The following is a 69,814-nucleotide window of genomic DNA, read 5'->3' as shown; positions in this document are numbered from 1 at the left end:
TGAGACCCTCCCCATGAAACACTTGTGAAGCTCTTGGGAGGTTCCCCTTCCCTCTCCTGCTCCCCACAATCCCCCCACACAGTTTCTGTCCTGAGGGTTTGGGACACTTTGGGTTTATTGGATTTGGGGAGAAATCCTGTTCCAGTCTTCTCCAATCTCACTCCTCCCCTGCAGGATCTGAGCCAGCAAGGGTAGCTGGGGAATGGAGCCCCAGGCAGGAAGGAGCTCCCAAACTCCTGCTCCTTGAAGCCAGTGGCCATCCAAGTGTGGGTCCAGCCATGGCCCAGCCCCAGTGCCCAGGGATGGGCATTGGCCAGCCCTGCTCTGGCCAGCCCCAGGCGGCAGCCAGGACCTGAGGCTCCCCCTGCCCCCTTGGCTTTGATTCTCGCAGCTTTTGAGCTGCTGCAAAGGTGAGAATTCTTTCTGTGGCCAAAAAAGGCCTGCCTGTGGTTTGCTCAGCCCTGCAAGAAGCACAAAAGCCAGTGTGAGCCCAAGCAGTGGCTCTGGGAGGGCCTTTGATGGTTTTCAGAGCAGGGCTGGATGGAAACCCCCCCTGCAGGGGCAGCTGTGGGGGACCCAGTCTGGAAATGCAGCAATTGATCATTTGGTGCCTGTCCCCAAGGCACTGAGAGAGCCCCAGAACTGCTGTAAAGACAACAACAATCTGCTCAACAACCTGACCAGCCTCCTCCTTCCTGCCTTGCTGTGGGTGGCAGTGGCTGGATGCCCCCACACCCACCAGTCTCTCTCTGCCCTCTGCAGCTGAAGAGGGAGAGAAAATTGAATGAACGGTTCCTGGGTTAGACAAGCACCGGGAGAGATTGCTCATCAAATCCTGCCACGGGAAGAACACTCAGAATCAGAGATTTTAATTGAATTTATTGCTGACAAAATCAGAGCAGGAAAAGGAGAAGTCAAACAAATCCTTCTAAACCCTTTCTCCTAAGCAAAAGCTCCTTTCCAGACTTTTCCTCCTCCCTCCATCGGCACAAGGAGTTGGGAATGGGTTTGCGGGCAGTTCAGCACAGTTTTTTTCTGATGTTGTTCAGCCAAGGTGGAGTCCCTGCATTCCAGGGAGACCCTTCTCCAGGGACGTCTCCAGCACGAATCCTTCCCGTGGGCTGCAGCTCTGTCCCAAGTGCTCCAGCAGGGGCTTCCCACGGCCTCACAGCCCCCTCGGGCACCCCCTGCTCTGCCAGGGGCTCCTGCAGGGCTGCAGGGGGATCTCTGATCCCCAGGGTCCCCCAAGGGCTGCCAGGGAATCTCCGGAGCCCCTCGTGCCCCTCCTTCCTCCCTGCAGGACTGTTCCCCTCGCAGCCACGGGCTCTTCTTGGCTGCAGCAATTCCGTCTCTGCCATCCCTTGGATTTGCCCTTCCCAGCTCCTGGAGTTTCCGCACCCACCCCCCTGCCCTCTATCCCATATCAGCTCCAGCACATCCCGTGAGTCCCGGGAGCTTCTGGGGGAGCTGCCTGGCAATAGTCACTCCCAACATGTCACGACAGTGGCTTCGGGCACACTGTCAGAATGGGCTCAGAGACATCCCAGCTGTCGGTTCCATCACATTGTGACAGTCTCATGGACATTTTCACACCTCCCACACTCCATGACAGCACCGGCACTGGCAGTGCCATGGCAGCCTCCGTGCCGGGGGCTCCTCCCGGGGGTTCCACCTCCCCCTCCGTCGGCAGCTTCACCCACCGGGATTTCTGTCCGTCATTCCCAAGGTCTCATTGCAGGGGTTCTCAGCAGGGATACCGATCTTCCTAATCCAAATAAATTCATTTAACTGTTAAAGTACCCCTTCATTCTGATACCTAAAGTGGCTGACCTGAACAGACACTAGGCAGAGTTAAAGGAATAAAATAGGGATTTACTAAAGGGCCTTCCAAGAATTTACCTTGAGCACTACAACAGCCCAGCCAAGGCTACACCCAAACTGGAGTCACGACTTTTCACACTTTTATAAGTTTTGGTTCATTCTCATATTATGGTTAATTGTCCAATTCCAGTTCCAGGTTATGCAACCCCACCCTCCCGGATTGGTCTTCCCAATTCAGTGCTGTTTGCACTTTTTGTATAGATTTTACATTTTGGATCTGTAAGGAAAATTAATCCACAAACACCAGAGGTTTATGTCCATAAACGAGACAGAGGAGTCCTTTTTTCTTTATTTGAATAAAGGGAGAAGCCATGGGGCATTCCTCTGGGATCTCTCGGATTTTTGGAGGATGCAGCCTCCTTTTTTATCCTAATTTCCCGGCCACTTTTCCCTCTCTCTTTCCCCATTGGCTGAGGTACTTGAGAGGCACAGACTTCCCGGAACGCTTGACACCTGACATTCCCCTTTAATGTGTAACCCTCCCTTTTAATTTTTAATTCTTGTAGAATTCACAGTTTCCCCCCCATTGCTTCTTTCATCTTCTGTTACCCAATTTCATTTACCAGAAAACCAACAGTTTGTTTGTCAAGGCAAATCTTTTTCTCCATTCATTAATCAGTGGAATGTCTCCCATTGTCTCATTGTGTCAGTGGCCCTTGGTGGGGGCAGGATGGCTACAAGCTGGGGTCAGGCTGTGGGCAGGGTGGGGACAAGGCTGGGGACATGGCTGGGTGGCACAAAGTGGGACATGGAGTTCCTAGGGGTGGGGGGCTCAGAGAGTGTAGGGAGCCAGGAATGAGGTCCAGGGCAATGGCAAGCCTGGAGGAGGGGGAGTCACCAGGGCTCAGGGTACTCAGGGATGAGACTCCCAGGATAATGGGGGCTCCAGGGATTTGAAGTCATTGATGGGAGTCGAAGGATGAGGGTGCCAGGGGAATGGAAAGACCTCATAGAATTGAGGTTCTGGGGGAAGGCAGAATGAAGAGGAGATCATTTGTGGGAGAGAGTTACTTGACAATGAGGATCCTGGGCCTTGGAGACCTTGGGGAATGGAAGTCCTGGGATGGGGTCCCCCAGAAGGGGAGCATAAGGAATGGGGGTCCCATGTTTGGGTTCCCAGGAGAATGGGGGTGCCAGGGATGGGCAGTGGTTGGGTGGCCCATGGGTCACAACTCCTTCCCCGGGTGCCTCAGATTATGGGGAGACCCAGGGACCAGCTATGTTCTCTGGGGTGCCCATGGGTTTGGGGGGTCATACAAACCCCAAGGAGGGATTTGAAGGGGCTCTGGGTCTGTGCCTCGCCAACACCCAGGGGCTTTCTTCTCCCTTCATTTTCCATTTCCTTCCTTTAATCTCTCAATTTCACAGTCCCCAGTTCATGCCTGGATAATTTGGGGGGGCACCTGAGAAAGGAAACGTGTTGGGGGAAGCCCAGGATGGGGAAAGCAGGGAGTGAGGGGTCTGCAGGGAGGGGTGGGGACACTGTGGGGGGACGGGGGTGTCCAGCTGTGCCCCCCAACACTTTCACTTTCTCCCTCCTGCAGATGAAGAAGAGGCCATTTGTGCAGAGAGCCACAGGTTGGGGGCAGATTCTGTCCTGGGGGACACATCCAGGGGTCCTGCCCCGGGGGATGGTGGCTCTGGGGGATTCCAGACTTCCCCTTTCAAGCACATCCCCTGCAGGATCTGAGCCAGCAAGAGCAGCTGGGGAATGGAGCCCCAGGCAGGATGGAGCTCCCAAACTCCTGCTCCTTGAAGCCAGTGCCCATCCAAGTGTGGGTCCAGCCATGGCCCAGCCCCAGTGCCCAGGGATGGGCATTGGCCAGTCCCGCTCTGGCCAGCCCTAGGTGGCAGCCAGGACCTGAGGCTCCCCCTGCCCCCTTGGCTTTGATTCTCGCAGCTTTTGAGCTGCTGCAAAGGTGAGAATTCTTTCTGTGGCCAAAAAAGGCCTGCCTGTGGTTTGCTCAGCCCTGCAAGAAGCACAAAAGCCAGTGTGAGCCCAAGCAGTGGCTCTGGGAGGGCCTTTGATGGTTTTCAGAGCAGGGCTGGATGGAACCCCCCCCTGCAGGGGCAGCTGTGAGGGAACCAGTCCAGAAATGCAGCAACTGATCATTTGGTGCCTGTCCCCAAGGCCCTGAGAGAGACCAGGAACTGCTGCAAACCCCACAAGGATCTGCTCAACAACCTGATCAGGACCATCCTACCTGAACAAAACCTGCAGCCCTCTGGAACCTCCCAGAAAAATGTTTGGGTTCTGGATGTGGACACCAGAAAAGAGAGAAAAAAGTGTGGAAATAAGGAGCAGGGGCTCCACACGTGGCTCTGGGGCACAGGGGTGTCCCAGCAGGAGCAAGGAGTGCCCAGGCAGGGGAATTCAGGGCAGGGTGCAGTGCATTCACCAGAGAATCAGAGCCTGAGGGACACACGGGCATTTCCACAGATTGCTGTGGAACCAAATGTACCTGGGATTTCCCATCATCACGGCAAAGTCATCACAGGTGTCCCCTAAATTCTGGGCACCCCAGAAGTTCCAGGGCCCCACTGGGGACAGTGAGAAGGCTCAGGAACCCCAGGAGAGAGGTGCCCAGGATGTGCCACCTCTCAGAAAGTGAGAGGAAAAGTGAGAAATCCCCAAGGATTTGGCACCTCCAGAAAGAGGAGCCCCCTGGCACAAGACCCAGGTGTCACCAGTCCAGAGGAGCCCTTTTCCCTCCTCGCAGGATGCCTCTGGATGTGTCCCCAGGACAGAATACACATCCTGGCCTCAGCACAAACAGCCTCTTCCTTCTGCTGCAGGAAGGAGAAAGTGAACATCTTGGGGGGGCACAGCCAGAGACCCTCATCCCCCACAGCCCCCCAAACAATGCCTGCACCCCCAGAAACCTTTCCCCATCCTGGGATCCCTTAGCTGCTACTTGCTCAGGTGCTGCCTGGGATGGCTAAGCCAGGAAATGGGGAGACGGGAAAAAGCTCAGGGGTGTGTGGGGCAGAGAGCCAGAACCTCCCTGGACAAGCCTGGGGTGTCCCCCTGGCCATGATCACCCTGTGAGGGCAGTGCTGGGCTCTGAGTCAGCCCAAAATCTGAGACACCCTGTGAAGGAGCTGTGACCCCTGTGCCCACCCAGCCACAGCCCATCCCTGCGACCCCCTGGGAACCAAACCAGGATTCCCCCATTCTCTTGGTCTCTCCTCCCCTCTCTTGGACCCCAATCCCAGCTCTCCATTGCCCAGCACCACCATTGCCTTGATCCAATCCCAATGACTGCTTGTTCCCCCACAACCCCCATTCCTGAGGGTCCCTTTTTTCCCCTGACCCCCATGCCCTGGACACCAATCCCTGGCTCCCTGCAGCACCTCTGCCTTAAAATTCTGTCCTAAACATATCCCACCATCACTCCCATGTGTCACAATGTCCCTGCCCTGCCCCCATCCTGTCCCCACCCTGCCCCCACCAAGGGCCACCTACACATGAGGACGAGACGTGACCTCGCTTCCTGTCCCTTCATCCCAAGAGCCGCCAGCCAAGGGACAGGTGGCCTCAGCAGCGAGTGACAGCCAGTGCCCATGGCCGGGGACACCGGGATGGCCGGGAAGGTGGTGCTGCTGCTGTGGGGTGAGTGCCCCGGGCACGGGCCTGACGCCCTGGGGATGGGCCCTGGCGAGGCAGAGAGCAGTGGGGAGGGGGCACAGTGGGGCTGTGGGGTCCCCTGAGGACCCCAAGGTCAGCAAAGCCAGGGCATGGGCATGGAGCCCAGTGTGACCAAAGTCGTGAGGTAACAGTGGGGACAGGAACAGGGGAACTGGGATTTGGGGTTGGGAACGGGGGATTGGGGTGTGGGGACAAGGATGTGGCAAAAGGAACCTTGGGTTTGGGGAAGCTGTTTTGGATGGTGAGACAGGGATGCAGGGACAGGGACAAGGGCCACATCCCATGCAGATGGGGCATGGTGACAGGTGTCATGGGAATGGGATCACGGGCTCAGGGCCATGGGGATGTGGCTGTGGGGACAAGTGCTGAAGAGCTGATGGAGGTAACCTGTGCACACATGGGGTGTCCAAAATGCACCCATGTCCTGCCTCAGCTCAGGGTGACTGAAGTGTTTCTGTCCTCAAAACCTCTGTGCCACACCAGTGTTCCCGTGGGAACAGTTTGGGGACAGACACCACACCAGGTCCCCCATGTGCTGCTGTCCCTATGGTGACATCCTCACCCAGCCCTGTCCCTTCTCCCTTCCAGCCCAGACCCTCAGCCTCACTGGTGAGTCCTCGGGGGATGCCATGTCCCTGCCCCGCTGTCCCCAGCCCCATGGTGGCTCTGGCAGGCTGGTATCCCCTGTCACCTTCAGGTGCCCAGAGCACCCAGCTCCTTGTGGAGCCCCCCTGGACGCGGGCGGTGCTGTGGGACCGGGTGACACTGACCTGCCAGGGCTCAGGAACCGCCGGTGTCGCCACCTGGTACAAGGACAGGCGGAGCTGGAGACAGGAGGGATGCGACAACTTCACTGCCACCGAGAGTGGCACCTACCAGTGTAAAAAACCCGGCAGTGGGCTCAGCCCCCCGTGATGGTGTCAAATAGTGAGTGGGGACATGAAATGCTCAGGGAGGCTCCCTGATAGGTCTGGGTGGGCTCCACTCCGTGAATGGATGCACATCCCTCGTGTGCCGAGAGCCTGTCCCCTGCACACGGGGACAGCTGTGTCACGGGGTTGCTCCAGCTGTCTCTGGGACCCTCCCATGCAGTTGACACTCCAGATGTCCCCAGTGCCATGGGCATCCACTCTGGACATGTCTTGGGCTCCTCAGTGTGACGGGACCCTCCTGTCCCACAGAGCCTCTGGTGCTGCAGGTGCCAGCACGGGCACTGCTGGAGGGGGACACAGTGACACTGCGCTGCTGGGCTGGCAGGACAGCCCTGTCACCAGGGTGCAATTTTACAAGGATGACAAGGAGCTGGGGGGGCCCTCAGTGACACCGAGCTGTCCCTGTCACCCCTGAACCTGCAGAGCAGCGGCGGCTACCGCTGCGGGGGCTTGGTGCAAACAGGAGCAAAAGTGTCAGCACAGGTGACAGTGACAGTGCACGGTGAGCACCCCCACGGCTGGAACCCCAATATCCTGACACCCCCAAAGCCACTTCTCAGTGGACTCAGAGTCACAGTCTTCACCCCCATCTCATTCCCAGAGCTCAAGCCTGTCTTGATGCTGGAGGGTCCCCCCGAGCTCCCTGAGGGGTCCCCCCTCAATCTCAGCTGCCTCAGCACCCCCAGCCCCCTGCCGCCCCCAGGCCCCCTCCTTTACCGCTTCTACCAGGATGGGCAGTTGGTGGGGGGCCCGCAGGGGTCCCCGCAGCTCCTGGTGCCGGCCGTGGGGGTCTCCCACTCGAAGAATTGCAGCTGCGAGGTGCGCTGCGAGGGGGGGCCGTGCAGAAGAGCAGCGTCCGGCTCAGCGTCACGGTGCGCAGTGAGTGCGGGGATGGGCACGGGGAGCCCCCACAGCCCCCACAGCTCTCCCATCCCTGCTCAACCCTCTGTGTGCTGCTCTGCCTTCCCAGCTCTCTCTCTGGGTCCTTCTATCACTCTCGCTGGTTCCTGCATCCCCCACCACGTCCCCGCAGTTCTCCCTGTGTGTGCTAAACACTAGATAAGTCACACTCCCGGCTGAAAGACTCCCTCTGAAAGGCACCTCTCCAGGTGCCACCATGCACAGGCTCCAACATCCCCCCATCTGACACTCCCTCACCGCATTCCCTGCCCCTACTCACTGACGCTGCCCCCTCACCCCTCAGTTCCTGCCCCTAACCCTGGCCTCAGCCCTGTCTGTGTCCCCGCAGTGCCTGTGGCCAATGCCACCATCACCCCCAGTCCCCCGGCACTCCAGGTGTGCCCAGGTGACCCCGTGACCCTGCGCTGCTCAGTGCAGGTGGGCTCAGCCCCTGTCACCTTCACCTGGCTGCACAATGGGCACGAGGTGGCCAAGGGTCCCCTCCTGGAGCTTGGGGCCGTTGATGTGGGACATTCGGGCACCTACCAGTGCGTGGCCACCAACCAGCTGGGACAGGACGGGCACCGCGTGGTCCGGGCACTCAGGCCAGAGCTGGCCCTGGAGGTGACACCACAGGGAACCACTGGACACCATTGGAACAGAGGTGGGGAACTCAGGGGTCATTGGGATTGCAGGAGCCCTGCAGTGACGGGTGATCCTGATGTGTCCCTTCTGTCCCCAGTAGTGGCTGCTGGCCTTGGCAGGTCCCTTCTTTTCCTGCTCCTGCTCTTGGGTGGAGCTGTGGTTTGGCACAGGTGGAACAATATGGGTGGGTCACAATGGGGACAATGGGGGGCCCTGGGGAGCTGGGGGCCACAGAATTGTGGTACTGATAGGGCAGCACCCACAGCCAGTGACTTAAGCACTCAGAGTCTTTCCCAGGGTACTAAAGGGTTTGTGGGGTGTTGGAAGGCCTTACAGGGATTTTGTGAGGTCTTACAGTGCTCCTGGGTAGAATTTGGAGGTTGAGCCATTTTACCAGGTTTGACATTCTGGGGGCACAGAGCACTGGGGTGGTTCAGGGGTTCTGGGTGGCACCAGGGATGCTCAGGGGTCCTGGGGGAAATCGAGGGTGCAGTGGGGTTTGAGGATTCCTGAGAGGGGTAAGGGCCCTTGGGACCGCACAGTTACCCGTCCCCTCTTTCCATTGCAGCTGACAGGAAGCAGCGGGAAAGGAGAGTGAGGGGCTCAAACCAGATACACACTTTTGGCCCCAATCCCCAAGATCTCCCATTCCCTCCCACACATCCCCTTTATTTCCTCAGGGCCCCCCCAGAGCCCCCGGCCCCCCCAGAGGAGGGGGAGGTGCTGTACACCCACGTCGAGAGCACCAAGCAGACAGGGGGTGAGTCTGGGCTGGGACACATGCAGAGGGACATGTCACCCATGAGTGTTCCCCTGCCCAGATACCACAGCCAGTGTCTCTCGCAGTGTCCCCCCGTGCCACCACACTCCAGGATCCCCAGGTGACCTACGCAGAGCTGCCAGCAACCCATGGGAGACTGCGGGAATGCGGGGATATCTACGGGAATGTGCTGTGACACTCAGGGCATGGCTGGCACTGGGGGAACTAGAGATCCCTGCCCCATGTGTTCCCTCCCCATCGGTTCCCATGGCTGCCCACTCTGCCCAGGAGGTGGCCACAAATGAAGAGTCCCCATGTGGGGCTGCCCAGAGCTTCCCATTCCAGTGCTCCCAGTTCCTCCAGGGGCTACCCATTCCTCCCCCATTGCCAGGGGGCACAGGATCCTTCTGCCTCTTCTTGGACATAAAACACAGCTGTTGAATTAACCCAGGAGAATTAGTTCTTGTGTATTCAGCTCTGCCTGTTCAGCTTAGACCTCAGAGAGTCCTGGTCAGGTTATTGAGCAGATCCTTGTGGGATTTGCAGCAGTTCTGGGGCTCCCTCAGTTCCTTGGGGACAGGCACCAAATGATCAATTGCTGCATTTCCAGACTGGTTCCCTCACAGCTGCCCCTGCAGGGGGGTTTCCATCCAGTCCTGCTCTGAAAACCATCAAAGGCCGTCCCAGAGCCACTGCTTGTGCTCACACTGGCTTTTGTGCTTCTTGCAGGGCTGAGCAAACCACAGGCAGGCCTTTTTTGGCCACAGAAAGCATTCTCACATTTGCAGCAGCTTGAAAGCTGCAAGAATCAAAGCCAAGTGTTGGGGGGAGCCTCAGGTCCTGGCTGCCACCTGGGGCTGACCAGAGCAGGGCTGGCCAATGCCCATCCCTGTGCAGTGACCAGGGTGAGAAGCTCCAGAAAACTTTCCTGGCATCCAATAAACCTTCTTGTGGGCAGAGCTGGAGGCATCAGAGCCCCAAAATATTTCCAGTACAGCCACAGTAGTGCAAAATCCCTCAGAGAGCCAGCAGAGCTGTGCTTTTGTGCACAGGGGTGGTTTAGCAGCACGGCTGACATTCAGGAACGCCAGACCTAATTACAACGGCTCATCGCGGGCCTGCTCCTCCCCTTCTTCCTCCCCCTTTCCATTCCCCACCTCCTCCTGCTCCCCCTTTGGCTGCTGTGTTGGGACCAGTAGTGGCCCAGGAAGAGCAGCAGCTCCAAACATGCTGTGGAGCCTCTGAGGAGCCCTGGCAGTCTCAGCAAGGAGCACCTGCTTTCCTCAACATGCCATGGGAATTCAGCATTCCCAGAGCTGCTGTGCCAGGGCTGAAGGAGGAAAAGGCAGTGAGAGGCTGAGGGTTTTTAGGAATTGTGCTGGAAAGGCACAAGAGGTTCTGTTATGGGCCTGAGACCTGCCTGGGGTTGGGTGCTGCCTTCCTTGCGTTCCCATCAGGGAGAGCGGTGGCGGGTGTTGCACAGGGTGTGTGCCTGGGCCGGGACACTGCTCTGCTGCCACAGGGCACCAGGATCCAAGCTGCTGCCTTCGTCTCTTCTGCCTGGGCACTGCCGGTGCTGGTGCCGGGACCAATTGGTGCAAAGCGTGAGTTTGTCAAAGGAGCGATTTGGGCTCATCCCTCCTGCCCGAGGCCGCCATGGCCCCTGAAGGGTTGGAGCTGGTACCGGGGCGCCCCCTGCTGGGCGAGAGTGCTCCCTGCAGCGCCCCCTGCTGGCTGTGGCCATAATTGCACCAAAGATTAACCAACAGATCTGAGTTGAAATTTCTGTTCTTGTCTTGCTGTTTGTTGAATTGTACTCTATAAATTTCCTAGCAATGAACTATTATTCTTTTTCTAACATTTTTTCCTGGGAATCCACATAATTTTCACATTTTTATCAATTTGGTGGGACCACTCCTCTTTCCATTCCAGGAAGGTTCCTGCTTTCCTTGGCAGATGTTTCACTTCAAAACCAAGACAGTTTCCAACTCTTGGGTTCCAGCATGGATGAGGCAGACACTCCAATACAAGACAGAATAAGACACTTGGCCACCTCATGCTCTACCTTTTAAGCTTTTTGGCCACCATAGGCCACTCCCAAGGTGGGACTCCTAGTTACTTGGCCACGCAGGAGCTCGGTTTGGCAGAGTGTCCCATTGCCCCCAGTGTGCCATGGCTGACAGACTGACTGACACATGGGGCCCTGTGTCATCAAAAACAAGGCCTGACCTACCCTGCCCCACACAGGAGTTCCGAAATATTATGAGACATCCAACTTCTCCTTTCCCTAGCATCCCACCCTGAGCCATGGCTTGATCCCCACTGCCCTGGAAAAGCGGGAGGCTGAGGAATATCCCCAGGGGCTTTGTGACATTATCGTGTGGGGAACAAGGCACAGGAGAGGTTTGAGACAGGACAGAAGGGAATCCAGTGCACAGGTTTTAGTGGGAGCCCAAAATTGGAGAATCCCATTCCTAAAACCTGAGAGCTGAACAAAGAAACACCATCTCTGCCAGCTGAACCAAAAAGCTGCATTTTGGTGCAACTAGGAGAGCAATGAGTCCTGTGTTTGCCGAGCACTGGGAGGAGAGATGAGGAGCTGTGGGTGTACTGGGAGTGCTGAGAGGGGCATTGCAGAGGCACTGGGAGTACAGGGAGACTGGGAATGGGAAACATCTGGATGTACTGGGAGTAATGGAGAGGCACTGGGAGGGGAAATAGACAGGCCTTGGGGGTACTGGGAGCAGAGTAGGGAGGGAATGAGGAAGTGTCTGAGGGTTCTGGGAGCACTTGGATGTGGAATGGGGAGCCACTGGTGGTAGTGGGAGGGGGTTGGGGAAGCCTTTGGAATTTCAGGGGGCATGGGAAGCTCTGGGTACCCTGTGCAGCCTCACATGTGACACCCCCACTGTGCCCATTAACCCGTGAATGTTGGGCACCAATGGGAGCAGTGGGGGGACACAAGTAGGTGGCTGCTCACGAGTGGGATGCTCAGTTCCCCCAGTGCCAGCCATGTCCCGAGTGTCACAGCACATTCCCGTAGATGTCCCCGCATTTCCGCGGTCGCCCATGGGTCACTGGCAGCTCTGCGTAGGTCACCTGGGGATCCTGGAGTGTGGTGGCACGGGGGGACACTGCGAGAGACACTGGCTGTGGCATCTGGACAGGGGGACACTCATGGATGACGTGTCCCTCTGCGTGTGTCCCAGCCCGAACTCACCCCCTGTCTGCTTGGTGCTCACGACATGGGTGTACAGCAACTCCCTCTCCTCTGGAGGGGCCAGGGGCTCTGGGGGGGCCGTGAGGGAATAAAGGGGATGTGTGGGAGGGAATGGGAGGGCTTGGGGGTGGGGGTCAAAGGTCAGAGTGTGGTTTGAGCCCCCCACTCACCTTTCCTGCTGCTTCCTGGCAGCTGCAAAGGAAAGAGGGGAGGGGTAACTTTGGGGTCCCTTGGGCCCTGACCCCTCTCAGGAATCCTCAAATATCACTGCCTCCTCAATTTCCTCCAGGACCCCTGAGCATCCCTGGGGTCCTTCTGAACCCCTGAACACACCAGTGCTTTGGCCCCCCTGAGCCACCAGAACCTCAAGCCTGAAAGGGAGGGGGACCCTCCAAATTCCTCACAGATAACTTAAAGAACCCTCAAAAATGCCTGCAAGGACCTCTAATAACAACCCAAATTCTTCAGGACCCTGAGCAAAAGTCCTGACAGTTCAGCATAGCCCAAGTCAGACACTGTAGGTGCTGCCCCATCACCCCCACATTTTGGTGGCCCCCCAGCTCCTCCTAGACCTCATTGCTCCACTGTCACCCACCCATGTTGTTCCACCTGTGCCAGCCCACAGCTCCACCCACAAGCAGGATGAGGAAGAGCAGGGACCCACCAAGTCCTGTGGCCATTGCTGGAGACAGAAGGGACACATCAGGGTCACCTGTCACTGCAGGGCTCCTGCAATCCCAATGACCCTGTGTGACCCCACCTGTGTTCCAGTGGTGTCCAGTGGTTTCCTGTGGTGTCACCTCCAGGGCCAACTCTGGGCTGAGTGCCCGGAACACGCGGTGCCCGTCCTGTCCCAGCTGGTTGTGGCCACGCACTGGTAGGTGCCCGGATGTCCCACATCGATGGCCCCAAGTTCCAGGAGGGAACCCCAGGCCACCTCATGCTCGTTGTGCAGCCAGGTGATGGTGTCAGGGGCTGAGCCCACCTGCACTGAGCAGGACAGGGTCACGGGGTCACCTGGGCACACCTGGAGTGCTGGGGGACCAGGCGTGATGGTGGCATTTGCCACAGGTACTGTGGGGACACACACAGGGCTGAGGCCGGGGGGAACGGCTGGCACCCAGTGTGGGAGGATGAGGGAGTCTGCATGGTGGCACCTGGTGACAGAGGAGCTCCTTCATATAGGACAGTGACACCACGGTGCTGGGGGTCATCCTGTGGTGTGGGAAGAGGGCATGTGATGGATGAGGGATGGGGGATGAGAATGGGGTGAGGGTGCGGTGAGTGTGGGATGAGGGATGCTGTGTCCAAGGGTAGGGACGGCCGTCACCTGTTGGTGTGGCAGGTGGAATGATGTGGGTGGGATGTGATGGGTGCCATGAGGCACATCAACGGGGGCATCACCCCAGTGCCAAGGGTCTCAGTCCCCTGGGAGGATAACACTCAGCAGGGTGAATGCCACCTGATGTGGAGTGGTAGATGTAACAGCTGGGGAGGGATTCCTGGATTGGATGTCCTGGGTGGGGACACCTGGAGCCAGACAGTCCCAGTTGCCCTGGTCTGTGACACCCAGTGATGGGGGCTGTGAGCTGGGCTGGGCTGCAGATGGTGTGGGGAAGTGAGATGGAATGGGAATGTTTGGAATTGGGGATGCTGTGAGTGGGGTCACCCCTAGTCCATCGGCTGGGCTCACAGGACAGTGACCTTCAGTGTGGGGCTCATGGCCACTCTGTCCTGGTTGCTGGCCAGGCAGTCATAGTGGCTGCTCTCATTGTCTCCAACGCGCTGCAGCTCCAGGAGGGGGCCCGTGCCCAGTGGCTCCCCCAAGCCCTCTCTAGGATTCAGCAGTAGGACAGGGGACCTGTCCGCTTGGTCACCGTGCAGCTCAGCACACGGTGTCCCCCAGTGCCTCCTGTGCCCCGGGGAACTGCACTGACAGGGACACCTCTGAGAGTGGGACCCATGCAGTAGGGCACAGGAAATAGTGGGGACATGGGAGGAGTCGGGGACATCAGGGAGCAGTGAGGGATTCAGGGAGGGGGAGGATCAGAGAGGGGTGAGGAATAGTGACCGCGAGGAAGCCTGGAAAGTGCTGAAAGGACCCCTGGGAAGGATGGGAGATTCAGCGAGGGGACACATGGAGAGGGTTGAAAGGAACATCTTTGAGACCCAGACAGAGATGGTGCAACCGTGGACAATGCAGGGACCTCAGAGAGAGAGAGGTGCACCCAGAGAGATGTGAGGGGATCTGGGGGGGCTGTGGGGGCTCCCCGTGCCCATCCCCGCACTCACTGCGCACCGTGACGCCAAGCCGGGCGCTGCTCTTCCACACAGCACCCCCTCGGAGCGCACCTCACAGCTGTAATTCCCCAAGTGGGAGACCCCCACGGCCGGCACCAGGAGCTGCGGGGACCCCTGCGGGCCCCCCAACAACTGCCCGTCCCGGTAGAAGCGGTACAGGAGGGGGGCTGGGGGCCGCAGGGGGCTGGGGGTGCTGAGGCAGCTGAGATTGAGGGGGGACCCCTTGGTGAACTCAGGGGGACCCTTCCAGCACCGGCACCGTGAAGAGCTCTGGGAAGGAGATGGGGAGGACATGACTTGGAGTCCACTGTGAGGGGGCTGTGGGGTACTGAGATGTGAGGTGTGTGGGTGCTCACAGTGCACTGTCACCGGCGCTGACTCATCCCACAGTCACGTCCAGGAGTTCCTCTGGACCTCGCAGCGGTAGCGGCCACAGTGCCACAGCTGCAGGGGGGACAGGGACAGCTCAGTCCCACGGCCGTGCCACTACTGCGTCTGCCCCTCATCGTGTTTGAAGCGCACTATAGAGACCGACTTCTTCTCCCTGAGCCGGCAGTGCAATGTCACCGTGTCCCCCTCCAGCAGCGCCCTCGCCGGCACCTGCAGCACTGGAGAGGCTGTGGGACAGGAGGGTCTCGATGGCAACAGAAGGAACCAGGGGTCCCCCATTGCAGCAGGGTGATGTCGTCACACTGGGATGCACTGGTACAGGGGATGCTCCACTGATGCTCTGGGATGTCCCTGTGTGCAGGGTACAGGATCTGGTCACACGAGAAGTGTGATCCATAAAGCTGAGCTCACCCAGGGCTCTCGAGGAACCCTACAGGTGCCAGGGTTGGGGCACAAAGACCTCTCACCATTTACAACGTGCACGGTGGGGCTGAGCCCACTGCTGGGTCTGTAACACCAGTAGGTGCCACTCTCAGTGACAGTGACGTGGTTGAGCCCCTCCAATCCCAAGCACCACCCGTCCTTGTACCAGGTGGTGGCACCAGCAGTCCCCGAGCCCTGGCAGGTCAGTGTCACCCGGTCCCACAGCACTGCCGGCGTCCAGAGGGGCTCCACCATGAGCTGGGTGCTCTGGGCACCTGCGGGTGACAGGGGACACCAGCCTGCCAGGGCTATCAAGGGACTGGGGACAGAGGGACAGGCACATGGCATCCCCCGAGGTCTGACCAGCAAGGCCGAGGGTCTGGGCTGGAAGGGAGAAGGGATAGGGCTGGATGGGGGCGGCACCATGGGGACAGTGCACTGGGAGCGGGGTGTGTTATCTGTCCCCTAAATGTCCCCTTTGGGACACCACTACTTGTGGGAAAGTGCTCAGGGATGGTCCTCAGCAAGTCTGGAGAGGCTCCCAGGGGACAGCTCTATTTTGCATTTCCACGTGACACGGCGGCCTTAGGGATGGGGACACAACGGCCACCCTGTGATGTCACAGGTCACCCCGTGCCAGCCCCACAGCCACATCCCCATGGTGCTTCTTTCCTTGTCCCTGTCCCCAGATCTGCCCCAGCTCCATGCAGCCAAATCCCACATCCCCGTCACCGAATTGCTGTCCACCATCCCTTTCTCCACATCTTTCTCCCACATCCCAGCTCCCCTGGTCCTGTCCTGAGAGCAACTCCAAAACCCTGGTCAGACTGAGAGGCCCCTGCCTCTGTCCCCCACTACCTCTGCTGACCTTAGAAATCACAGGGGACCCCACAGCCCCCCTGTGCCCCCTCCCCACTGCTCTCTGCCTCGCCAGGGCCCATCCCCAGGGTGTCAGGCCCATGCCCAGGGCACTCACCCCACAGGAGCAGCGCCACCTTCCCGGCCATCACAGTGTCCCCAGCCATGGGCACTGGCTGTCACTCACTGCTGGGACCACCTGTCCCCTGGCTGGCGGCTCTTGGGATGAAGGGACAGGAAGCGAGGTCACATCTTGTCCTCATGTGTAGGTGGCCCTTGGTGGGGTAGGGGTGTGGACAGGATGGGGGCAGGGCAGGGACATTGTGGGACATGGGGTGATGGTGGGACATGGTGGGGACAGGATGTTGCCGGAATTTGGAGGCTGAGTTGTTGCAGGGAGCCAGGGATGGGTGTTCCAGGGCACTGGGGTGCCAGGGATGGCGTCCCATGGGAATGGGGGTCACCAGGGTTCGGTTGATTAAAACTCAGTGAAGAAAGTCCCAGAACAACATGGCATTCAGGGATTTGTGATCATGGGATGTATCCCAGGAATGGGGGTGCCAGGGGAATAGGGGTCCTGGGGAAATCATGGTTCCTAGGGAATGGGGGTCACAATGGCTGAAACTACCAGGATGAGGGTCTTGGAAATGGAGATCCTGGGGAATGGATGTGCTGGGATTGGGGTCCCAGGAAGGGGGAACATAAAGGATGGGGTACCTATAGTTGGATTCCCAGGGGAATGCGGGTACCATGGATGGGCAGTGGCTGGGCAGGCCCGGGTCACAGCTCCTTCCCTTAGTGCCCCAGATTTTGGGGTGACCAAGGGCCCAACACTGGGGTGCTAATTTCCTGGTCAGGCATCACATGTTGTCCTCGGTATCTTCGCTTCTGTGCCGTCCCCTGCCCTTGACTTTCTCCTCTCTCTACTTCACTGTTTTCCTCATTTTTCTCACTTTTGTGCCATGCTCACTCACTCCCAATTCCTGGCTCAGAAATCCTGGGAAGCACCTGGGCAGGGAATGGGCTGAGGGGACCCCAGGGAGGGAGAAAAAGGGGTAGGGGTTCTGCAGGGAGGGGTGGGGAGGCTGTGGGGGATGGGGGTGTCAGGCTGTGCCCTCCCAACACTTTCACTTTCTCTCTGTAGCAGAAGGAAGAGGTTGTTTGTGCTAAGAGTAACACGGGGTGAGTTCTGCCCTGGGTGGCACATCCAGGGAGTCCTGCCTGAGGGGATCCTGTTCTGGGGGTGACACGTTCTGGGTGGATTTTGTCCCAGTGATGACACATCCTAGTGGGGGAGATCCTGTCCTGGGGGATGGCGGTTTTGGGCAGGGTCCCTGGACATATTCCCTGAGGAAGTCCCTGTCCAGAGTAGGGCACATCCTGGACACCCCTGTCCCAGGCTCTGGCCAGCACTAGGTGGCAGCCAGGACCTTGGCTTTGATTCTCGCAGCTTTCAAGCTGCTGCAAAGGTGAGAATGCTTTCTGTGGCCAAAACAGGCCTGCCTGTGGTTTGCTCAGCCCTGCAAGAAGCACAAAAGCCAGTGTGAGCCCAAGCAGTGGCTCTGTGAAGGCCTTTGATGGTTTTCAGAGCAGGACTGGATGGAAACCCCCCCTGCAGGGACAGCTGTGAGGGAACCAGTCTGGAAATGCAGCAATTGATCATTTGGTGCCTGTCCCCAAGGAACTGAGAGAGACCCAGAACTGCTGCAAACCCCACAAGGATCTGCTCAACCACCTGAACAGGACCCTCCTCCTTCAACAAAACATGCAGCCCTCAGGAATCGTCCAGAAAGAATGTTTGGGTTCTGGATGTGGAAACCAGAAAAGAGAGAAAAACGTGTGGAAATACGGAGCTGGGGCTGCACACATGGCCCTGGGGCACAGGGGTGTCCCAGCAGGAGCAGGGAGTGCCCAGGCAGGGGAATTCAGGGCAGGGTGCAATGCATTCACCAGAGAATCAGAGCCTGAGGCATTTCCAGAGATTGCTGTGGAACCAAATGTACCTGGGAATTCCCATCATCACGGCAAAGTCATCACAGGTGTCACCTTAAGTTTGGGCACCTCAGAGGTGCCAAGGCCCTACTGGGGACAGCAGAAATGCTCAGAGAGCCGCAGGACAGAGGTACCCAGGATGTGCCACCTCTGGGACAGGAATACCCAAGGACATGGCACCTCCAGAACGAGGAGCCCCCTGGGACAAGACCAAGGAACAAGACCCAGGTGTCACCAGCCCAGAGGAGTCCTTTTCCCTCAGGGCAGGACCCCTCTGGATGTGCTCCCCAGGACAGAATACATATCCTGGCCTCAGCACAAACAGCCTCTTCCTTCTGTTGCAGGAAAGTGAAAGTGAAAAGCTTGGGGGGGCACAGAGAGATAACCCTCATCCCTCACAGCCCCCCAACCACTGCCTGCATCCCCCAGCCCCTTTCTCCCACTCCTGGGATCCCACACCTGTTACCTGCTCAGGTTCTCCCTGGGATGGCTGAGCCAGGAAATGGGGAGACGGGAAAAAGCTCAGGGGTGTGTGGGGCAGAGAGCCAGAACCTCCCTGGACAAGCCTGGGGTGTCCCCCTGGCCATGATCACCCTGTGAGGGCAGTGCTGGGCTCTGAGTCAGCCCAAAATCTGAGACACCCTGTGAAGGAGCTGTGACCCCTGTGCCCACCCAGCCACTAATCCTCTCTGCAATCCCCTGGGAACCAAACCATGATACCCCTGTTCTCTTGTTCTCTCCTCCCCTCTCTTGGACCCCAATCCCAGCTCTCCATTGCCCAGCACCACCATTGCCTTGATCCAATCCCAATGGCTGCTTGTTCCCCCACAACTCCCATTCCTGAGGGTCCCTTTTTCCCCCTGACCCCCATGTCATGACACCCATCCTTGGCTCCCTGCAGCACCTCTGCCTTAAAATTCTGGCAAAACTCTGTCCCCACCATGTCCCACAATCACTCCTATGTCTCACAAAGTCCCCACCCTGCCCCCATCCTGTCCCCACCCTGCCCCCACCAAGGGCCACCTACACATGAGAACGAGACGTGACCTCGCTTCCTGTCCCTTCATCCCAAGAGCCGCCAGCCAAGGGACAGGTGGCCTCAGCAGCGAGTGACAGCCAGTGCCCATGGCCGGACACACCAGGATGGCCGGGAAGGTGGTGCTGCTGCTGTGGGGTGAGTGCCCTGGGCACGGGCCTGACGCCCTGGGGATGGGCCCTGGTGAGGCAGAGAGCAGTGGGGAGGGGGCACAGGGGGCTGTGGGGTCCCCTGAGGTCTCCAAGGCCAGCAAAGCCAGGGCATGGGCATGGACCCCAGTATGACCAGAGTCGTGGGGTGGCTGTGGGAACAGGAACAGGGGAACTGGGATGTGGGGTTGAGAACAGGGGGATCAGCGTGTGGGGACAAGGATGTGGCCAAAGGAACCTTGGGTTTGGGGCGGCTGTAGGGACAGGGACAGGGAGACAGGGATGCAGGGACAGGGACAAGGGCCACATCCCATGTAGATAGGTGAAAAGGGCAAGTTGAGAGGTGCCATGGGAATGGGATCACAGGCACAGGGCCATGGGGATGAGGCTGTAGGGACAGGTGCTGTAGGGCTGGGGGAGGTGACCTGTGCAGACATGGGGTGTCAACAATGTCCCCATGTCCTGCCTCAGCCCAGGGTGACTGAAGTGTTTCTCTCCTCAAAACCCCTGTGCCACACCACTGTTCCCATGGGGACAGTTCCAGGACAGACAGCACCCCAGGTCCCCAGATACTTCTGTCCCTGCAGGGCCACCCCACCCAGCCCTGTCCCTTCTCCCTTCCAGCCCAGACCCTCGGCCTCACTGGTGAGTCCTTGGAGAATGCCATGTCCCAGCCCTGCTGTCCCCAGCCCTATTGTGGCCCTGGCAGGCTGGTGTCCCCTGTCACCCACAGGTGCCCAGAGCACCCAGCTCCTGGTGGAGCCCCCATGGACGCCACTGGTGCTGTGGGACCGGGGGACACTGACCTGCCAGGGCTCGGGGACAGCCGGTGCCACCACCTGGTACAAGGACGGGCGGCGCTGGGAGCAGGAGGGACACGACAGCTTCACTGTCACTGAGAGTGGCAGCTACCAGTGTCAAAGACCCAGCAGTGGACTCAGTCCCCCCGTGATGGTGTCAAACGGTGAGGGGGGATCTGAAATGCTCAGGGAGGCTCCCTGATAGGTCTGGGTGGGCTCCACTCCATGAATAGACGCACATCCCTCTTGTGCCGAGAGCCTGTCCCTTGCACGCAGAGACATCTGTGTCACAGGGCTGCTCCTGGTGGCCCTGGGACCCACCCGTGCAGTGGACACTGGACCCAGATGTCCCCAGTGCCATGGGCACCCACTTTGGACATGTCTCGGGCTCCTCAGTGTGACGGGACCCTCCTGTCCCGCAGACTGGCTTGTGCTGCAGGTGCCAGCATGGGCACTACTGGAGGGGGACACAGTGACACTGCGCTGCCGGGGCTGGCCGGACAGTCCTGTCACCAGGGTGCGATTTTACAAGGACGACAAGGAGCTGGGTGGGTCCCTCAGTGACACAGAGCTGTCCCTGTGGCACCTGGACCTGTCCCACAGTGGCCGCTACCGCTGCGGGGGCTTGGTGCAAACAGGAGCAAAAGTGTCAGCACAGGTGACAGTGACAGTGCACGGTGAGCACCCCCACGGCTGGAACCCCAATATCCTGACACCCCCAAAGCCACTTCTCAGTGGACTCAGAGTCACAGTCTTCACCCCCATCTCATTCCCAGAGCTCTTCACGGTGCCAGTGCTGGAGGGTCCCCCTGAGCTCCCTGAGGGATCCCCCCTCAGTCTCAGCTGCCTCAGCACCCCCAGCTGCCTGCGGCCCCCAGCCCCCCTCCTTTACCGCTTCTACCAGGATGGGCAGTTGGTGGGGGGCCCGCAGGTGTCCCCGCAGCTCCTGGTGCCCGCCATGGGGGTCTCCCACTCAGGGAATTACAGCTGCGAGGTGCACTCCGAGGAGGGGGCCGTGCGGAAGAGCAGTGCCCGGCTCAGCGTCACGGTGCGCAGTGAGTGCGGGGATGGGCACGGGGTACCCCCACAGCCCCCAAAGCTCTCCCATCCTTGCTGCGTGTTGCTCTGCAATTCCAGCTCTCTCTCTGGGTCCCCACATCATGCTCGCTGGTTCCTGCATCCTCCACCAGGTCTCTACAGTTCTTCCTGGGTGTCCCTCTCCCTCTCTGATGTCCCTCGATTGTCCATGGCCCTGTCATCCGTGTCTGGGTCCCTAAAATCATTCCCGTGCTTCCCTTCAACCCTCTCCTTGTGCCCCCTCTCTGAATGTCCTATCTTTCCCTGAGGTTCCTTCCTTCCCTTTCCTATCGTTGGCCCCACTTCACCCCTTTCTACCTCACTGAGATCCCCCCACCCCCTCTCTGATTCTCCCCCTCCCCGAGTCCCTCACTCCTCCCCACTGTTAACCACTCGTCCCATGTCCCCAACCCCTCCTGTGTCCCCCTGCAGGGGTCCCGCCCTCAGGGGTGTCCCTGTCAGTGCAGCCCCCGGGGGGACAGGTGGCACTTGGGGATCGCCTGGTGCTGAGCTGCACGGTGGCCAAGGGGACAGGTCCCCTGTCCTTCTCCTGGCACCGGGGAGGCTCGGGGTCACCTCTAAGCACAGGACCCGACCTGGAGCTGTGGCATGTTGGGGAAAATGACAGCGGCCACTACCAGTGTCGAGTCAGTGACGGGGACAGCATGGCTGAGAGTGACCCCCTGAAGGTCTCTGTCCTGGGTGAGTGGGGCGCCCAGACAGAGGTGACACCACCCACAGAATTCCCATCCCCGCCTCACCTGGTGCCAGCCCTGTCTGTGTCCCCGCAGTGCCTGTGGCCAATGCCACCATCACCCCCAGTCCCCCGGCACTCCAGGTGTGCCCAGGTGACCCCGTGACCCTGCGCTGCTCGGTACAGGTGGGCTCAGCCCCTGTCACCTTCACCTGGCTGCACAACAGACATGAGGTGGCCTGGGGTCCCCTCCTGGAACTTGGGGCCATCGATGTGGCACATTCGGGCACCTACCAGTGCGTGGCCACCAACCAGCTGGGACAGGACGGGCACCGCGTGTTCCGGGCACTCAGCCCAGAGTTGGCCCTGGAGGTGACACCACAGGGAACCACTGGACACCACTGGAACACAGGTGGGGTCACACGGGGTCATTGGGATTGCAGGAGCCCTGCAGTGACAGGTGACCCTGATGTGTCCCTTCTGTCCCCAGCAGTGGCCGCAGGCCTTGGTGGGTCCCTCCTCTTCCTGCTCCTGCTCGTGGGTGGAGCTGTGGGCTGGCACCAGTGGAACAACATGAGTGGGTGACAATGGGGACATTGGGGGCCCTGGGGAGCTGGGGGCCAGGGAAATGTCGGGGTGATGGGGTGGCACCCACAGAATGTGACTTAAGCACTCAGAGTCTTTCCCAGGGTACTAAAGGGTTTGTGGGGGTGTTGGAAGGCCTTACAGGGATTTTGTCAGTTCTTGCAGTGCTCCTGGTAGGATTTGGAGGTTGCGTCTTTCTACCAGACTTGAGATTCTGTGGGCACAAAGAACTGGGGTCATTCAGGGGTTCTGGGAGGCACCAGGGATGCTCACGGGTCCTGGAGAAACTGAGGGTGCAGTGGGGTTTGAGGATTCCTGAGAGGGGTCAGGGCCCTGGGGACTCCATAGTTACCCCTCCCCTCTTTCCATTGCAGCTGCCAGGAAGCAGCAGGAAAGGTGAGTGGGGGGCTCAAACCACACTCTGGCCTTTGATCCCAAACCCCAAGCCCTACCATTCTCTCTCACACATCCCCTTTATTCCCTCAGGGCCCCCCCAGAGCCCCCGGCCCCCCCAGAGGAGGGGGAGGTGCTGTACACCCACGTCGAGAGCACCAAGCAGACAGGGGGTGAGTCTGGGCTGGGACACATGCAGAGGGACATGTCACCCATGAGTGTTCCCCTGCCCAGATACCACAGCCAGTGTCTCTCGCAGTGTCCCCCCGTGCCACCACACTCCAGGATCCCCAGGTGACCTACGCAGAGCTGCCAGCAACCCATGGGCGACCACGCGAATGCGGGGACATCTACGGGAATGTGCTGTGACACTCAGGGCATGGCTGGCACTGGGGGAACTAGAGATCCCTGCCCCATGTGTTCCCTCCCCATCGGTTCCCATGGCTGCCCACTTTGCCCAGGAGGTGGCCACAAATGAAGAGTCCCCATGTGGGGCTGCCCAGAGCTTCCCATTCCAGTGCTCCCAGTTCCTCCAGGGGCTACCCATTCCTCCCCCATTGCCAGGGGGCACAGGATCCTTCTGCCTCTTCTTGGACATAAAACACAGCTTTTGGATTAACCCGGGAGAAATAGTTTCTGTGTGTTCAGCTCTGCCTACTCCGCTTAGCCCTAGGAGTGTCCAGTTCAGATTGTTGAGCAGATCCTTGTGGGGTTTGCAGCAGTTCTGGGGCTCTCTCAGTGCCTTGGGGACAGGCACCAAATGATCAATTGCTGCATTTCCAGACTGGTTCCCTCACAGCTGCCCCTGCAGGGGGGTTTCCAGCCAGCCCTGCTCTGAAAACCATCAAAGGCTCTCACAGAGCCACTGCTTCTGCTCACACTGGCTTTTGTGCTTCTTGCAGGGCTGAGCAAACCATAATCAGGCCTTTTTTGGCCACAGAAAGCATTCTCACCTTTGCAGCAGCTTGAAAGCTGCAAGAATCAAAGCCAAGTGTTGGGGGGAGCCTCAGGTCCTGGCTGCCACCTGGGGCTGGCCAGAGCAGGGCTGGCCAATGCCCATCCCTGGGCACTGGGGCTATGGTGAGCCCTGGCAGTGTCAGCAAGGAGCACCTGCTTTCCTCAACATGCCATGGGAATTCAGCATTCCCAGAGCTGCTGTGCCAGGGCTGAAGGAGGAAAAGGCAGTGAGAGGCTGAGGGTTTTTAGGAATTGTGCTGGAAAGGCACAAGAGGTTCTGTTATGGGCCTGAGACCTGCCTGGGGTTGGGTGCTGCCTTCCTTGCGTTCCCATCAGGGAGAGCGGTGGCGGGTGTTGCACAGGGTGTGTGCCTGGGCCGGGACACTGCTCTGCTGCCACAGGGCACCAGGATCCAAGCTGCTGCCTTCGTCTCTTCTGCCTGGGCACTGCCGGTGCTGGTGCCGGGACCAATTGGTGCAAAGCGTGAGTTTGTCAAAGGAGCGATTTGGGCTCATCCCTCCCGCCCGAGGCCGCCATGGCCCCTGAAGGGTTGGAGCTGGTACCGGGGCGCCCCCTGCTGGGTGGGAGTGCTCCCTGCAGCGCCCCCTGCTGGCTGTGGCCATAATTGCACCAAAGATTAACCAACAGATCTGAGTGGTTTGGAAATTTCTGGTCTTGCATTGCTGTTTGTTCTGTTCTGCTCTATAAATGTTCTAGTAATGAACTGTTATTCCCTTTTCTTACATTTTTAAATGGTAGCCCCATAATTTTCACAGCTATTCCTATTTGGAGGGAAATGCCTTCTTTCCACTGCAGGAATGTTCCTGCTTCCCTTGGAAACCACAACACTTCCCAACTCCTGGGTTCCAGCATGGATGGGGCAGACACTCCAAGAGAAAACAGGGTAGGACACTTGGCTGACTCTTTCTCTGCCTTTTAAGCCCTTCGGTCACGAAGGGCCAATCCCAAGGTGGAATTCCTGGTCCCTTGGCCACTCAGGAGCTGGGTTTGGCTGAGCGTCACACTGTCCCCAGTGTGCCATGGCTGACAGATTGATCAACGCACGGGGCCCTGTGTCACCAAAACAATGACTGACCCAGCTCTGGCACACACATGTGATCCAAAATGTCTCAAGACATTCAACTTTTCCTGTCCCTGACACCCCATCCAGTGTTATGGACTGATCCTGACAGCCCTGGAAAACGGGGAGGCTCCGGAACCCTCCAGAGACTTGTGACTTCATGGTGTGGGGAACATGGCATAGGAAGAGTTTGAGACAGGGGAGAAGGGAATCCAGGGCACTGGTTTGTAGTGGCAGCCCACCATTGAAGAATCCCATTCCTAATGCCGGACAGAGCTAAACAAAGAAACACCATCTCTGCCAGTTGAACCAAAAAGCTGCATTTTGATACCAATAAGAGGGCAACGAGTGTTCCCCTGGTACTGGGAAGAGAAATGAAGAGCCATGGGTGTAATGGGAGTGCTGAGAGGGGCATTGCAGAGGCACTGGGAGTGCAGGGGCACTTGGAGAGAGCATGGGAACCATCTGGATGTACTGGGAGCAATGGAGAGGCACTTGAAGGGGAAATAGGGAGCCCTTGGGGATACTGGGAGCACTTGGATGTGGCATGGGGGCCACTGCTTATTGTGGGAGGGGGATGGGGAAGCCCTTGGTGGTTCAGGGGGCATGGGGAGCTCTGGGGGCCCTGTGCAGCCTCACATTTGATCCCTTACCTGTGCCCACCTACCTGTGCATGTTGGGAACACACTGTAGTAGTGGGGGAGACACACATGTTTGGCTGCCCATGAGAAGAGTCCCCTAATGCCCCCAGTGCCCCCACAACCCTCAGTGTCCCCAGGGATCCCCCAGTGCCCAGCCATGCCCTGAGTGTCACAGCACATTCCCATAGATGTCCCCGCATTCGCGTGGTCGCCCATGGGTTGCTGGCAGCTCTGCGTAGGTCACCTGGGGATCCTGGAGTGTGGTGGCACGGGGGGACACTGCGAGAGACACTGGCTGTGGCCTCTGGGCAGGGGGACACTCATGGGTGACATGTCCCTCTGCATGTGTCCCAGCCTGGACTCACTCCCCATGTGCTTGGTGCTCACGACATGGGTGTACAGCACCTCCCCCTCCTCTGGGGGGGCCAGGGGCTCTGGGGGGGCCGTGAGGGAATAAAGGGGATGTGTGAGAGGGAATGGGAAGTCTTGGGAGTTGGGCTCAAAGGAGGGAGTGTGATTTGAGCCCCCCACTGACCTTCCTTTCTGCTTCTTGTCAGCTGCAAAGGAAAGAGGGGAGGGGTAACTGTGGGGTCCCCAGGGCCCTGACCCCTCTCAGGAATCCTCAAACCCTTTCTAGCTTCAATTTTCCCCAGGACCCCTGAGTATCACTGGGGGCCCCCAGAACCCCAGAACCATGCCAGTGCTCTGCACCCCTGAACCTTCAGAATCTCACACCTGGCAGGGAGGGGGACCCACCAAATTCCCCCCAGGTCACTGAAAGAATTCCCAGAATCCATGCAAGGCCCACCAGCACCACCTCACATCTTTTAGGACCCTGAGCAAAAGTCCTGAGCTCTGAGTGCTGCCCAAGTTAGGGGCTATGAATGCTGCCTCATCACCCCAATATTTCAGTGGCCCCTCAGCTCTCCAGGGCCCTTATTGCCTCCACTGTCACCCTCCGTTGTCCCACTTTGGTGGGAGGGACCCACCATAGCCTGCAGCCACTGCTGGGGACAGAAGGGAGACGTCACATTCACACGTAACCCTGGGGCTCCTGAACACCTTGGTGACCCCATGTGACCCCACCTGTGTTCCAGTGGTGTCCTGTGGTTCCCTGTGGTGTCACCTCCAGGGCCAGCTCTGGGCTGAGTGCCTGGAACACGCGGTGCCCGTCCTGTCCCAGCTGGTTGGTGGCCACGCACTGGTAGGTGCCCAAATGTCCCACATCGATGGCCCCAAGCTCCAGGAGGGAACCCCAGGCCACCTCGTGTCTGTTGTGCAGCCAGGTGAAGGTGATAGGGGCTGAGCCCACCTGCACTGAGCAGTGCAGGGTCATGGGGTCACCTGGGCACACCTGGAGTGCCGGGGGACTGGGGGTGATGGTGGCATTGGCCACAGGCACTGCAGGGACACAGACAGGATTGTCACCTGGCAGGGGTCTGGCTCACCCAAGACAGTGACATTCAGGGGGACAATCTCGGCTGTGCTGTCCCCGTTCCTGACCTGGCACTGCTAGTGGCCGCTGTCATTGTCCTCAATGTGCTACAGCTCCAGGTTGGGGCTGATGCCCAGCTGTACCCCAGACCCTCCCTGGTGCCAGGAGAAGGACAGGGTACCTGTCCCCATGGCCACTGTGTAGCTCAACACCAGGCAGTCCCCAAATGCCACCTGTGCCTCAGGGGGCTTCACCGAAAGGGACACCCCCGAGGGCAGGACCCTTGCAGGGGGGAAACAGGAGGGACTTGTGACATGAAAAGAGTGGGGGACACCAGGGAGGAGTGAGGGACTCAGGGAGGCGGAGATCAGAGAAGTGTGGGGGAACCCAATGAGGAGGAAGGGGGCACATATAGTGGGAAGGAGTCTTGGAATGGAATGGAAGGGATCCACAGAAGAATGCAGGATTAAGTGAGGGGACACATGGAGAGGTTTGAATGGAACCACAGGGAAGATTTTGGGGACCCAGACAAGGGTGGTGGGATCTGTGTGCAATGGAGTGACCTCAGACCAGCAGAGATGCACTCAGGGAGGGCTGTGAGGATCTGTTGAGGGATGCAGGAAGCAGCGAGCATGATGGAAGGACCCAGGGAGAGAGCTGGGAAGGGAGAGCGACATGCAGAGCGTTGAGCAGGGGTGGGAGAGCTGAGGAGGCTGTGGGGGCTCCCCGTGCCCATCCCCGCACTCACTGCGCACCGTGACGCTGAGCCGGGCGCTGCTCTTCCGCACGGCCCCCCCCTCAGAGCGCACCTCGCAGCTGTAATTCCCCGAGTGGGAGACCCCCACGGCCGGCACCAGGAGCTGCGGGGACCCCTGCGGGCCCCCCACCAACTGCCCGTCCTGGTAGAAGCGGTACAGGATGGGGGCTGGGGGCGGCAGGGGGCTGGGGGTGCTGAGGCAGCTGAGATTGAGGGGGGACCCCTCGGGGAGCTCAGGGGGGACTCTCCAGCACCAGGACAGGCATGAGCTCTGGGAAGGAGATGGGGGTGAAGACTGTGACTCTGAGTCCACTGAGAAGTGGCTTTGAAGGTGGCAGGATATTCGAATTCAAGCAGTGGGCGTGCTCACTGTGCACTGTCACTGTGACCAGTGCTGACTGTGACATTCCTGAGGTCACCCAGCCCCTGCAGTAGTAGTGGCCACTGTCGTGCAACTGCAGTGGGGACAGGGACAGCTCGGTGCCCCCAAAGGACCGCTCCTAAACCTTCTTGTCCTTGTAAAATCGCACCCTGGTGACAGGGCTGTCATTCCTCAGTCCCCGGCAGCGCAGTGTCCCCGTGTCCCCCTCCAGCAGTGCCCGTGCTGGCACCTGCAGCACCAGCGGCTCTGTGGGGCAGGAGGGTCTCGTCACACTGAGGAGCCTGAGACAGGTGCAGAGTTGGTTCCCATGGCACCGGGGAGATCTGGCTGGAGTGTCCACTGTGCAGGAGGATCCCTGGGAAACCAGGACCAGCCCCGTGGAACAGCAGTCACCATGGCTATCCCACCACACTGGGATCTACTGGGAGGTTCCTGTGTGCAGGTGACAGACTCTCACCACACAAGTGATGTGAGGCCACCCAAAGAGTGGAACCCACGCAGACCTACCAGGGAGCCACCCTGAGCATTTCAGTTTCCCCTCACCATCTGACACGATCACGGGTGGGCTGAACCCGCTCCCAGGTCTCTGACACTGATAGGAGCCACTCTCAGTGGCAATGAAGCTGTCAGATCTCTCCTGCCCCCAGCACTGCCCACCCTTGTACCAGGTTATGACACCGGCAGTCCCCGAGCCCTGGCAGGTCAGTGTCACCCGGTCCCACAGCACCGCTGGTGTCAATGGGGGCTCCACCAGGAGCTGGGTGCTCTGGGCACCTGAAGGTGACAGGGGACACCAGCCTGCCAGAGCTACCATGGGGCTGGGGACAGCATGGCAGGGACATGACATCCCCCGAGGACTCACCAGTGAGGCCGAGGGTCTGGGCTGGAAGGGAGAAGGGACAGGGCTGGGTGGGATGGCCCTACAGGGACAGCAGCATCTGGGGGACCTGGTGTGGTATCTGTCCCTAAACTGTCCTCACAGGAACACTAGTGTAGCATGGAAGTTTTTAGTACAGGGACACCTCGGTCACCATAGGCTGAGGCAGGACATGGGGACACTGTGGACATCCCATGTGTGCACAGGTCACCTCCCCCAGCCCTACAGCACATCTTCCCACGGCCACATCCCCATGGCCCTGTGCCTGTGATCCCATTCCCATGGCACCTGTCCCCATGTCACATCTGCATGGAATGTGGCCCTTGTCCCTGTCCCTGCATCCCTGTCTCTCTGTCCCTGTCCCCAGAGCTGCCCCAGCCCCAAGGTCTCTTTTGCCACATCCTTGTCCCCACATCTCTATCCCCCTGTTCCCGATGCCACATCCCAGTTCCCCTGTTCCAGTTCCCTGTTCCTGTTCCCCACTTCCCATCCCATGGCACCTCACCACTCTGGTTACACTGGGGTCCATTCCCATGCCCTGGCTCTGCTGCCCTTGGGGACCTCAGGGGACACCACAGCCCCCTGTGTCCCCTCCCCACCGCTCTCTGCCTCACCAGGGCCCATCCCCAGGGAATCAGGCCCATGCCCAGGGCACTCACCCCACAGGAGCAACGCCACCTTCCTGGCCATTCCAGTGTCCCCAGCCATGGGCACTGGCTGTCACTAGCTGTTGGGGCCACCTGTCCCCTGGCTGGTGGCTCTTGGGATGAAGGGACAGGTAGTGAGGTCACATCTCGTCCTCATGTGTAGGTGGCCCTTGGTGGGGGCAGGGTGTGGACCTTGTGGGACATGGGGATGATAGTGGGACATGGTGGGGACATTATGTTGCCAGAATATGGAGGTTGAGGTGTTACAGAGAGCCAAGGATGGGTGTCATGGCATGTGGGTCCCAGGTTTGGGGGTGCAGGGAGGAAAAGGGACCCTCGGGAATAGGGGTCTCAGGGAAGAAGCAGCCCATGGGATGGGATCAAGGCCATGGTGGTGCTGGGCAATGGGAGTGCATGGGGGATGGTCCCCAGGGAGGAGAGACCAATGGAATTGGGATGCCAGGGTTGGGTTACCAAGGGAATGGGAGTTCCAGATGTGGATTCCAAAGGGAATGGGTGTACCAGGGATGGGCAGTGGCTGGGTGGGTGCACGGGTCACAGCTCTTCCACAGGATCTCTCACATTTTGGGCTGGCTCAGATCCCAGCACAGCCCTTACATTGTGCTCATGGCCAGAGGGGCACTCCAGGCTTTTCCTGGGAGGTTCTGGCTCTCTGCCCCACACACCCCTGGGCTTTTTCCCATCCCACTATTTCCTTGTTCAGCCGTCCCAGGGAACACCTGAGCGGGTAACAGGTGGGCGACCCACAAAGGGGAAAATGTGGCTGGGGAGTGGTTGGGGTGCTGTGGGGGATGGGGCTCTCTGGTTCTCTGGCTGTACACCCCCAATATTTTCACTTACTCTTTCTTGCAGCAGAAAGAAGAGGCAGTTAATGTTGAGGCCTGGATGTGGATTCTGTCCTGGGGGGCACATGCAGAGGGTCCTGCACTAAGGAAAAAGGGCTCCTCTGGGGTGGTAATTCCTGGGTCTTCCCAGGAGGGTCCTTGTCCTGGGGGTGCCACGTCCATGGGGATTCCTGTTTCAGATTTGGCACCTGTGTCCTGGGGGGCCCTGAGCATTCCCACTGTTCTTAGTAGGGCCCTGGCACCTCTGGGGTGTCCAAACTTACGGGGATGCCTGTTACGACCTTGCCCCGGAAATGGGAAATTCCAGGTACATTTGCTTGAATTCCCTACTTCCCAAATGGTTGAGACAAAATTATACATCCATAGAATAAAGGAAAAAACCTTTTCCCTCAGCATTTTTTCCCACTAAAAAATGAACTCAGCAAAATTCAATCTGAAAGGCATAAAATGGTCTGATTTATAGAAGGCTTTAAATCGTTGTTCTCCCAACAAATCACTTACAATACAAACAAAAACAAATCACAAAGAAAAGAGATATTTTGGTTTCATTTAGGAGCTCACTAGTGCATCCCACAGTAGCGTTTGCTTGTGGATAGCACAGAGTGTGGAATCTCCCTGAGTTTCCAAAACATTCATGGTGAAATACATGGGCCGGGTGACCTGCTGCTCTATAAGACCTTTATTTGGGGTCAGCTCTGGGTGGGGAACCCCAAGGGCTGCACACACTGCTGCTGTTCCCAAAAGGCGACATGGAGGAGCAGGAACAATGCAGCTGTGTCTCCAAAGGCTCACAGGCAGAGCTGGGTCTTTCATCCTCACAGGTGCCTAGGAAGACTAAAGTGGCTCGTTGTGTTAAGGGGAGGTCATGGTGGTAGGATGCTGTTGAGGTTACAGTGACAGGAGAGAGCAGCTCCCGATGGTGACTTTGCCTTCTCCTTTATTTTCCCGATTGGGGAACACTATTTTCAGGCCTCGGGCTTGTTATTTTAGGGGTTTCAGCTCTGATTCTCTGCGTCTTTCTTCATTTGCATGTAATCCACTGACATCACTCCTCTTCCTCTGTCACAGGTGCCATTTTAGGGAGGCAGCAAGAGCATTAACCCGACCAAAAGGGGAAGGGGATATGGGGTAAGACAGTTGGGGACCAAAAACAGAGTGAGGCCAAGAACTTAACATTAACAATTAACATTACAGACAACCAGGAACATTTATAAAAAAACATACAACTCTAACTGCTGTAAAACTTCCTCAGGGAGATGTCCCCTGGAATTTTTATTCCTGTAAACCACCTGGTGTGCCCAGGATCCCAACACAATGCCGAAGCCACGGGCAGTGCATCCCCCATGTCAGGGGTAGCGGGAACGGGATTGGGGAGGACAGCAGGGACAGGAGTGGGAGTGGGAATGGGATCAGGGATGACAGCAGGGACAGGAGTGGGAGTAGGAACGGGATCAGGGAGAACAGCAGGGACAAGAGTGGGAACTGGACTGGGGATTACAGCAGGGACAGGAGTGGGAGTGGGAACGGGATCGGGGATTACAGCAGGGACAGGAGTGGGAGAGGGAACAGGATCGGGGATGACACCAGGGACAGGAGTAGGAGCAGGAACGGGATCAGGGATGACAGCAGGGACAGGAGTGGAGCGGGATCGGGGAAAGCAGTAGTCCTGCAGGGACAGGAGCAGGGAGAGGGGACAGGAAGAGAACCCTGTCTGAAGGATTTATTCATCACACATAGGATTGTTCCCTTCCTCCTGGGAAGCAACCCAGCCCTTCCCGTAAAGAAGGCTTTGTCGAGACATAGTTAGGAACTCTTCCCATTTTTCACATTCCCAACCTGAAACCCGAATTACTTCCCATGGACTCTGCTCCCAAAAGGCCAGAAACTCTGTCCATCTTTGGAGGAGGTCACAGCAATCCGTGGAAATGCCCGTGTGTCCCTCAGGTTCTGATTCCCTGGTAAATGCACTGCACCCTGCCCTGAATTCCCCTGCCTGGGCACTCCCTGCTCCTGCTGGGACACCCCTGTGCCCCAGAGCCATGTGTGGAGCCCCTGCTCCATATTTCCACAATTTTTCTCTCTTTTCTGGTGTCCACATCCAGAACCCAAACATTCTTTCTGAAAGGTTCCAGAGGGCTGAAAGTTTTGTTGAAGGAGGAGAGTCACAGTCAGGTTATTGAGCAGATCCTTGTGGGATTTGCAGCAGTTCTGGGTCTCTCTCAGTGCCTTGGGGACAGGCACCAAATGATCAATTGCTGCATTTCTGGACTGGTTCCCTCACAGCTGCCCCTGCAGGGGGGGTTTCCAGCCAGCCCTGCTCTGAAAACCATCAAAGGGCCTCACAGAGCCACTGCTTGGGCTCACACTGGCTTTTGTGCTTCTTGCAGGGCTGAGCAAACCACAGGCAGGCCTTTTTTGGCCACAGAAAGAATTCTCACCTTTGCAGCAGCTCAAAAGCTGCGAGAATCAAAGCCAAGGGGGCAGGGGGAGCCTCAGGTCCTGGCTGCCGCCTGGGGCTGGCCAGAGCAGGGCTGGCCAATGCCCATCCCTGGGCACTGGGGCTGGGCCATGGCCTGGCCCCACACTTGGAAGGGCACTGGCTTCAAGGAGCAGGAGTTTGGGAGCTCCTGCATGCCTGGGGCTCCATTCCCCAGCTGCTCTTGCTGGATCAGATCCTGCAGGGGAGGAGTGAGATTGGAGAAGACTGGAACAGGATTTCTCCCCAAATCCAATAAACCCAAAGTGTCCCAACCCCTGGGGACAGAATCCTTGTGTGGGATTGATTTGGAGCAGCACAGGGAGGGGGAATCCCCCCAAGAGCTTCACAAGTGTTTCATGGGGAGGGTCTCATCCATTTCCTGGTCGCCAGCACTGAGGCCCTGCAGGGGTTTTGGGTGTGGGGGTGGGGTTTGGATGTTTTTGGGGTGTCTGTGCCCTGCCTGCCTGACACCAGCCCATGTCTGTTCCCCCCATTCAGCCCAGCTGGGATTTTTCACCCACAGAATGATCTTGGTGGGCTGTGCAATGGGGCCGAGGTGCTGCACCTGTGAGGGTTCCCAAATGGGGATTGAGGCTCCCAGATGGGCAGGGGCAGCCAATGAGGTGGTGTAGAGTGGGTGGGTCACACCCCGATTTGGGGCACTCCAGAGGTCACAGAGGTCACAGTGCCCCACTGAGGATAGAGGGGGTTGGCAGGGCCCCCCTGCCCGGGACAGGGATCTCCAAGATGTGCCCTACCCTGGACAGGGACTTGCTCAAGGAATGTGTCCAGGGACCCTGCCCAGAACCACCATCCCCCAGGACAGGATCTCCCCCGCTGGGATGTGTCACCACTGGGACAAAATCCACCCAGAACGTGTCACCCCCAGAACAGGATCCCCTCAGGCAGGACCCCCTGGATGTGCCCCCCAGGACAGAACCCACCCCCTGTGACTCTCAGCACAAACAGCCTCTTCCTTCTGCTGCAGGAGAGAGAAGGTGAAAGTGTTGGGGGAGCACAGCCAGACACCCCCATTCCCCACAGACTCCTCACCCCTCCCTGCAGACCCCCCCCCCCCCTTTTCTATCTTCCTGGGCAACCCCCAGGCCATTCCCTGCCCAGGTGCTTCCCAGGATTTCTGAGCCAGGAATTGGGAGTGAGTGAGCATGGCACAAAAGTGAGGGAAATATGGAAAGCAGAGAAATAAAGAGATGAAAAAGTTGAGGGCAGGGGAGGGAACAGAAACAGAGCTACCGGGGATCCCCATGTGATGCCTGCCTAGGAAAGGAGCAGCCCAAGGGGGCAGCATGGGGCCCTGAGTCACCCCAAAATATCCAGCACCCAGGGAAGGAGCTGTGTGCTTTGGACCTGCCCAGCTACTACTCATGCCTGGCATTACCCATTCCCCTGGAAATGCAACCATGGGACCCCCATTCCTTCTGTCCCCCATTCCCAGGGACCCCAATTCCAGGACTGCTATTCCCTAGGATCTCCATTTCTAAGGACCCCCATCTTGGTAGTTCTAGCTCCTGGGAGCCCCTTTGCATAGGGACAATGATTCCAAAAGGACACCCATTCCCTTGGCATCCGCACCCCTTGGATCCATCATATGATCACAAATCCCTGGAGGCCACCTCCATTGGGGCACTCATCCCTGAATCTGAATCCACCCAACCTGTGGGACCTCCATTCCCAAGGGAGCCCATCCCTTGCACGCCAGTGCCCCGGACACCCATCCTTGGCTCCCTGCAACACCTCAGCCTTCAAATTCTGACAACATCCTGCCCTCACCATGTCCCACCATCACCCCATGTCCCACAGTGTCCCCACCCTGCCCCCATCCTGTCCACACCCCTACCCCACCAAGGGCCACCTATACATGAGGACAAGATGTGACCTCACTACCTGTCCCTTCATCCCAAGAGCCACCAGTCAGGGGACAGGTGGCCCCAGCAGCGAGTGACAGCCAATGCCCATGGCCGGGGACACCGGGATGGCCAGGAAGGTGGCGCTGCTCCTGTGGGGTGAGTGCCCTGGGCATGGGCCTGACGCCCTGGGGATGGGCCCTGGTGAGGCAGAGAGCGATGGGGAGGGGACGCAGGGGGTCCCCTGGGGTCGCCTGAGGTTCCCAAGGCCAGCAGAGCAGTGGGGGGCAGACCCAGTAGCCCCTCTGTGTGACCAGGTTTTTGGGATGGCTCAAGGGCCAGGAACAATGGAACTGGAATTTGGGAGAGGGATGTGGAGACAGTGATGGGGGACAGAGATTCAAAGACAGTTATGTGGGGTTTGACTGCATGGAGTTGGGGCAGCTCTGGGGCAAGGGACAGAGGGGATGCACCATGGGGAGGTGCCCACAGGGCTGGTAGGGGTGACCTGTGCCAGCACGAGATGGCCACGCTGACCCCATTCCAGAGGCACCCATGCCACCCAGATGTGTGAAACAGAGCTGTATCCTGGTAGCCTCTGCAGACCTGTTGGGGACTGTGCACCTTCCTACAAGAAGGGTGTCCTCAAGGGGACATTTTGAGGAGTCCCACACCCTGATCTAGGGTGCCACTCTCCCCATGGTGCCATCCCCACCCAGCCCTGTCCCTTCTCCCTTCCAGCCGAGACCCTCGGCCTCGCTGGTGAGTCCTCGGGGGATGCCATGTCCCTGCCCCACTGTCCCCAGCCCTGTGGTGGCCCTGACAGGCTGGTGTCCCCTGTTACCAGCAGGTGCCCAGAGCACCCAGCTCCTGGTGGAGCCCCCATGGATGCCAGTGGTGCTGTGGGACCGGGTGACACTGACCTGCCAGGGCTCGGGGACCGTCGGTGGCACCACCTAGCAAAAGGACGGGTGGAGCTTGTGGAAGGAGGGACCCGACAGCTTTAGTTTCACCGAGAGTGGCACCTACACATGTGAGAGACCCGGGGCTGGGATCAGCTCCCCCCTGATGGTGTCAGATGGTGAGGGGGGATATGAAATGCTCAGGGTGGCTCCCTGATGGGTCTGGGTTGGCTCTACTCCGTGGTGGCCTCACACTCCTCGTGTAGCGAGGGCCTGTCCCCTGCACACAAGGACATCCCAGTGGATCCCAGTGCATCCCAGTACACCCCAGTGTGGTGGGGACCCCGTGGTGACAGCTGTGTCACAGGGAGGCTTTTGGTGTCCCTGAGACCCTTCCATGCAGTGGACACCGGACTCAGATGTCCCCAGTGCCCACTCTCCTCAGTGTGATGGGACCCTCCTGTCCACTGGGATCTTTGAGCCATGATGGCCTGGGGCAGCGGTGACCCCTGAGGCTGGGTGTAATTCCCACAGCTGAGTCATTTTGACAAGACAAACAAACAATGCCCTGCAGGGTTTGCCTCCTTGCCTTCTCTAACACCCAACTGTGCACTGGGCAGCTACAGTGAGTGACCCATGCATTAAAAGTTGATCAGGATGATGGAGATGGGAGCAGAACACAGTTTGGTTACACCCCAGCTTGTAAGCCAGGAATAATGGAAGCCCCAAACTCATGGGGAATCCCAGCTGGTTCCTCGTGGGGCTGGGCCTAGGAGGGGGCTGCGCTGGTTTGGCTCTGAGTCCTGAGCTCCACCTGGGCACAATATTTGTCAGGAATTCCAGTGGCTCTGTAGAGGAAAGAATCCATCAGGATCTGTCACAGTGACCTGCAGCAGGTCCCGTTTGCTGAGGATGCAGAGGGAGCTGGGAGGTGGCCCAGGCTGGGACACCAGGAAGGACTCAGGGAGCCCAGGGAAGCAGCACTGGCAGCCCCTGAGCTGAACTCCTGCAGCTTCTGCTGCCTGAGCTGGGTGAGGCACTGGCTGCGCTGCCGGATCTCCTGCTCCTGCTGCCGGCCCTCCTCAGTGACGGCCGCCCGCTCGCGCTACCGCTGCCGCGGCAGCTCCTGCATCTGCCGCCGCACATCTTGGGCACGGGCGCACTGCTGGAGCTCCTTCTGCTCCTGCTGCAGCTTCTGCTGCTCCAGCTGCTCCTGGTGGGCCCTGTGGGAGAGCTGGGCTGCCTCAGGGACCCTGCCACAGCCCCACAGCTGGCACAGCACCTGGGCTGGCACTGGAGTGCCCAGAGCCACCAGCTGGAACTGGGAGCCTTGTTGGCCACTGCCTGAGCCATCCCTCAGTCCCATGTACTTCACGTGAGCACCCTCTGAAATTCCTGGTGGTCCTGCTCCATCTGCATGGCCAAGTGCTGTTCCTTCTGGGCATCAGCTGCTGCTCCATCCCACCTTCCTCTGTGTCTTTTCCCTCTCCCAATACCGCCATTCCCAGTCTGCAGCCTCTTGGTTCCTCTTGGCCCTCAGAGCATCCTACCCAAATAGGGGACAGTGCTGGGCTTCCCTCTGGGGCAACTATGGAATCCCTTGGCTGTGGCTTTGGGTCTGCTGGCACCACTCCAGGACATCCCCTGGTTCCAGGGGCTGCTCCTGCAGACCCCCCTGTCACGATCCACTCAACCCGAGCAGGAGTCGTCATTGTTTGTTCAACCCCAGGGTGCAAAAGACAAAAGCAAGAGACTCAGGGTTGTTTAACAGAAAGCAATAATACAGTTTACTGCATGCTAACAACCAAGTTTTGCAATAGAGAGAGAGAGATATAAAAGGGGAGAGAGAGAGAAGGATGGGATATAGCTACCAACAGACGGGATGCATCCTCGTGGCCGTCCAACGAGACGAGATGCGTCTTCAATCCATTGGGGAGAAAGAGATCTCAAAGTCAGTGTGGGGAAAGTCACTTTTTATAATCCTTTTCCAAATCGAGTGGCCTCTGGCCAAAAGCTGGGGAGATTTATGGACTATTGTATGTGGAGATCGTGGCCCCAAGAGGCAGGTGTGAGGACAGGGTGCAAAAACCAGCACCCTGCAGCACATGACAAGCACCAGGCACAGCTACAAACAGCCCTTGGCACTCAAGCTCAGCCAGCTTCTTCTCCTTCTCCAGGTGCAGCTTTTCCTGCTCTGCCTCCATGGCAGCACAGCGCTCCTAAGGAGGACAGATCCACAGGAAGGGGCAGAGTCCAAGGATGGGACAGACCCCAAGGCTGGGACAGAGTCCCAGGGTGTGGGACAGAGCCCAAAGGGCAGGACGAGCCACTGGGTGGGAGAGAATCCCAGGGTGTGGGACTAAGTCCTGGGGTAGGACAGAGCCCCAGGCTGGGACAGAGCCCCAGGGTGTGGGACAGAGCCCCAGGACAGCTCCTGCAGGCCCTCCTGAGTGCTGCCTCCTCCTGCTCCACACTCAGTGCAGGGAGGCTTTGAGCCTTCTCCAGAGGATGCCACCAAGCCCCGATAGGACCAGAGCTCTGATCCTGCTGCCTGCTGTTCCCACTCCCTGAGTGTGGCTGATCCAGCACTGCCAATCTATTTCCAGCCAGGTGAAAACCTCCCTGAAGCCCCCCGTTCCCTGCTCCCACCTTCCTTTCCTCCCTCTTCATCTGCTCCAGGCGCTCCAGCTGCCTCTGGCCCTCCTGGTACAGCTCCTCAGCCCTTGGCACTTGCTTCTCTGCATTCTGCTCCATCTGCTTCACAATGTGCTACCTGGCTCAGGGAATACAAGAGCAGAAGGGTTCCCTCTGGACCCAAACTGCTGCCCATCATGGGAATGCTGCATGAACAGGGCTGGTGTGGCTGGAATGGGCCGGATGCCTCATTGGGGAAGAGGGAGCCTTCTGCCCACCTGATCAGCTCCTGCTACCTGCAGCACTCCAGCTCCTCCTGCATCTCCACGCCCTTCTCCCGCTCCATTTCAAACATGTTGCCCAGGCACTTCTCCTCCTCTGCCAGTCCTTTGTGGATCATCCGCTTCTCCAGCCCTTGCTTGTCCCAGATCATGTTGTACTTGGAGCTGAGGAAAAGCTGTGGGGACAAGAGGTGTCTGTGGCTCAGAGCTGCACTGGGACACAGGAGCAGGGAGGGCAGGGGAAGGAGAGGAAGAGCTGTGAGCACGAGGAGCAGGGGAGGCTCAGGCAGGGCCAGATGACAGCAGGGAGAGCTGGCCCTACCAGGTTCAGTCCCTGCATCTCTTCCTCCTGCTCCAGCCTCATCCTTGTCACCTGCTGCAGCAGCTTCTGCTCCTCCTGCTGCTCCTGCTCCTCCACATGTCTCCGATGGTCTCTCTCATCCTCAAGTTCTGCCTTTCTCTGCTCCTCCATCTGGGCCTTTTTCAGGAATTCCTGAGGGGACAGAGAGTGCCGCCCAATCCTGGACACCTTCCCGAGGCCTCGCAGGGGTCACGCTTCAGGTGCCACATTCTTGGCACAGAGTGGGGACATGATGGGCTCCTGGAGACCTGGCACGGCCATGGGCACCCCTTCCCACAGCTCTGGGCTGACACCCCCTGCCCTTGGAAGCCTGGGAGTGCTGGGCTCAATTCCAGGGATGCTGCCCAGCTCTGAGGCTTGCAGCCTCCCCTGTACCCCAAAACATGAGGGACAAAAGGGACCCCCTTGTTGAAGCCACCACCCCTCAAACTCAGCTGCAGAGCATGAAAAGGAGGAGATGCCAACAAGCAGGAGGGGACATGCCCACGAAACCAGCATCCTGTGTGGCTTTCAGGGTCTTCAGCCTGTCCCAATGCTCCACAATAGTTGGGGCTTGAGTTGATTCCTTGACTCTCTCATATTCCTTTTCTCCAAATATGAGATATGGTTGAGTCTTCTCCTGGAGAAATGTTGGGGAGCACAAAGAAGGAGCTCAGTGGCACAGAGACCCCAATAGCTCTTGGTGTTCCTTAGGCTGCCTGAGCTGCCCACTTGGCCACCAAGCCAGCCCAGAGCAATGCAGGAAGCACTGGGGAAGCTGTGGGGACCTAGTTCTCTGGTTTTGGAGCAAGGCAGGAAGGGAAAGTATGGTGCAAGTGGCACCAGGCTTGGATACAGGGGGAAGGATTCTCAGGGGTGGCCAGGGCACAGTGCCAATTTCTGCTCCCAGAGATTCTGGGATGCTGCACTGACACCCATTCCACAAAACCCCTCAGGATTTGGGCACAGTCTTATATGAGGTCCCGGATCAAGTCCTTGGTGATGATTCTGGTGGTCTTTGGTTTGTATGTGATGGAGGGTGGTGATCCCTTAGGATCTTTAGGCACATCCTGAAGGATCACAATGTGGTCCTGTGGCTGCTGGTGTCAGTGCTGTTTAGGAAAGGATGACGTGAGGGATCCGAAATCCCGCACACTCAGCTCTCCCTGAACACTGACTGATCCTGGGAGGAGCTCTGGACCCTCGGGTGCAGGACAGAAGGGGTCGGAGTGGTTGGCAGTCAGAGGGAGATCCCAGCTGAGATCCCCAGAGGGGAGACCTTGGGAATGATGGACGGGAATCCCGGTGGGTGAAGCTGCTGACGGAGGGGGAGGTGGGACCCCGGGAAGAGCCCCCGGCACAGAGGGACAGGGACCCTGTGCCAGCAGCCACGGCTGCCATGGCACTGCCAGTGCTGGTGCTGCCAGGGAGTGTGGGAGGTGTGAAAATGTCCCTGAGACTGTCACAATGTGATGGAATCGACGGCTGGGATGTGTCTGAGCCCATTCTGACAGTGTGCCTGAAGCCACTGTCATGACATGTTGGGAGTGACTATTGCCAGGCAGCTCCCCCAGAAGCTCCCGGGACTCACGGGATGTCCTGGAGCAGATATGGGATAGAGGGCAGGGGATGGGTGCGGAAGCTGCAGAAGCTGGGAAGGGCAAATCCAAGGGGTGGCAGAGATGGAATTGCTGCAGCCAAGAGGAGCCCGAGGCTGCGAGGGGAACAGCCCTGCAGGGAGGAAGGAGGGGCACGAGGGGCTCCGGAGATTCCCTGGCAGCCCTTGGGGGTCCCTGGGCATCAGAGACCCCCCTGCAGCCCTGCAGGAGCCCCTGGCAGAGCAGGGGGTGCCCAAAGGGGCTGTGAGGCCGTGGGAAGCCCCTGCTGGAGCACTTGGGACAGAGCTGCAGCCCACGGGAAGGACTCGTGCTGGACAAGTCCCTGGAGAAGGGTCTCCCTGAAAGGCAGGGACCCCACCTTGGTTCAACAACCTCAGAAACAACCTGTGCTGAACTGCCAGGGCCCCATTCCCAACTCCTTGTGCAGATGGAGGGAGGAGAGTCTCAAAAGAAGTTTGTGTGTTAAGAAGGGTTTATTTGACCTCCTTATCCTGCTCTGATCTTATCAGCAAAAAATTCAATGAAAATCTCTGATTCTGAGTGTGTTTCTCACGTGGCAGGATTTGATGAACAATCTGTCCTGCTGCTTGTCTCAAATCAGGAACCCTTCATTCAATTTTCTCTCCCTGTTCAGGTGCAGAGGGCAGAGAGAGATCAGTGGGTGTGGGGGCATCCGGCCACTGCCAACCACGGCAAGGTAGGAAGGAGGAGAAGGAGGGAGCTGGTCAGGTTGTTGAGCAGATTGTTATTGTCTTTGCATCAGTTCTTGGTCTCTCTCAGTGCCTTGGGGACAGGCACCAAATGATCAATTGCTGCATTTCCGGTCTGGTTCCCTCACAGCTGCCCCTGCAGGGGGGGTTTCCAGCCAGCCCTGCTCTGAAAACCATCAAAGGGCCTCACAGAGCCACTGCTTGGGCTCACACTGGCTTTTGTGCTTCTTGCAGGGCTGAGCAAACCACAGGCAGGCCTTTTTTGGCCACAGAAAGCATTCTCACCTTTGCAGCAGCTCAAAAGCTGCGAGAATCAAAGCCAAGGGGGCAGGGGGAGCCTCAGGTCCTGGCTGCCACCTAGGGCTGGCCAGAGCGGGACTGGCCAATGCCCATCCCTGGGCACTGGGGCTGGGCCATGGCTGGACCCACACTTGGATGGCCACTGGCTTCAAGGAGCAGGAGTTTGGGAGCTCCTTCACGCCTGGGGCTCCATTCCCCAGCTGCTCTTGCTGGCTCAGATCCTTCAGGGGAGGAGCAAGAATGGGGAAGTCTGGAATCCCTGGAGCCACCATCCCCCAGGACTGGACCCTCTTGGGAAGGATGTGTGCCCTTGGGACAGGATCCCCTCAGGCAGGACCCCCTGGATGTGCCCCCCAGAACAGAACCTGCCCCTGTGTGACTCTCAGCACAAGCAGCCTCTTCCTTCTGCTGCTGGGGAGAGAAAGTGAAAGTGTTGGGCGGGGCACAGTGGGCACCCCAATTCCCCATAGTCTCACCAACCCTCCCTGCAGACCACTCAGCCTCTTTTCTCCCTCTCTGGGCTCCACCTAAACCGTTCCCTGCTCAGGTCCTCCTCAGGAACTGGGGAGGAGGAGGCATGGCACAAAAGTAAAGAAAATAAGAAAAACAGAGAAATAAAGAGAGGAAAAAGTCAAGGGCAGGGAAGGGCATAGAAGCAGGACTACCCAGGACCCCCAGGTGATACCTGCCCAGTAAAGGAGCACCCCAGCATTGAGCGCTGGGTCGCCCCAAAATCTGAGGCACCCTGTGAAGGACCTGTGCCCCACGGGCACACCCAGCCACTGCCCATCCCTGGCACCCCCATTCCCCTGGGAACCCAACAATGGAACCCTCATTCCTTACATACCATCACTCTGGGACCCTCCCTGGGATCCATCCCGTGGTCACAAACCCCTCGAGGACACATTGTTCCAGGACTCTCATCACTGAGTCTGAAGCCACTCAACACATGAGAACCCCAATCCCATGGGACCCCATCGCAGGAACTACAGTGCCCTGGACACCCGTCCTTGGTTTCCACCTAACCCTAAACACCTGCAACACCTCAGCCTCCAAATTCTGGCAAAATCCAGTCCCCAACATATCCCACCATCACCCCCATGTCACACAAGGTCCCCACCCTGCCTTCACCAAGGGCCACCTACACATGAGGACGAGATGTGACCTCGCTTCCTGTCCCTTCATCCCAAGAGCCGCCAGCCAGGGGACAGGTGATCCCAGCAGCGAGTGACAGCCAGTGCCCATGGCTGGGGACACTGGGATGGCCAGGAAAGTGGCACTGCTTCTGTGGGGTGAGTGCCCCAGGCACGGGCCTGATGCCCTAGGGATGGGCCCTGGTGATGCAGAGAGCGTTGGGGAGGGGGCACAGGGTGCTGTGGGGTCCCCCTGAGGTCCCCAAGGCCGGCAGAGCCAGGGCATGGGCATGGACCCCAGTGTGACAAGAGCTGTGGGATGGCCATGGGGACAGGAACAGGGGGACAGGAACGGAAGAACTGGGATGTGGGGATGCGAACTGGGGGATCGAGGTGTGGGGACAAAGATCTGGCCAAAGGAACCTTGGGACTGGGGCAGCTATGGTGACAGGGAGACAGGGATGTAGGGACAGGGAAAAGGTCCACATCCCATGTAGATGGGGCATGGGGGCAGGACCCATGGGAATGGGATCATGGCCACAGGATCATGGGGATGTGGCCATGGGGACAGGTGCTGTAGGGCTGGGGGAGGTGACCTGTGCACACATGGGGTGTCCACAGTGTCCCCATGTCCTCCCTCAGCCCAGGGTGACCGAGGTGTTCTTGTCCTCAAAACCTCCTTGCTACATGAGTGTTCCTGTGGGGACAGTCTGGGGACAGACACCAGATGAGGTCCCCCAGGTGCTGCTGTCCCTGCAGTGCCACCCCCACCCAGCCCTGTCCCTTTTCCCTTGCAGCCCAGACCCTCAGCCTCGCTGGTGAGTCCTCGGGGGATGCCGTGTCCCTGCCCCGCTGTCCCCAATCCACTGGTGGCCCTGGCAGGCTGGTGTCCCCTGTCACCCACAGGTGCCCAGAGCACCCAGCTCCTTGCGGAGTCCCCCTGGATGCCAGTGGTGCTGTGGGACTGGGTGACTAACCTGCCAGGGCTCGGGGACCGCTGGTGCCACCACCTGGTACAAGGACGGGTGGTGCTGGGGGCAGGGGGGATGCGACAGCTTCACTGTCACTGCAAGTGGCACCTACACATGTCACAGACCAGGCAGTGGGATCAGCCCCCTCATTGTGGTGTCAAACAGTGAGGGCGGATCTGAAATGTTCAGACTGGTTTCCTGATAAATCTGGGTTGGCTCCACGCCTTGGGTGGCTGCACACCCCTCGAGTGGCCAAAGCCTGTCCCCTGCACACAGAAACATGCCAGTGCATCCCAGTACACCCCAGTGTGGTGGGACCCCCATGGTGACAGCTGTGCCATTGGCTACTCCTGATGCCCCTGGTACCCTCCTGTGCAGTGGACACTCCACCCAGATGTCCCCGATGCCATGGGCACACACTCTGGACCTGCCTCAGGCTCCTCAGTGTGACGGGACCCTCCTGTCCCACAGAGCCGCTGGTGCTGCAGGTGTCAGCAGGGGCGTTGATGGAGGGGGACACAGTGACACTGCGCTGCCGGGGCTGGCAGGACAATCCTGTCACCAGGGTGCAGTTTTACAAGGACGAGAAGGATCTCAGGGGGTCCCTCAGGGGCACCGAAATCTCCCTGTCGCCCCTGGAGATGCACAACAGCGGCAGCTACCGCTGCAGGGGCTGGGTGGCATCAGGAATGTCACTGTCAGCACCGGTGACAGTGACAGTGCACAGTGAGCACCCCCACGGCTGGAACCCCAATATCCTGACACCCCCAAAGCCACTTCTCAGTGGACTCAGAGTCACAGTCCCCACCCCTATCTCATTCCCAGAGCTCAAGCCTGTCTTGGTGCTGGAGGGTCGCCCCGAGCTCCCCGAGGGGTCTCCCCTCAATCTCAGCTGCCTCAGCACCCCCAGCCCCCTGCGGCCCCCAGCCCCCATCCTGTACCGCTTCTACCAGGACGGGCAGTTGTTGGGGGGCCCGCAGGGGTCCCCGCAGCTCCTGGTGCCCACCGTGGGGGTCTCCCACTCGGGGAATTACAGCTGCGAGGTGCGCTCCGAGGGGGGGGGGGGGGCCGTGCGGAAGAGCAGTGCCCGGCTCGGTGTCACGGTGCGCAGTGAGTGTGGGGATGGGCGCGGGGAACCCCCACAGCCCACCAAAATCTCTCATCCCTGCTCAGCCCTCTGTGTGGCGCCCTGCTCAGCTCTCTCCCTGGGTTCCCGCTTTGCTTTCCCTGTTGCCATAATCCATTACTGGGGTCAATCCATTGTCTACAGGTCCCACCATCCTTTTCTGGGTCCCCATAATCTTCTCTTCAACGGTATCCATGTGTCGTCCCCCCCCCAGTCTCTGAACCACCTTCTTCCTCACTGGGATCCCCCCACCGCTCTCTGATCCTCCCCCTCCCTGATTCCCTCACTGCTCCCTGGTTTCCCCCACACCTCCCATGTCCCCAGTCCCTCCTGTGTCCCCCTGCAGGGGTCCCGCTCTCGGGGGTGTCCCTGTCAGTGCAGCCCCCCGGGGGACAGGTGGCAGTGGGGTACCACCTGGTGCTGAGCTGCACGATGACCATGGGGACAGGACCCCTGTCCTTCTCCTGGCACCGAGGGGGCTCGGGGATGCCACTGAGCACTGGCCCCTGCCTGGAGCTGCAGCATGTTGGGTACAATGACAGCGGCCACTACCAGTGCCGGGTCAACGAAGGGGACAATGTTGTTGAGAGCCCCACAGTGAACGTCACAGTGCTGGGTGTGTGGGATCCTTGGGCTGGGGGTGACCCTATCCACAGCATCCCAAATTCCACACATTCCCCTTCCACCTCATCTGCCCTACATCAGTCTCAGCCCAGCCCAGCCCAGTCCAGCCCAGCCCAGCTCACAGCCCCCACCACTGGGTGTCACAGACCAGAGCAACTGGGGCCGTCTGGCTCCAGGTGTCCCCACTCAGGACATCCAAGCCATGCATCCCTAACCAATCTGTCACATCCTCCACTGCACATCACGTCACATTCACCCTGCTGAGCGTGACCCTCCCAGGGCACTGAAACCCTTGGAACTGGGTTTGATGCGCCCATTCATGTGCCTCATGGCACACATCACATCTCATCCACGCCATTCCATGCCCCCCACCAGGTGATGGCCATCCCCATCCTTGGACACAACCTCCCTCATCCCACCCTCACCTCACCCTCATCCCATCCTCATCCCCCACCCCTCATACATCACATGCCATCATACTGTTGTAAATGAACGCAATGGGCCATAAAGGATCGAATCAAAATTAAAAAGATTTATTAGTTACAGAAGGCAAAAGCGAAATCAACAGCGCTGGGTGACAGAGGAGCTCCTGCTCTGAAACTGCCGCGGCCCCTCTCCGCTCACTCCTTTTAAGTTGTTCAGTTCCCGGGGTTTCATGCTCCTCCTTTAGCAGTTCTACGCACGCTCCTCGGGTTTCATGCCCCTCCTCTAGTAGTTCTACGCACACTCCTCCAGTTGCTAGGGGGTCTTCTTCTGCCTTCTAGTGGTCGAGGGATGAAGGTGAGTAGTCTTCCTCATCCTTGTTTTACTGACCCTTACTAACACTTAAAGTGATAGATGATTAACGCAAGCAAAGTGAAAATAACTATCAGCATCTTGGCAAGCAAAGCAAAACAATTAGAGACATCTTGGCTCACTCTCAAGGTCTTTCAAACAAGTAAAGCAAAATAATTAACAGCATCCTTGCAAGTAAAGCAAAACAGCAAAATTATATCCCAGCTTCCAAGTCCTTGCAATATCCTCTCAAGGTCTATCAAGTGAACAAAAGGTTTTTTTACTCATCACAAGTCCCCCCTTTTTCTATATTATTACTTTTGTTCACTAAACCTTTGTAATTCTTTCTTACTTAATTCTAAATAGTCTTCTGTTTCTTCCCCATGTAAGGCTTCATATTTTGCTCGTATTAACATGAGATGAGCTGCTTCTAACTTGTTCTTTACTATGCTAATGATTTTGTTAAAAATGCAAGGGCCGAAGGTGAGTCCTAAGATTAGCAAGATTAATGGTCCTGCTATGGTAGACAACAAGGTTGTTAACCAGAGAGAATAGTTAAACCAAGATTCATACCAACTTTGTTGGGCCTCCCTTTCTTTTTTACGTTGCTTCAGTTGTTTCTGGAACTCAGCCATAGTGTCAATTACTACCCCAGTGTGGTTCGCATAGGTGCAACACTCCTTCCGCAAAGCCACACACAGTCCCCCTTGCTGTAAAAACAGCAGGTCTAATCCCCGTCTATTCTGTAATACAACTTCTGAAAGAGATCTTACTGATTTTACGACTGTCCATTGCCTTCTCTATTCTACTTAAATCCTCATCTACTGACATTCTGAGATTTTTAAATCTTTGCTGTTGGTTCACTAAGGAAGCCACTCCTGTCCCCACTCCAGCACTTCCTATACCCAGTAATACAGCAACTGTGAGGGCTGTAAATGGTTCTCGTTTTTCTATGTGATGCTTTGAAGGGATTTGATGAGTATACACATAGTCTTTTGGGTAGTATACAATTTGGGGCATTACCATGACCTGAACGCAGTATTTGGATGTTTCATTGAAAATAGATATTGATATACACGGGGTTACTCCTAATGTGTTACAAACCCACTTGGTGTTTGCAGTAGGGATTAACCATTGGGCCGGTTCGTGGGAATCAGTTACGGCAATTTTTACCCCACAGAGGTGGTCTTTATCTCGAGGTATATTGCCTATACACCTCCCCTTCCCCTTTACCTGAGCCATTGACACTCCTGGGGTGTTTTCTTTTCCCCTTTTCCAAAGGCACAAGGAGGGATTGGTCCCGTTTACTCTTTTAGACTTTGCTACAAAACCTAAAGTTTCATAAAAGGGTGGATTAATACTGTAGCATAACCAGCACTCCTTAGTCAAATTGGGGTATGTGTCATTCAACAGCCTAAAGGTGGCTTGTAGAATTTTCCATAGGGCCCCTCTACTTGATTGTGTCATGACTGTGGTTCCTATTAACTGTGATTTATTGTTGGCCTCCATGAAATTTTCTTGGGCCATGCTGTCTAAGTCACCCTGATTTATTATTGTGGCTTCTGAGTCTATTATTGCAGGATTTGGTCCAACAGGTTGAGGATCGTGGGGTACAATTTCCTTTTTTATAATAATATATCCTCCCCGGTCTTTCCCAGGTTCCCATATTCTAACTCCCCAGATTTTTCCTATTACCCATCCTGGGTCCTGGGGCTGTGTAACGTTAAGATAGACCCATTTGCAAGTACTGATATACATCACCCCCCCGACAGATCTGTCCAGGGCTTTTTACATCCATGTGGACCTCTTTCAACTCTTAAGTATTTATCTTGGATTTGGACCGGCCATCCCAGGGAAATCGTTTCACAGCCCCAATATTCACAGTAAAATTCTCCGGGGTAATTACAGTGTGACCTTCCTGGGTTAGATGCTGGACACATGTAGAATACACTATAGGGGCTAGAACCCCTCCTATCAAGTAGGTCATCCAGGGTTATATTAAAGCTAGGACTTCCCGAAGTAATTTGTGTTTGAATTTCTCTCTGACCTTCCCATTTCATAAGTGACCATTTAAAGGGCTTGTGACTCGCATGCACCCCTTCTAAAACCATTAAACAAATTATTCCTAACTGGAGGTAGCAGCTTTCCCATTGTCCGCAACTTATTTGCCAAGGATTTTTTTGATTATTCCAGTGTCTATTTTTCCTGCCCTAGATTTTGATCTCTGTTCTCCTCTTTGCACCTGGGTAACCCTCTCCACAATATTTTCCTCCTCTGCCTCGCCCATCAACTTGGTTGCAATGAGCTATGGGGGGTTCCATCTTCTCGGCAGCAGGAGTATTCTTCAGGAGGGGTGCTTGTCCCATGGTTTTTGATTCGTTTTATGTACTTACTCCACTTATGGGCTTTAATCAGAGGAGTGTAACAGCTGAGTTCAGGTACCCACCGTCTACACAGGGCAGCTACAATTTTGGCTACAAATGGGGTAGGTTCGTTAGAGTGATAACAGTAAAATTGAGGGTTCACTCCCTTTGAAAATATTTTTCCACCACACTTCAGAATCCACCGGAAGCCCACCAGCAGCCACTATGGTGGCTAGGACTTGAGAAGTGAGTTTCCTTTGACTCAAATAACAATTGCAACACACCCCCCTAGGGATGTAACCGTTGCGGCAATGGGTCCACCACTCCTCTTTACAAACTAAACAAACAAAACATACAAATGGGTTACAATTTCCCCAACAATTTTCAGCATTACATTTGATTTTAACTTCAGCAGCCAGTAAGCTTTCCCTGCCCTCTAGTGGCGCTCCAGTTTTTCTGTTTTCTATTGTAAAAGAAAAGTATTGTGGGTCCCAAAGTTCAGCATCCATGTGATACAGGTCTCATATCCTAGAGAAAGGAGAAAAAAAAAAGGAAAAAAAAGTCTCTCAAGGCTGTACCTTCTTTTTCAGTGTTAGTTTCAAGTCTCCAGGTGTGCCTTTCACTTCCCACTCAGGATCATTGGTAAACTCGGACAGATCTATTGGTCCTTTGATTCGACTTGCATGAGTCCACCCTTTCTCTGCAGTGCGCACTGCTGTGTCAGTTGTAAGCAGCACCTGATAAGGTCCTTCCCACTTAGGTGTTATTGGATTTTCCTTCCAACTTCGGATCAGTACCCAGTCTCCGGGCTGAACCTGGTGTAATACAAGATCTAAAGGTGGTCTCTGAGCCAACATTCCTTTTTCCCACAACTGTTTCCTGAATTTCATTAAGATTACTAAGTACTTATTAACATACTGTTCATTAATATTTGGATTTGTCTGTGTCTTTTCCAGACTATAGGGCATGCCATATAACATTTCGAATGGGGAAATTCCTAAATCCGCTCAGGGTTGAGTCCGAATGTTTAACAAGGCCAGGGGAATGCACTTAACCCATGATAACTTTGTTTCTAATACCAATTTAGTAAGTTGTTTCTTTATTTCTCCATTCATCCTTTCTACTTGGCCTGAACTTTGAGGATGCCAAGGAGTATGCTGTTCCCATCTTATTCCCAATGCTACTGCTAACTCTTGAGTTACCTTCGAGGTAAAATGTGGCCCCTTATCGGAGTCAATTGTTTCTGGTACACCATATCTGGGAACTATTTCTTCCAGTAAAGCTTTTACTACTGTCTGTGCGGTTTCTCTGGATGTCGGGAAGGCTTCTACATAATGGGTAAGATGGTCTACTATTACTAAAAGATATTTAATCCTCCCCACCTTTGGCAATTCGGTAAAATCCACTTGAATATTTGCAAAGGGTCGTTTTGCTAAAGGCCTTCCCCCATGGGGTAATTTTCTGAGGTTGCTTCTATTTACCCGCAAGCAGGTAGGACATCCCTTTGTAATATGTTTAGCCATATCGTGGAGCCCGATGCTCATATACTTGGCAGCAAAGTGATCTACCAGCCCCTGGGCTCCCCAATGAGTTTTCTGATGTAATTTATACAGTATCCTTTGAGCTACTGCCTTTGGTAACACTTCCCGGCCGTCTGATAATATCCACTTCCCTGATTCCTCTTTAACCCCCATTCTCCTAAGTTTTCCTTTTTCCTCATTCGTAAAAATTGTATCAGTCTCTTCATCGTTATTGACTCCATTCTCGTCTTTTTGCCCCCCTTTTTCTTTTAGGACCATTTCTTTCAGGGCTGCTCGTTTTGCCTCCTGGTCCGCAGCGTTGTTTCCCCTGCTTTTTAAATCTATTCCTCATTGGTGTCCCTTTAAATGAACTACTGCTAACTTCTTTGGCCCTCTCAGAGCTTTTAATATTTCAACTATAAGTTTTTGGTGTATCAGATCCTTCCCCTGTGAGTTAATAAGACCCCTTTCTTCCCATAACTTTCCAAATGTATGGACTACCCTGAATCCATATCTAGAGTCAGTAAATATTGTCCCCTCCTTCCCTTCAAGAAATTTTAAAGCTCTTAATATTGCATATAATTCACATGCTTGGGCAGACCATGATCTGTCTAGTGTGCCCGATTCTAACACCTGTAAGTTCGGACCCTGCACTATTGCATACCCTGATCTTCTCCTTCCTTCTATTACCCTGGAGGATCCATCCACAAAAAGTTTTTCACCACTTTCCAACTCTTCTTCCTCCAAATCCAGTCTAATCTTAGTCTGTTCTTCTATTGTAGCTATACAGTCATGGGTTAAAGATTCATGCTCTGGCTTCCCATATAAGAATACAGCTGGGTTCTGTAGTGTAGTAGTTTCTAATGTCAAATTGGGTGCCTCTATCAGAATCCCTTCATACTTTAAAAGCCTAGCATCTGATATCCATTTTTCTGCTTTTTGCTGTAATACACCCCGGATATTATGAGGGGACATTACTTTAAGATTCCCATTAAAAGTAATTTTTCTAGCTTCTTCCACCAGTAAGGCACATCCGGCCACTATTTGTAAACAGGTAGGCCAGCCCCTACTCACAGGATCTAAAATTTTTGACAAGTAAGCAACAGGCTTCTTTTTCCCTGCCCAATCCTGGGTAAGTACCCCAAATGCAACACCCTCTTCTATGTTCACAAACAAGAAAAAAGGTCTTCTTAAATCTGGGAGGCTTAAGACCGGGGCATGGACCAGACTTTCTTTTAATTCCTGAAGTTTCTCTGTGTCCTCCTGTTTCTATTTCATTATTCCTTCCTGAGTTAATTTTTGGTAAAGAAATCTAGCTTTACTGCTATAATTCTCAATCCACTGTCTACAATACCCAGTAAGTCCTAAGATTTGACGAACTTGTCTCTTATTCTTTGGAATAGGTAGTGACATAATTGCTTGGATTCTTTCAGGGTCTATTCTTTTCTCCCCCTTCTTTAAATAGTGTCCCAAGTATTTTACCTCCTCTTCTACAAACTGAAGTTTAGCCTTAGAAACCTTTAATCCCTTAAGCCCCAGAAAGTTCAATAGCTTTATACTTTCTTTTCTCACATCCTCTTCATGTTCCCCTGCTAAAAGTAAATCATCTGCATATTGGATCAAATTGACTCCCGGTCTTGTTTGGTAATCCTGTAAAATTTGTTCCAGTGCTTGTCCAAACAGATTTGGAGATTCTGTGAACCCCTGGGGTAACACTGCCCACCTCAATTGTTGCCTCCTCCCTGTATCCGGATCTTCCCATTCAAATGCAAAGTAATCCCGGCTCGCCTCGTCGAGAGGGCAGGCCCAAAAGGCATCCTTCAAATCTATGACACTATACCATAAATTATTAGGCCCCAATTTACTCAAGAGTGTATATGGATTTGCCACCACAGGGAATCGAGCCACTGTGCGTTTATTGATTTCTCTTAAATCATGAACTAACCAATAAGTGCCATCTGATTTGCGCACAGGGAGTATCGGTGTGTTAAAGGGTGACATACATGGTTCTAGCAGCCCCTTGCTTAATAATCTATCTACCTCAGGTTTCAATCCCCGTCGACCCTCAGGGGATATGGGATATTGCTTTATTTTTACCGGGACCTCTGGATTTCTAATAATCACTGAAAATGGGGTTATTTTTAGTTGTCCCACACTTTCTGGGTTATACCACACTTCGGGGTTTATCTTTTCTTCATCTTCCTCCCTAAGAGAGCAGAGTTTAATTTGTAGTTCATTCTCTGCTACTTCTATCCTAATTCCTAGTTCTATAATCATATCTCTTCCTAATAAATTATATTCAGATTCCGATACTAACAAAAAGTCTCCCAATCCAATTTTTGATTCTGATTCAACTGTCACCCTTTTAATAACCCCCACTTCAAAAGGTTCTCCTTTTGCTCCTACCACCGTGGCAGTTTCTTTAGATAAACTACATCCTTTTGGTAAAAACTGAATAGTCGATCTTTCAGCTCCTGTGTCAACCAGAAAAATTATCTCCTGGCCATGGGGGCCCACCTTTAGTTTTATCAAGGGCTCCTTATGATGTTTCCGGGTCCCCAAAAGATAGAGCCCCTGACCCCTCTAATCTGTCTCAAACTCCTTCTCATCCCGAATCCTGACCCTGCACTCTTTCTTGAAATGTCCTTTTTTTCCACAATAAAAACACACCTTGGTGTCACGTTTCTCCCTAGGCTCTCTAGGCTCCCTAGGCTCCCTTACTGGCCGCTTCTGTGTCTCCCTCTGATCTTGTTCCCTACTTTCTCGTACCGCAGCAACCATCATTTTAACCTGTCGTTTGTGGCTCTCCTCTTCCCTCCGAACATACACTTTTTGGGCTTCTCTTAATAACTCATCAAAGCCTCTATCCTGCAAATCTTCTAATTTTTGTATCTTCTTTCTTATATCCTCCCAAGATTTAGACACAAAATGTACTTTTAACACTGCCTGTCCCATTTGACCGTCTGGATCCATCCCTGAGTAAAGCTGGAAATTCTTTCTTAACCTTTCTAACCACTCTGTAGGAGTTTCATCCCTCTTTTGTCTCTCATTAAATGCTTTATTGATGTTCTGGCCTCTCGGGACTGCTTCCCTAATTCCCTGAACTATGATTGTCCTTAAGTCCTGCATGTGTGCTCGATGCATGGGATTCTGATGATCCCACTGAGGATTTTGAAGGGGGCATTTAATATTAGCTGCAGGACCCTGAGTGTGTTGGGCATCCCAGATACGCATCCCCTCTCTCCTAATCATATTTTTCTCTTCAGCAGTGAACAAAATATTCAGAATGGACTGTAATTCCTCCCAGGTGTACATATTGGGGCCCAAAAATTGGTCCACTCTTTCAGCAACTCCCAGTGGATCCTCTAATAAATGTCCCATTTCCTTCTTAAATTCCCTAACATCCCCTGAACTAAGGGGCACAGATATAAATCCTATTCCAGCCTGAGGTCCCCCCATGGGCATTTCTCTCAGTGGGAACAGGTCTTCCTGTTCTTTCCTTGTTTTACTTCTTGTGACTGGCCCTTGATAACTAGGTGAGTCTGAGTCCGAGTCTTCTGCTTGGGATGGTGCACTCGGAACTGGCACAAAAGGTGGTGGGATAATCAAGCTTTCCTCCCTTTTATTTGCCTTCTTCTTTTTCCCTCTGCACTCCGGTTTTTCAGTTAGTTTATAAATAAAAGCTTTAGGACGGGCCACCCAAATTTTTGCATATTCACTCTCCTCTCTATTAGGGGGCTTCTTCATATTGACCCAAAAATTTAACTTTTGTGTTATCCATTTTTCTGTTGATCCAAAAATTGGCCAAAACACATTTTTAAAAATTTCCTTCCCACCCCAAACCTCTACACAGTAATGTATCATCTTGGCCTTATCCTTCTTCTCCGTCCCAGGGAAATAGTCCCAGTTTTCTAATATAAATCCCAAGGGACTATCTCTGGGTATGGGTGGGAGCTTAACTTCTGCAGGGGTTTTACTCTTCCCCTGCCCCATTCCTCCGGAGTACCTTCACTCACACCACAAATCACTTTCGCTTCCCCTGTTTTGTGGCCCACGCCCTCGCGGCTCAATGGGAACCGCACTACTTGAGGGTCCGCACTCGCTTGGGGAGTCTGGCTGCCAGCCCCCCTCTCACACACACACCACTCGTCGTACTCCAGGATCCCGACCCCGTCCGAACGGATCCCCTTTTATACTCACGTGTCCCGCGTCTTCGTCCGGACTTTGTGCACAAAATTTAAGGGGTCAGTCGGGCCCTCTTACCTTTGCTTTTGCCTTCTTAATTTGGGTTTGTCGGTCGAGGTTGGGATGGGGGCCCCGTCCCGGGGCCACTGAAATGAGTCAGTGGAGTGTGCCTCCCCCACAGGTGGGGAACCCACTCCGAATTCTCGATCCGAGTCACGGCACCAAATTGTTATAAATGAATGAAATGGGCCATAAAGGATCGAATTAAAGTAAAAAAATAGTTATTAGTTACAGAAGGCAAAAGCAAAATCCACAGTGCCGGGCGACAGGGGAGCCTCCAGCTCCGAAACTGCTGCGCCCCCCCCCTTCCCGCTCACTCTTTTTAAGTTGTTCAGTTCCCGGGGTTTCATGCTCCTCCTTTAGCAGTTCTACGCACGCTCCTCGGGTTTCATGCCCCCCCCCCCCCCAGTAGTTCCGCACACGCTCCTTCAGTTGCTAGGGGGTCTTCTTCTGCCTTCTGGTGGTCGAGGGATGAAGGTGAGTAGTCTTCCTCACCCTTGTTTTACTGACCCTTACTAACACTTAAGGCGATAGTTAATTAATGCAAGCAAAGTGAAAATTACTATCTGCATCTTAGCAAGTAGAGCAAAACAATTAGAGACATCTTGGCTCACTCTCAAGGTCTTTCAGACAAGCAAAGCAAAATAATTAACTGCATCCTTGCAAGTGAAGCAAAATAGCAAAATTATATCCCAGCCTCCCAGTCCTTGCAAATCCTTGCAAATCCTTGCAAATCCTCTCAAGGTCTATCAGGCGAACAAAAGGTTTTCATCACACTAGCCAAGCATTAATACACAGACCATTGTTTTATTTGTCCTTGCTTTCTTCATCTCACATAACTTTTCTGCTGACAAATCTTATGCCTGCCACGTAGCTCTAATTGCAGACTGCTGTCTCTGAGGCCTGCTTTTTTCCAGCTTTCCCAAAACCCTCTGATTTAAGGATTCCCACAGGACCTCAGCAGGGCAGGGTCCTTCTACCTGCCCACGGGCTGCTTTGAGGCTCAGAACTCACAGAGCTCCTGTTCATAATCTTGACATCTCTGGAAGGAGCTTGACAGCAGCAGGATCAGGGCAACCCTGTGCTACTGACATCTGTGCTTTCCTCAGTCTGTGCTGGGAATTGTCACTTGTTTACCTCGATGAAAGTGGGAACAAGGCTGTGGGTGTGAGGAGAGGGATGAGGCTGTCATTCCAGCAGGCTGAGGTTTATGAGGAGCTCAGCAAGTGCCTTGTCCAGGCACAAGTGTGCAGAGAGCAGCAGCAGCCCCTTTGCAGCTGCCTCAGGGTCTGTGTCTCATCCTGTCTGTTCCTGCCCACAGGGAGCTGCTCCCCGGCAGTGCCTGGCTTTGGAAGGGGCTGCAGAGCAGAGCTGAGCACCCCGCAGGTCAGGGTGATGACAGGGCACAGAAAGAGAGACAGAGAAGCAGCTCCCAGCACGGGCAGCTCGGGGAGAAGCCCCGGGGAGGAAGAGAGGGAGGGGAACTGCGAGCAGAAATGCTGTGGGATCAGCGACTCATGGACCTGCCTGCCATGCTCTGCCCTTGGGAGCTTTCCTCAGACCATTCCCCGGGTCTCATCTCTCACCCAGCAGAGCCTCTGCCTCAGCACTGGCAGTTCTCTGCCAGAGTCTCCTCATTCGCACCTGAATGCTGCAGAGGAGAAGCTGCTGAGGGACCTGCTGGGCGTGCTCTGCTTCCCTCTGCAAAAACACGGAGGCATTTGGAGGCGTTTCCCCATGAGGCTCTGCTGCTTTGTCCCCAGCCAGCCTGCAGGCTCTGGGCACTGCTGGGCTGCGGGGCTGGCACTGAGCAGAACATCCCATCTTTGGGACATTGCTCCCTTTGCCCAGGGCTCCTGCCGGGCTGAGTCTGCCCTCCAGCAGGGCACATCTCCCCACAACATCTGGTTGTTCCCTGTGAGCCCCTGTGGAAGACACCTCTGTGCCCTGTGCACTGTATTTTACTGCCAGGACAACAGGAACACAACCCAAAGCTGCCTTCAAACCACCCCTCTGCTGTGCTGGGGAACTCGGACAAAAGGAACAACAGGAACACTTGGAACCTCTGTTCTTGTAGGGGAAGATGGGAACAACGATGATGCAAAGATTTGTTCTGTTAGGAGCAGATTTCACTGTAATTCCCCCCGTGCTGCTCTTTCCCAGCTGCTGCAGGACAGAAGGGCCTTCTGCCTGCTGAGCCCGTAGCAAATGCCCAGCTCTCCTGGCAGCCTCAGCCAGTGCCCAGCACGGCTCCAGGCAAAGAGAGCTGCACTCAGGCAGAACTAAAGGCACAGAGGCAGGGCGGGGCATTTCTCCAAAGAATGGAGCAGGTTTTCCCTGCAAAGTCCAACCTCATGTCTCACTGTATTTGCACACATGGCTGTGACAAGAGGCACCAGCTGTCCAACAGCAGCTCCAGCACCCAATTGCTCCTCCCGGCCTTCGCAGACCCACAAGAGCTGCAGCTCCTGCCCTTGGGGCTCTTCCTGGGCACTGGCCTGGCCGCCCTCCTGGGCTGCGGCCTCATCATCCCCGCGGGAGTCTGCGACCCCAACTGCACACCGCGAGGGGCTTCTGCCTGCTCAGCCTCTCTCTGCTCCACCAGGGCTCCATCTGCACCACTGTCCCTAAAGCCATGGCCGGATCCCTCTGGGACACCAGTGCCACTTCCTATGGGGAATGGCCTGCACAGGATTTTTATTTGCCTCTTCCTTGGAACAAAATAATCCTTTCTTCCCAACATGTCTTACAACTGCTCTGTGTCCATCTTCAAACCCTTATGGTCACTCTGGAACCTTCCTGGGCACCAGAGTCTGTGCCCCCATGGCAGCAGCTGCCTGGGCCAGTTGCTTTCTCTCTGCTCTGCTGCTCACAGCCGAGATATTTCCTGTGCCCCTGGGCCAGGGCAAAGCCCTGCTGTGAGGCTTCCCTGGGGCAGTGCCAGCACCAGCAGCTCCTTGGATCGTGGAGCTGGTGCAGTGAAAATGAGTAAGACCCTGGCGAACTTCCAGGATGGCTGAGGAACAACTGGTGTCCCCAGGCCATGAGGAAATGGAGCTGAGCTCTGCCGGAGCGGGGCAGAGCAGTTGGCCCTGTGCCTGCAGCTGCCCCAGCCACTGTCTCTGGGCAAGGCTGGTGGCCCAGCCCGGCCTCAGAGCCAGGCAGAGCTGAGCACCCTGTGGCACTGAAGAGGAGGGCAGAGCTGGTGCCCGAGCACAGCCCGGAGCATGGCTCAACTGTGTGCTGAGGAATCCCCAGAGCCGGCATCAGCCGGCATCCTCCTGAATCTGCAGCCCAGAGAAACCCCACAGACACACAGCACCCCACAGCGAGCTGGAACAGCCATCTGCATTGGGCTTTGTGTGGCTGTGGGGGAAAAGGGGTGCAGGGATCAGGGTGGAGGTGGAGACAATGGGATGGGAATTCAGGGCCTCCAAGGAGGATCAAAGACACTGAAGTGGGGTGACCTGAGGAGCCCAAGGGACTGGGCTGAGGGTGGGGAAGGGGCTCTGTTGGATGAAGGGGAGAAGAGAGGAAATCCATTGCAGCGACTTGGGATTTTAAGGGAGTGGCTGGATGGAGAAAGAAAAAAACAGGACAGATGAGGAGAAAACCAACAGGAGTGGAAGATGGTTTGGGAGCAGGCAATGAGTCCAGGAAGGGCATTAGGAGAAAAGCAATGGACTGAGGGGAAAAAAGAGAAAAAAAAAAAAGGAATTGGGAATGATCAGAGGGAAGGCATTTGAACAATACAACAAAGAGGAGAAGCAGGAGCCTTTTGACACCTCTCACAGGGATGCACAGGCTCAGCTCTCTGGGCTGTCTGTGCATGGCCAGGGCATGGACTTGATAATCCCAGTGGGTCCCTCGCAGCTCAGCCCCTTCTGCAATTCTCACCGTTTAGCTCAGCCTTTGTGCCCCCACGAGGCACTGGCAGAGCTAATTGGGTCAGTGTAGGAGCAGGCAGCCCCAACATTCCACTGTCTGTGACACCAGAGCATTGGAGTCCCAGCGTTTCCTCTGTGACACCCCAGTGGTGGCAGCAGGGGATACACAGCCCTGAGCAGGTCAGTGCATGACCCCAGCATCTTTTGGCAGAAGCAGTTTGCTGGAGTCCTTTGCTGCCAGCAGAGTGTTCTGTGCAGGAAGTAGACAACGATTCACCTCTGGGAGAATGAAAGAGAGACAGGTTCCAAAGGTGAGCAGTGAGGAGAGCACCAAGCTGCTGTGCACAGTGCACTGGCTGCAAGAAAAGCGTGGCTGCCACTGCTCTGCTTGCTATAGTTACATTACCAGTCCATAGGACAAAGTTCAATGAGAGCTGCTTTTGCTGCTGCCTATTCCTCTTTCAGCCCCTCCTGGAAAAAATTGTCCTTACATGTAGGCCCTGATATCTACAGAACACCTTGGTGGATTCAGCCAAAAATGGACAGAGAGGATGCACCTGTGATTTTGCTGTGGCTTATGTGTGGCATGGGGAAGGTGCAGCTCTGCACTGGCTTTTACTTCTAGAGCCTTTATCTATGGGCACAACTGCTGGATGCAGAAAGTGTGTGAAAGTGACAGAGCTGGGGAAATCAGGTTTCACAGGGAAGAGGGTAGGGGACTAAATGCTTTCTGTGCTGGCACATCTCTCAGTCTGAACTGCAGCTGGAATGATGGACTCTCCCACTTTGAGAAGATATGCTGATATGCAGAGTTGAGAAGGAAAGAGTGAATCACTAGTGTGTTTTGTCTACTTCAAAGACTGCAAAGGGGCTATGAAAGCACTGGCTTTTTGCTGTAGGACTGTTTTGCAAGTGGCTCCTGGAAGTTTTGGAGGGGTTTGGGATCTGGGAGACTGAGAGGGTAGGATGGTACACAGAGCTTGAGAGAAAGTGCATGTCTCCAGGGAGGTGGATGCAGTTGAGTGCGTGCCAGTTCCACTGTTGAGCAGCTGATCACACAGAAAACATTCTCAAAGGAAGAGGCCGTGGTGCCATTGCCTATTTTGCAGCTCATAGACCGCTCAGCCAATGATGGAATAATTCCTCTTCCTTCCCTGCTGCCTGCAGGAGCACATTCTGTCAGGCTCCAGGAGCCAGGATCCCCAGCGGAGCTCTTCCCAGCGCTGCTCCCACACGAACGGGGCAGGGACAGCGCTTGGTTTTCCCTGGGCACTGTCAGTGCCATCAGAACAACCACACGACGGCGCTGCCAACTCGCAAAAGGAGGAAACGCGCCCGGCCCGGCTCGAAACCACCCAGTGCAGAGCCAAGCTGCAAACGGCCCTGCTCTCAAATGCCAGCACAAAAACAGTGTGCTGACCTTCCCTTCCTAACTGCATGCTCTTCTTGGCACCACGCTCAAAGGGAAGCACAAACTGCTTTGCCCTAGCAGAGCTTTTCTCAGAGAAAAGCTCTCAGAGCCGGCTAACAAACATGAAAACATCTGGCAAAAAGAGAGCTCACCAAATTGCCAACTATGACAGATCTTGCTGCCCACAATTGGAACTGCAAATTGCAAGCATTCACCCTGCTCTGGCACTTTCCTTTCCAGTTCTAGGGACTGCCCTAAGCTTTCAGTTTCCCAGAGTCAGGATGCAGATGGAATAGAACCAGGGACAGCTGACACACTCCAGTGACCAGGACAAAAAGCTCAGCAGCTTGGCATCCACCAGTGACTGAGAGACAGGACTACAAACTGGAAGGGCTGCAAAAAGAAATCCAAGCAAAAAACCAAAGCCCAAGCAAAATGAAGTCCAAGTTGTTTTTTGAAGGCAGAGCATCCAAGCATAGAATACAGGGTGTCAAAGTCTGAAATCTGAGCAAAAGTAGTTTATTGGAGTCCTTATTTTTCTCACAGTTCAGCCTTATGTACTGTTACCCTTCTAACAAGTTACAGCTCTAAGCAGTCACATCTCTCAGTAGAATTTTTCCTACTAGTACAGAATCAGCCTATTGTCTGCATTACCTGGCAGCCTGACCAAAACCACATCATTTCAAAGACCTCTCCAGCTGAATATGCTGTACCTTTTCATAGCCTGTTCCAGGCCTTGTATTTTGTTCTGCTGAGCTCTCTGTTCCATCTTCCATCTGGTTTCCCACAGATGTCTGCATTCCCACTCAAAATTAAACTGCTCTAGCCCAGAGAACTGCCTATCGGGAAAAGCCTTTCAATTCACTGAGACTTCCCAAAGTCACATCCAAACCTGCTTTCTTGGCCAAAGAGAGGAACTGGAAGCCCATCTAAAAAGAAATGGCATTCCCTCCTCTAAAATACAAAATGTCCAGGGACTGATCCACCTCCAGTATGGAATGTATCCAACAAATTAGCTTACACAGAAAAGGCTCAGACAGAAATACCTTGCTGGATTATTCCTCCCCACAGTACATTAACAGCTGCTCCAAAAACAGTGGCACTGTATCTTTCACTTCCCAGGGAAAGGCACCCCAAGTCCCTTGGCCTTGCCTTGCCTTCAGTACTGTTCCTAGTTTTGCCTGGCCTGCCCTTGCTTTGCTTGCCTTGCCTGTGTCTGCCTTGCCTGGCCACAGCCACAACTTCCTTTGCTGTGTGTGGGTGGTGCAGAGTGTGTGTGCAGCATTGTGTGCAGGGTGCAGGGCCAGTGGGAGCCACCCCACCAGCAAGAACGGCTGGGAGAGAAAGGAGGCAGATGGAATGTGTCTGTGCAAACACACCATGTCAATCTGCTAGTAGACAGGACCAGGAACCTCTAGATAGTGAAGCAACAGAAGAAACTCAGTTCAAGAAAATGTTACTAATCCACAGAGACTGTTGCTCAGCAAAGGCTGTGCTGAATTCCTGAAACTAGAGCAAAAGGAGAGAGACTTAACAGAATTTGGAAGAGTTTATATTTCTTTCTTTTCTATAAAAAAAGGAGGGTGCATATTAGAGTGGGGCTTAGAGTAGGAGATTTGGGAAGTCTGTACCTTCCAATTACCTCAGCCAATGGGGAAAAGAAGAGGGTAATTCAGGGTGAACTTAGGAGAAAAAGGAGGCTGCATCACCCAACCATTTAAGACCCTCCCATGGGAAACGCCACATAACCTCTCCCAAAGTTACAGGCTGCCTCTGTCTCCTTTTTGGACATGAACCTTTGATATTAGGAATTAATTTTCCTAACTAAATGGCAAGTCATCCAGGATTCTTTCACCATCCAGGGGCAGCAAGTGGAGCTGAGGCACCCCTCACTCAGCTTTGGTGATCAGTTCTTGTCAATGGAGGCTGGCACTGGGCAATTGATTGGGTACCTGACAGTGTCCACTTGAGACTGACAATGACAGAGCATGGAATCCCTGCAGAGTGCACAGGGAAGGTGCACAGAGAATCTCCCCAGTCAATGGGATATTCAGGGAGTAAACCTGAGAGGGCACCCAGGGAGAGTAGCACAGGTAAAGGCAGCTCCTAGCAAAAGGGATGATGTCTGCTGAAATATCTCCAGAGAATCCCTTGGGAGAAGGTGGACATAGTTTGCACATTCTCCCAGGGGTAATTAAAGACAGTTCATGCCCAGGAAGGCAATAAGGGGAGTTGAGAAGGGGTCTCAGCAACAGGGGAAAGGATTGGTTGAAATAGAATGTGTAGGAATATGGTCAAGACAAGCAGTAGCAGAAAACATTTATCTCAAAATTTGCCAACTGGTCCAGGGCCAGCTGCAAGGGGCCACATTCAGACACTGTAGCAGGACAGGGACTGGCTGGAGTGTACAGTGTGTGGTGAAAATGGGGAGCACAGAGAGGAGGAACAAGGAATATCTGGGAAAAGATTAGATGTGGAAGGATTAGGATTTTCTTTGAAGAATTTTGTTTGGGTCACTGGAGAAACAAATGATTGTGAGCTGTGCAAGAATGAGTGCCCAGAGGCAGTAGTGGGGTGGGGGCTGGAGGAAGGACAGAATAAGCCCCTGGATGAACAGGTTAGAAAGATACAGCACGTGTATGAAAGAAGGGATGAGGAAAAGGCAAGGGCAGATGTGATGGCAGAGTTCTTACTGCTGAGGAGGGCCCAAGGGTGCAGAAGGGGCACCCAGAGCAGAAAGGAAGGGATTGGCCACAATGATGTGGCAGAGGCATTCCTTCCCCAACAGGGGAGATCCCAGCAAACAGTGTCTTGGAAGGAATCAGTGCACTATCTGCAGGGACACTGAAAGTGAGATTGTCTGAAGAAACAATGGGATCCTCAGCACTCAATGGAAGTCCAGCGATTAATGGAGAAAACTCAGAAAGCAACACTTTTGCCAGAACTCTGGAAGATCCTCCCTTTGCTCCCAGCTGACTCAGTGAGTGCCAGATAAGCTGTCTTTGCCACCAAAGGAGCTGGAGATAATTCAGAGTGGCCAGGCAAAGACAAAAGGGGATAATTGGTTTACAAGGAATGGCAAAGAATAGAGACCAGAAGAATAGATACAAGTAGTGGAACAACTCCATGAAGGGAGTCACTGGAGTTCTTGAGGACTGGCAGAAGCCTTCTCAAGATGTATGTTGCTTGTAAGGATGTTTTTGTCCTGCAAAATCAGCTGTTGCAGGCTGCTTCATCTGTGCTAACGCCAATAACAGAGTTACAAGGAAAACTGCCAAGAGAGGGGAGCCATGGTATGTCCCTTCCAAAGGTGCCAAGTGGATGTTGCTGAGATGTCCCAAGTGGGAAGGCTTAAATATCTTCTAGTCAGCTAACAAGGTGGCCAGCAACATTTTCAACTGTTTCAGCAACTACAGCACCAGTTATTAAAGTATTTTTGGAACAAATAATTCCAAGACACCGGATTGTAGAAGCAATACACTCAGATAGGGGAATTCATTTTATAGGAAGATTCCTTCAAGGGCTTGTGGCTACTTGTCTTGCTTTAGTTTAGGTTTGCCAGTTCTAATCTACTCAATTTCTGTTGTGGGATATGATTACAGGATTAGGAGCAAAACCAAGGCAGGCCTAAGACTTAAAAGGGTATAAAGAAGAAATTTATTAACAATACAAAGAAAACAAGAACTTTGGAATAAGATTTCCAGATCACTCCCTCGTCCCCCCCGACCTCCCACATTTCTTAACAACATACAGAAACACTTCAGTCAGTCTTTCACTAAAATAATTGTTTCAGTTCACTTCAGGGGGAGGAGATTCTTTTTGTCTGGCCATAGGGATTATTCCCAAGAGGAAAAAAATGTTCTCTAAAGGGGAACATTGTGAGGAATTTCTTTAATTATCCAGGGGGCAAGTGAAAAAGAGGTGTGAATGTGTTTCATTCAATTAGTACAGGTGGGATTTAGGTTTGAAATGCATGAGTTTCTGTTTGTTCCTATCTGTAATTATAACTTACTGGGAAGAGATTTGCTGGCTACATTGGGAATGCAAAATAACCTCGTAAAAAGTGAGACAGAAGCCAACACAAAACCAGACAAAGAAACCTCTGTGTGTGTGTGTGTGTGCCTTCCTCTTAGGTGGCTTCCATGTAAAAACAGCACACTATTTTAGGAAAACAATGGATCCTCCATAGCCCTGGTTCCGCCACAGGTTCTGCTCATTTCTTCTGTTTTTTTTTTTTTTTTTTTTTTTTTTTTGGTAGAAAATAAATGAATAGGGGAAAAAAATAAATAGCATTTGAAGCTGTAATATAAACCAAGACACCACAGGTAAGGCTTTTGCCATTGGTTTGCCAAGATAAAAGGACAGACACAGAAGAGACTTTCAGTTATCTTACTTTGAATACTTGTTTGGGATTCCTCACCCAGGTAACTCTCAACCCAATGGGAGTGGTGATAAGTGACGTGTATTTAAAACAATGTGTGGCCAGGACACTCTCTCTGGGGCAATCTCCTGCAACAGGAAGCTCAGCTGGCACAGCCCCTGCCTTTGGACTGTGCTGTTCATAACTCCCCACCAGGGGATTTAGTCCTGGCTAAGGAGTGGAAAGAAGCACCACTGGTGGTGGTGTTGATTTTCCAGGTGTCACTGACCACAGAAACAGCTGCCATGACAGCTGAACACAGGTGAAACCATCCCACTCTGGCCATGCTCTCCAAGGCCCCAGAGGTTTGGCCATCTCAGCTGGCAGAGAAGGATGGCAGGCTGTGACTGACACTCTGCAGGAGGGGGCTGGAGCAGCAGCAAGTGCACTGACACCAGGGGAAGCCCCGTGTGCTGCCCACAGACTGCAGCTGGAACAGTCTGTATGGGCATCCCTCCTTCAGAATCTCCAGCCACGGGGGGGACACTTGCTGCCATTGTTTCCTTTATCTGAAGGGGTTTCTGTGCCTTCACTCACCACAGGTGCTGCTGAAGACAAGGTGAAAAATAGACTAGGTCATTAGAATACACTTCTAGAATATTTTCCTTAGTAATTCTACTTTCATACTGACAACTAAGTTTAGGCCAGAAGAGGAAGAATCAATTTGCAGCCTTAGGAGAAGAAGCAGTGAGAGTTTTTAACCCTGACAATTGTTGGGTCTGAGAGAGCCAGGAGCATCTGAAGAGTGGCTGACTAACCCAGCTGAACGTAATGGTGGGTCAGCACCCTCAGTGAGGTCCATAGTGGGATGGGATTTGGGACAAAGAAGGAAGTCCATGGTGACTTCACTCTTCTGAAACAGGCACTTATTGCCTAAATAGGACAGGGCCATCTACATAGGAAAAGCATTTGTCAATTGATTATATCTTAGGGTTTAAACAATTGGGTTTGGACTCCCAATTACCCTCCTTAGAATTATTCCAAATATCAAGGGAAATGCTATCAAATGCCTGTTTAGCTCACTAATGGTAGCTGGCTAAGGTGTTCCTACAATAATTAATGAAAAGATTTGGAAGGCTGTAAAGCAGTGGGGAGGGAAAGGGGTTTTCTGACTAAGCTTTTAAGCTGCCAATGAGAAAATTCCACAAGCAGAGCACATGTTGTTTGTGATTATCAGTGGAAAAATGGCAACACGGGAAAGGAATTTGACCCCTTTTTAGTGAGTTCTGCTCCAAGTCCCACCAAACACCTTGCAGATGTAAATGTAGATGGAAAGCCCATGTGGAAGCTTGGAAATGCAAATATTGTGACCCCCATGGTGGGGCTATTATTGTTGAAGGACTGTTAGGGCCAGGAAAAAAGCTGCATTTTGACCCACCAATTGATGACAAAGGTCAGATGGCCTTTTGCTAATGCAACATGGGCTTTGAAAGAGCATTATTGTATTTGTGGCCAACATGCTTATTGCAGGTAACCTCCAAACTGCTGAGGGATCTGTTCAATAGGGCTTAAATTGACTGTTGTTCTTTTTTCTACCACAAAGTGAGGGAAATCACTTAGGAATCAAAATCTGTGACAATTTAACTAGAGAAAAGCAATCAATGGATGCAGTTCTGGCTGGAGAGAGCACCCAAAATGGGGAAAAGATGAATGGCCACAAGATAAAAATTATACTGCAATATAGACCAGCCACTTGGAATTAAAATCAGGTGCCAGAGAACCCATTTATAATTGGAATGGGATCATTAGGTTACAATCTGCCTCTTAAACAATAACCAAGCAGACAGCTGCAGCTCTTGACCTTCCTGCTGACCAGTCCACTCAAATGAGGAATGCAATATTTCAACATTGGATGGTATTAGGTCATCTATTAACAGAAGAAGGAGGAGTTTGTGGAAAATTAAATTTTTCAGACTGCTGTTTGCAAAGAGATGGTAATGGAAAAGTGATCAAACAAATAACAAAGAAAATAAAGTCAGCTCACACACCAGTCCAAATGTGGAAAAGATGGGAATGGGACACGTTTTCATGGTTTCCTGGCAATCTATGGGTTAAATGAATACTATTTCTGCTCTTATATGCTATAGCAACACTCATCTTTTTGCCATGCACGACACCTTGCTGAGTGCAAGTCTTTCAGCAGGTGATCAAGGGGATGCATGTGGCAGCCACACCTACTGATGCAGAAATGATACCAAAAGGATGGAAAATGATGTCACTGCAAATACCTGCAAAACCAAAGATGATTCAGGAAGAAAAACTTAAATCACTGGCAATTATGGTGTGTAAAGACAAATACAGAGAAAATAAAAAGAGGAGGGATGGAAAGGAGTAAGATGATTGTATCTTTACAAACAGACCATGTGAATTTGCTTGCAGACAAAGCTGGGGACTTACAGACATTGAAGTAACAGAAGACACTCTTCATTCTAGAAACTGTTACTAATCAACACAGACATTTGCTCAGCCAAGGCCGTGTTAAATTCCTGAACCTAGACCAAGACAAGAAAGAGTTACTAGAATTATGAAGAGCTTTTGCTTTTTTTTCTTGTATATTACAAAAGGACGAGTGCATAATAGAGTGGGGCATAGATTAGCTGGTTGAGGAATTCTGTACCTTAAAATTGCCTCATCCAGTGGGGAAAAAGAAGAGGGTTATGCGGTTGAAAATTTAGGATACAATGGGGGCTGCATCTCCCAATTATTTGAGACACCCTATGGGAAATGTCCCATGACCTCTCCCTTTATTCAAATAAAGTTACAGGACTCCTCTTTCTCCCTTTTGGACATAAACCTGTGGCATCGTGGATGAATTTTTCTGACAGCAGTGACCTATAAAGGAGTAAAGTGGTTCCCCCGCAGGCTCCATCCCGCTGCAGCGCCCCGGGACTGCCTGCAGCGCTCCATCCCTTCCCCAGGGCTGCCTGCGGGCTGCAGACCCACCTCGCTCTCTGCACGGGCAGGGCTGGGCCCCCTCACCAGCAGCCGAGGGGCTGCAGGGCGGCAGCTGCAGCACCATCAGCCTTTCTATGCAGGGCGCTGCTGCTGCCTCCATCTCTCCATCTCCTCCCCTGCTCACCCCTGGCTGGGCGCTCACGGGCGGCTACCCTCGCCTGTCCAGTCTCAGCGGGAGCTGCCCCTCCGTGGCTCTCCCAGCAGTGCCGCGCCCGGGCTCCACGCAGATCTGGGCAGGGCCGGCTGCGTGCGGCTCTCGTGTTGTGCAGCAGCCACGGTGCAGGCGGGGTGGGCTGCGCGGCCGCGGCAGCACCAAGAGAGGAGCCGCGGGCAGGACGGTGAGTGCTGCGGCCATGCACTTCTGTTCCCTGTCGCTCGCTGGCTCTCCCCGGCCGTGTGACCCCGCGGAGTGCTGGGCCTGGCCGGGCACTGCACAGCCACATGTGTGGCCAGCGGCGGCCGCAGCAAGGGACTTGCTGGCACTGCTGGTGCTGGTGGTGGTGAGAGAGGGGGCCAAGGGCAGAGATCGCAGGGTAGACCTGTTACCCTTCCCTGGCCTTTTTCTCTGACGGCCATTGGTAAGGTAGACCTGTTGCCCTCTGCGGCCTTTACTCGTAAGGACTTTCACGGGATAGACTTGTTGCCGTCTGCTGGCCCTGGAGCCTGGACAATGAGCAGCGGCGCCGCGTCTCGTCCATCCCATGAGCGGGCCCCTTTCCCCTGGCTCGCCCGCCCAGCACGCCTTCGCCGCAAGCCCTGCCCGTCCCACAGCCCCCGAGCACTTGCACCGCGCTCACACTCCTGCTCACGCCTGCTCTTCCCCCTCCCCTAAAGCCGCTCCCTCAATGTACCTGAGTTGCGCTCCTGGCTTAAGCCGCTGGCCCTGCTGCCTCCAAGCCTCAGTGAAAAAGGGAAAGGAAAAGGGAAAGGAAAAGGGGAAAAAAAACCCCATTAAAAAAAAAAAAAAAAAAAATCAAAAAGTATTCGAAAATATTTATTGGTTTTGAAACTGGCCTCACAGGATGTGACAGGGCTGCTAGGGCCATCCAGCTCCAGGGCATTACGGGGCTGTGGGCTTCGCCTGACTCCAGGACGGTACGAGGACACCTCGTCTACCCGGCTCTGGGCCAGCGCCGTCCATCAGCCTCCGCGAGAGATGGCGCCGCAGCGGCGGCGGACCCAGAGTGAGTAGGTGTGCCCCTGTCCGGGGTGGCCCCTGAAGGCCTGGTCTACCCAGCCCCGGGGCCGGGGCACCCTCCAGCCGCCCCCAGAGACGGCGCCGCAGCAGTGGGCGGAAGCGAGGCGAGCAGCTCTGCCCCTCTCCGCGGCGGCCAGGGCAAGATGGCTCTGCCTGATACTGGGGCCGGCGGTGTCTGCCAGTTGCACCCCCTTGATCAGCTACGATCGCTTCTCTGCCACGTGTCCACTAGCACGGCTCGGCCCACACATCCTGTGCTTTTTATTTTTTTGGATTCACTTTTTGCTTGCTTGCCGTCCCCTGCCTTTTCCGGAGGGAAGCCGATCCCTGTGAGCTGTGTCAAAGCCGCTGGCCCCGGCCATGGTCGGCGGCAGCTTCTCCCACGCTCGCTGCATCGCTTCCCTGGGCCGCTAAAACCTGCCCTGCCACGGCCGCCCCCTCCCCGCTCTGCACTTCTCTCACTAGGGAAACATCCTTCCATGTCGCCTCTGCCTATCCCTGTGCAGCACAATTCACCAGGCCTTGCATTGTTCACCCTCTAATAGGGAATGTGAGCTGGCTTTAGAGCATCGGGAGACAGGTCAGTTTTACCCTACTGAGGATGTGTTGTTGCAACAGGCTGCTCCTGCTCCTTCTGAATCTCTTTACTGAAGTGTGTCCATCTTTCCCAGAGCCCTTTGTTCTTAAGGACTGTTCCCCTTAAAAAATCAGGGAGACAGTTCATCCCAAATCCGTGCATGCTGAGTACAGGAAAGCTTCTGCTTATATTCTGTACTTTGCAAACATATTCATTGATTGTCCTGGACTAAACGCACATATGATAATCATTTCCCCAAAATCTTTAACATATTTCCCCTCCCTGTGTGTTTTGTCCTGGGGGTCTCTCTGGTGGTCCCTGGTGGTCATGGACCCCAATGTTCCAGTGGGCCTGGCTGAGCTGGCAGGACACTGAGGCTGGTGAATTCCAGTTCCCCTTCTTACATAAGGGGCATTGTGTGGTTTGCAGAGGCCAGTAGTTTTGGAGAGCAAGCATTGTGTCAGCTCACCTGGGGTGGGCAATTTATCATATGTTAACATGAGGTGACAGAGTGGACTATGACATCACAGAGTGGGCTATGACATCACAGAGTGTATTATGACATTGCAGAGTGGGCTATGACATCACAGAGTGCGTTATGACATCACAGAGTGGTTTATGACATCACAAAGTGGGCTACGACAACACAGAGCGGGTTATGACATCACAGAGTGGCCTATGACATCACAGAATGGGCTATGACATCACAGAGTGGGTTATGATATCACAGAGTGGGTTATGACATCACAGAGTGGGCTATGACATCACAGAGTGACTTATGACATCACAGAGTGTGCTATGATATCACAGAGCGGGCTATGACATCACATAGTGTGTTATGACATCACAGAGTGGGTTATGACATCACAAAGAGAGCTACAACATCACAGAGCGGGTTATGACATCACAGAGTGGGTTATGACATCACAGAATGGGTTATGACATTACAGAGTGGGCTATGACATCACAGCGTGTATTATGACATCACAGAGTGGGTTATGACATCACAGAGTGTGTTATGACATCACAGAGTGGCTATGACATCACAGAGTGGGCCATTTGAGGTCATTGAGCATTACAGGCTGTCCCTGTGACATCACAGGGCCAAGGTCTGACATCCCATCAGGGCTGTGTGAGGTCACTGGGTTGGTC

At 55.0% G+C, this 69,814-nt stretch overlaps 4 protein-coding genes and 1 long non-coding RNA gene across 5 annotated transcripts in view; 4 read left to right on the top strand and 1 right to left on the bottom strand.

The window, feature by feature from the left end:
• The window catches only part of LOC306815699 (Fc receptor-like protein 2), a 122,953-nt gene extending 113,969 nt beyond the window's left edge, over window positions 1-8,984 (top strand). Inside the window, exons 10-11 of the mRNA XM_079332259.1 lie at window positions 8,688-8,767; window positions 8,854-8,984. Of these exons, the coding sequence (XP_079188385.1) occupies window positions 8,688-8,767; window positions 8,854-8,963 (190 nt within the window). The 3' untranslated portion in view covers window positions 8,964-8,984. The remainder of the gene's footprint in view (window positions 1-8,687; window positions 8,768-8,853) is intronic.
• Window positions 8,985-19,094: 10,110 nt separating this feature from the next.
• Window positions 19,095-68,071, top strand: LOC306815707 (low affinity immunoglobulin gamma Fc region receptor II-like; the record flags this gene model as incomplete). The annotated part of the gene is made up of 6 exons (XM_079332267.1): window positions 19,095-19,125; window positions 19,870-20,100; window positions 44,034-44,288; window positions 44,388-44,569; window positions 67,054-67,225; window positions 67,979-68,071. Coding segments are annotated over 6 exons (964 nt in total), but the record flags the coding sequence as incomplete, so codon positions are not given.
• Window positions 21,424-23,079, top strand: LOC306815700 (Fc receptor-like protein 4). Its single transcript, XM_079332260.1, has 6 exons — window positions 21,424-21,715; window positions 21,805-22,119; window positions 22,198-22,284; window positions 22,667-22,688; window positions 22,779-22,858; window positions 22,945-23,079. The coding sequence occupies exons 1-6, from the start codon at window positions 21,679-21,681 to the stop codon at window positions 23,052-23,054; spliced, it is 651 nt and encodes a 216-aa protein (XP_079188386.1). The 5' UTR covers window positions 21,424-21,678; the 3' UTR covers window positions 23,055-23,079.
• LOC306815708 lies at window positions 34,737-35,607 on the top strand. The gene is made up of 3 exons (XR_013777444.1): window positions 34,737-34,831; window positions 35,414-35,434; window positions 35,523-35,607. It is a non-coding gene; the product is annotated as an uncharacterized lncRNA (long non-coding RNA).
• Window positions 37,934-42,335, bottom strand: LOC306815703 (cilia- and flagella-associated protein 45-like; the record flags this gene model as incomplete). Its single annotated transcript, XM_079332263.1, is given in 7 exon segments — window positions 37,934-37,963; window positions 38,047-38,343; window positions 38,487-38,510; window positions 38,513-38,665; window positions 38,812-38,982; window positions 39,338-39,469; window positions 42,306-42,335. Coding segments are annotated over 7 exon segments (837 nt in total).
• Window positions 68,072-69,814: the final 1,743 nt, after the last annotated feature.

The sequence above is a fragment of the Erithacus rubecula genome, assembly GCF_903797595.1.
Source record: "Erithacus rubecula genome assembly, contig: scaffold_192_arrow_ctg1, whole genome shotgun sequence".
Lineage (NCBI taxonomy): Eukaryota > Metazoa > Chordata > Aves > Passeriformes > Muscicapidae > Erithacus > Erithacus rubecula.
This window is presented reverse-complemented; position numbering and strand designations above follow the sequence as displayed.

Excerpts from the sequence above, each read along its gene's own strand:
- LOC306815700 (XM_079332260.1), top strand. The coding sequence starts at position 21,679 with ATGGCTGAGAGTGACCCCCTGAAGGTCTCTGTCCTGG. Across the intron at positions 21,716-21,804 it reads CCTGAAGGTCTCTGTCCTGG|TGCCTGTGGCCAATGCCACC; the intron begins GTGAGTGGGGCG and ends GTGTCCCCGCAG. Across the intron at positions 22,859-22,944 it reads GAGCACCAAGCAGACAGGGG|TGTCCCCCCGTGCCACCACA; the intron begins GTGAGTCTGGGC and ends TGTCTCTCGCAG.